Source organism: Salarias fasciatus, chromosome 8, assembly GCF_902148845.1.
Source record: "Salarias fasciatus chromosome 8, fSalaFa1.1, whole genome shotgun sequence".
Taxonomy (NCBI): Eukaryota; Metazoa; Chordata; class Actinopteri; order Blenniiformes; family Blenniidae; genus Salarias; species Salarias fasciatus.
The window spans coordinates 15,653,426-15,724,834 of NC_043752.1; the positions used below are offsets into that span (position 1 = coordinate 15,653,426).

Consider the following 71,409-nt stretch of genomic DNA (forward strand, 5'->3'; position numbering starts at 1 on the left):
CGGCTGCAGACTAATTCCAGGGTCAATTGAGCCCAGTGGACGTCGCTCAGCCGGGAGCTCCTCCGGGGATCTCGTCTGGAGTGCTGATTGGATTTTGGAGAGGTCCGCAGGTATTGAATCTGAAGGGTCTTGATTCAAATTAGAAACTCAGAGGTGTTCGGAAGCAAAATGGAGATCTTCGTCCAAAAATGAGCCAAGATTGAAAAGCACAAAATAGGCCAAGAAGAAGATCAGAAGTGGATGTTTGTAAGAAGAACCCCCTCCGCCCATCAAACGGAGAAAGAAAATGAATATGTTACAAGGAAATTGCTCCCATTATGCCATCTTTACTTTGCTGAGATTGCTGCTTTCAGTCTGAGAGGAGAGGACGACTCCGCTCGCACAATGGCACGAGTGTCATTTGGAAGTTTCTCATTTCGCATTAGAGTCTGCCGAGGGAGACGCCGACACTGAGCCCCGGCACGAGCTCCCCCGCTTCCCTCCGACACTAAAGAGGTCACTCCTTATGAATCTGCGGACGCCTCTGTTTAACGACCGCGGGGCTTAGCGGGAATTAGACACAAAGGAGCGGAGCGCCTGTAATAACCACGGACGGCCGAGTCCCATCACCAAGTTTAAAGCCAGCGGAAACCATTCAGAGGCACTTTTCCATGACGGAGAGCAAGTTTAAGTCCGCTTTCAGGGATTAGCGAAGCCCAGACTCACTGAGCGGCGCCGTCTTCGTTAAACTTTAACGACTGGTGAACACAGCGAGGATATCCCGAGAACTCCTGATTCCTGATGCAGGTTTTCACTGAAACCTTAACAATTTGCTTTGTGGTTCATCCGACCGGATTGGAGCCTCTTGGAGACCATTTTTGGGCCCTGGACCTTATGTTTGACACTCTCTATTTAAGGCCTAGATTTGCTAGCATCCTTTCCTGAATAGCTGGAGATAAACAAGCGTGGATATGGAAGCAAACTGGGAGAATTTGTTTACAGAAGGGAACAATTTAATGCGCCGCCCCTCCGCTGAGTTACCCACGATAAGTTCCCCAACGAGCTCAGCACGAACCCACAGAAGAGTGAATTTGCTCCAAACGGCTGACATGAGTCACTTTGTTTGTTTGCACACACCGTGGCTGTGTAGGTGTCTCATTTCCATCATCTCTGAAAGTCAGTGCGTGATATTGATTTTTTTTTTTTTTTTTTTTTCCCAAATCTCAGATAAAGCCTCTTTGTTAAATAAATCCTAAAATGTTCCACTTCGATCTCACGCAGGTCCAGATTATTGTGCTCTCTCTCCTTCATTTCTCTTTCTTGCATTTTTAATTACAAGAAGCATTGGGAAGATGAATTCATCTGAATATCCAGACTCGCCTCGTTTTTCAGCTGAGAAACCTCTTCCAGGAGCTTAGCCGAATCCCCTCCTGTCCTCAGATTAAATTTTTAGGCCTGCCTCTCTCTCTCTCACTGAAGCACAAAACTTTTGGCATTAGAATATCAAAGCGGCTCGGAGCGAATAACACTCAGTCATCTCCGCCATCAAAGGAGGAGCTGCTACCTTTATGTTCAGAGAGGCCAGATGAAGAAATCAGGGCGCCGCTGCCTCTCTCAGAGGGTCCTGGTGACGGAGCCCCAGCTGAAGCCGGCTGAAGCCCCCCACGCCACGCTCAGCCCCGACCCAAGTGGATTTCCCCTCAGATGGATCCGATGATAAACAGGAAGAAGTGACGGATTGGAAGAGGCAGGGAGACGTTTCAATCAATCTGTCGGCCGCAGTTCCTGTTTCATCTGCGGGAAACCGGACAGATGTACGTAAGAGAAGAAAGAGAACTGGTTCTGTGTGAGTGTTCCTGTCAGGATCCCATCTGCGCTCATCTCACAGTGGTCTTTCGCTCGGCGCACGAGATATTTATCAGATTGGACTGTGGGATGAAATGCAGCCGCTTTTTTTATTTCAGGCCGACGCTCAAAGAAGAGAACTCTCTTCAGAAGGGAAAGGTATCTCACTTCAAGCTCTCCGCCGCGTTTGATCTTTATCACTTATCGCTTGGAGCAGGTGGAGTTTGTCCACTTCGAACAGACAAGAAGCCCAACATCAGTGGAAAGCTGCACCAGAGAGATGAACAAATCCACATAGAAAAAGAAAAAAGATGACTTTGATGGTATCGTCTAAATTTAATGAAAAGGCTTCATCGAACATGCATCTGTTCTGCTCTAATTCAAGGATTGTGTTGCCTCTTGTTTTGCTTCCTGTAAATTCTAATCATTGTCTTCTAAAGGGAAGACAAGAAAACTTGAATGCGGGAAAAAAAAATTTAAAAAAAGCATCCTTTCATTTTGATACTGAAATCACCTGATGTACAATTCCTGATATAGAACTTTGATCATACATCCAGCTGTAACTCAGTGGCCTTGAAGGTTTTCCTAAAATAAAACCTGGATGGCTGTCATCTAAGGGATAATTAATCAGCGTGAACTCCAGTGTGCGTTCAGATCAACAGATGACCAAGTGGGATTACTGGAACCGAGACTCAGCTCCAAAGCAACAAAAATGTTCCGTTTTAAGCAAAGAATCTGAATTTTACAAGTAAAATTTGTAGATCCACAATACATTTAATCTGAAAAAATAAAGAAAAAACAGCATTAACTTGTATATCTGATGTTGCTAAAGTCACCAAAAATGTACCTCGTGCCTGGAATTTAACAGCTGTTTCAACTTTAAAGCCATGAATCGGCTTCACTCCTGTTCGCCGCCGCCGCCAGTCTTCACCATGTTCACAGTTTTGTGGTTCGATCTTTTTTAGGATAACAATTCAGGCCGTTTCAACTGTTTTAACTTTTCAAGGTTTGGACTGTTTTACTTCATTTAAATTCCATTACAGGAGTTTCAGCCACTTTCCAGCCATTTTTTTTTTTTTTGTCAGTTTTTAAAAATCAATTTTTTTTGCAGATCTCGCCTCTTTTAGTTGGTTTCCAAGCTGAATGAAACCTTTTATTTTTCTCCCCGTCCGTTTTCTATGTGTGGATTTATCCATGATGAACTCTCCGAGAGGTGCAGTTGGAAACTGAACGTTTAGCGGCAGCGGTGAAAGGCAGCGAGCAGGTGACGCGGATTTTAGTGGAACCGTCGACTTTTAGCGCTGCGTCTGTCCTCGACCTGTCAGATAAAAGTCCTTTCGAGCGAGCGTTTGCTGGAAAACAAAATCCAATAAACTGTTTCTTTGTGTGGGAGCCGTGATGTTTGAGGCGTACATCCTTTTAATTCCTGTTGATTTCTGCGGCGTAGATTTAACGTTGAAACAAAAGTACCCTGTGAATTCCGTCCCACATTCATGGGATGTTAAAAATTCACAGCACAGAAACTTATCTCAGCAATGCCTCTGAAATTCAAGGTACTGTAGAGACTGTATTGTGCCGCCATAATGTGTGAAATACCTCTTTTTCCAAGGCAAAAAATCGACGAGAGAAAAATGCAACTTTCACCAAAGTGAACCTGAATGGTTCAAGGTGTTTTTGGATGTGAATCATCGCTCGCTGATCAATGGCCATTCAGGAGAGTCCGCATTGTGCAGCTCGGCGTTAGAAGCCCTGTAGCAGTCTGAGAAACGTCTAAATTTTCTGCAGAAACCTGGCGGCGGGACGCTGCGGGGAGGGAGGCCAGGCCACAGGCTACAGGCGACTGCGTTGATCAGAAACATTATCGTCTCTATTTTTACCGTCGGTCCTCAGCGTGCAGACGCACACACCAACACGCACAAGGTTGTTTCACTTCAGTATTAACTGTGCTTCAAGCGCACAATGAAATTTTCAAGGCCTCGGATTTCTCAAACAAAAACAAGTTTTGTGTTCGTCTTTTCTTTTTCTTTTTTTTTTCTTCCCTCTTTGAGCGGAGAGCAAGCCGGGCAGTGCTACCGTGTGATTTATGAGATCTTGGAGGGCTCAACAGAATGGGTTCATCTCTGCAGCGAAGGCATAATAAAAATCTTATCTCATGAAGTAAGTGGGTGTGTGAAACGTGGCGTGTTTGCATAAACCGAGTGTGAGAATTGATTGGCTCGTTCCGGGGAAATCGATTCTCTCGAGAACGTTTGGTTGTGATGTTGATTCAGTCTTTTTCTTTTGTTGTCCTGCTGCTTTTGCTGAGGTTTTTGGAGTCTGCTCATTACATAATTGGAAATATAAAAAAAAAAGCATTAAAAAAAGTCTCTTTTTACTATTTCTGTCTCTTTGTGCTGTTTGAAAATCAGCTGGCAGAGTTTCTTGCAAAGACGGAGAAGGCTGATGAGGACGTCTCTGGAACAATGAAAGCTGAGATCCAATGAAAGAAATGAAAAGTTTGACGTTTTCCTTTAATTAAAATACCAAATATTGAAAGCTGCAGTTTGATACCGTCATCATCATGTTCTGGCAACAGCAAAGTCCCGAGGTTCAAGATAAGCACCACCAACAGTTTTAGAAAGTTTGTTCAGATTCTAAATCAAACATGTTTAAAATAAACCCTGTATATACAACCTGAGGCCACTAGAGGGCACTGTATGACGAGAGAAAGCTGTATTTTTGTGTTATGCATGTTTCAGGATATCTTTTTACATGACAGTGGAGGACAGAGACACTGAAAATGCAACTTGTTGAAACCAGTCCAACTCCGTCTCCACGCAACCATGGGAAAACCGCAAGTTTTCTGAAACTCTGCCTCTGTGCATTGCTCTACAGTAGATACAGCAGTTCTCCTACACCTCCATGTGAATGGAAATAACAACGGTGGCCTCCAGAGGGTCATGACCCCCAGTCTGTATTCTCCAGGGACTTAGAAGTTTCATTGCTGAGTCGCTCATAACAGAAATCCCTCTTGGTCTTCTGTGTGGTTTCATTATGCGCCCACTAGTGGTCTGGGATACTAACTACATTTCTTCCAGTTTTTCTGCTGTTTTCATGTAAACAGATATTATATTCAGAATGTTGTCATGTAAACATCAAACTTTTCAGAAACATAAACATTGTTTTTTTTACTTGAAACGCTGCATTGATGGAGCATTATAGTCTGTAAAACATGATTTCTTGCTCTTGTTTCTTGCAGCAGATGAATTAAAGACACCTCCTTTGTTTACATTTGGGTCCTGAAGGCTGCAGACAATCACAGCGAAGCGAGCAAAGCAAAGCAGACTCCTGCTAATTACTTATCAAGATGTGAAACGAGGCAGACTGTGTTCAGCAACCTTGGTCGGAGAACAGTGAGATGTTTTCCCACTGATTAGAATAAAACCTGGAGGAGAGTTTGTTTTGATGTTCATCAAACAAGTGGACTCAGTGAGAAGAGGTTCAGGCTACTTGTTCTTTCAGAAAATCAACACATTTCTCTGAAAATCACACCGAAACGAACAAATGTCTGATCCGATTAATGACCAGAACACATGGCTAACCTCTGAAATATTGAAAGACATGTATTTTAAAAATGTATCATTGCGCTTATGTGAAATGTAGGGTGGAATCACACAGATGACATTAAACACAGAGAACAAGTTCTGATCATAAAGTTGGAGACTCTGCGGTCCCAGACATGCCGGTCCACCTCCATCCTGCCATGTTCTCATTGTTCGCCTGCACGTCTTCCTCGCCGCCGGCTGCCGGAGCACCTGAGCCGCGAGGCGGAGAGATGCAGGTGATTCATTCTGGCAGGACAGAGCTGATCATAAATAAACAAACCAGCAGCCCGGCCGCTGTTCCAGGAAGCGATGACTGCCTCCCGCCATCTGCTGTGGAAACAGCTCTGCTCTGCTGTTTACAGGCGTCGGATACAGAGAATTAATGCAGAGCAGGTCGGCTTCACAGTCACCTCTGTGTTGGTGTGTGGGAGCACAGTATGCCAGGCGATGCGAGGATGCATCCGAAACGGTCTCAAACACACCAAAGCATGACTCAGGTAAAACATAATGAGATTTTTACAGTTGATTATACAGTGTTTGAGAAACTTCCAAACCTTCTGCCCTCCAACAAAACTTCTTATTCACTCTCGACATTATTTGTGTTGAAGTCTTTGTTATTCATCATTTCTTTGCCAGAGCATTTTTTTCTTGAGACAGTGAAAATTGGACAGACAGCGCCCTCTGGTGGTTACACATGAACACATACACACACCGAATAGTTTGATGAGCAGTTCAGGAACAATGTTGTGATTCAGTACAGTTGTTTTTTTTTAACAGTTTTCCTACATTATTTCAACTCTTTTGTTCATGTTTTCTCTGGAATATTCTCTAAAATCCCACCAAAATGTTTCATAGTCATCAGTTACATGTCAAAAATACACACTAGTATATAGCCAATAACTGAATAAAAAGTTTTTAGAACAAAAAAGACTCACATTCAACTATTTTTCCTCCTTTTCTTTTTATTTAAAAGAGAATACTGAGTACGTTCTCGATCCCACACCACCACTGCTTGATTTTATGTGCCAAGAAAACAAAGCCGCTGGCCTGGTGGCTTCCTCCACATTTAACACAGATCTTATTGGTCACAGAAAGATGCATATCGCTACAAATCAATACACAAATCTTTATCTTTTTCTTTGTGAACACCATGCAGAGGACTTATTTATCCATAATAGTTAATCTCAGGCAGTCATCAGTATGTTTCGTATTGGAAAAGGCAGTTTTATAGATACAGTTTCTCTCTCACACTCACACTTAATACTTTTAGCGTTGCACATTTTCCTCACACAACCTTACGAAACAAAAAAAAACACATTTATACCAATTAGGTTTGGTCCCAAACAACCAGAGAGTGGCCATAACTGGCGCACGGGTAAATATGTCATGCAAACCAGGAAGTATTCAGTACCGAGGTGAACATAAAAAAAAAAAAAAAAAAACTTTTGTAGATAAAATTCATTGACACTTTAGGTTTTTTTCCCTCCCCCCCCCACAGTTTGATACAACAACAGACACAATCAAACAATCACTGGGATTGCACGCTGTGTTTCGATTTGTTTTGCTCGTCTTCTCTTCTTTGACAGCTCCGACAATTTAACAGATTGATTTATTTTCTTCTCACACAGCTGGCTTCCCCAGAAAAATGTCCCTCGGTCTGATAACCACAGGTGATTTTTTTTTTTTAATGCAAACATTTATGCACAAGAAAAAAAAAAAACACATTCATTCAAGGTATATTACATATTTATATCATGATGGTAACAAATGTAGACGGGGGACATCTTTCCATCAAAAAGACTAACAATTGCACATAATGATTTTTGGCTACAATATTTTATAGACAAAAGGAAACAGTAAAAATGGCACTGTTATTAAAAAATGGAGCGATATTTCAACATAATTGTACATTTGCCTCATAATCCTTCACAGAACGAAGATACTTTCTTTTTTTTTCTCGTGATAAAAAAAAAATATATATATAAAAGAAAAGCTGCTGAAAACGGTATAAAAACAGTAGATCTGTGTAGAAAACGCTCATTTAAAACAGACCCTTGCTTTTCTTCAAGTTCTTTTGCTTCCAGTTTGGCAGGGCGTTGAACTCCACTCTACTCATCTCCAAAAGTGTCTGGAAAATAACAACGCAACAAAAGGTGATTATTATTCATTACACACTGTATCTCTCAATAGCGACTACTGACGATCTCCCGATTTACCTTGAAGTCCTTGTCGGACAGGTAGTCCTCCAGACGCATGAGGTCCACGCCTTCGGGCAGGGGCTTCCGGGTCAGCTCCTCGATGGAGTACTGCTGCTTGCTGAGGCTGGACAGCGCGTCCTTCACCAGCACCACTTTGCTCTTGGCGGTGAAACAGTGGAAGTTCAGTCGTAGAAAACAGAGATGTAAAAACAACAGAGACGTGACGGTGAGGGAGGCACCTTTGACGTGACGCTGGGGTCTTTTTCCCAGTATGGGAAGATGTTGGTGAAGGTCAGGGGTTCACCGCCTGCTTGGATCAGGTAGGCCAGAGGGGGGCGCCGAGGATTCTTCTCTGGAAATCAAAGCGCACGTCTTCCACCATATGCTTGACTCAAGACTTGCTTACGATCTCAACGCTCCTCCTGCGACCTCTGACCTTTGCAGTACTGCAGCACGGTCTCCATGGCGCACTTCCTCTCGCTGTCCCAGCGCATCTTGGCCGAGCCGGTGCTCTGCGAGTCCTCGGGCTGCCAGCCCTGCCACAGGTACACCTCCATGCGGTTGTCCAGCAGAAACAGCGCTGAGGACGAGAAGAGAGGAGATCGCTCCCGGTTTAATGTCTGGATTTCTGCGAGCAGCTGGATTCAGCTGCAGACGGGTGTTTGGACGTCTGCGTGTCACCTGGCTGCTGCGCCGAGTACAGGTTCTCCTGCAGGAAGGGCATGGCCATCACGCCCTCCTCCACCCTGGAGGGACTCAGCCGCTCCTCCCACTCGAACATCCCGGAGCTGGCGCTCAGGCGGAAGAGGCGAGGCGTGTAGTTGTACTTCCCTGGATCTACACACACACACACACACACACACACACACACACACACACACACCGTCATCCACATCATCCTGGGCGTTACTCCGAGGTGTGAAGCCTCCAGAAGGAGCGGTCGAACCTTTCAGCATGCAGTCGTACGCCTTCTTGTCCTGCGGGCCCAGAGCCTTCACGAACTCCGCAGGCTCGGCTCCTTCCTCCACCTCCTCCACCTTCACACTGCTGCCGCCGCTCAGGCCCAGCTCCGACGGACACCTGGCACACACGGGGAAACTCTCACACATCCGGAAAACACACACATCTGGATGTCCTCCACCCCGCGCTCTCACCTCTGGGTCAGCTTGTCCACGGCTCGCTTGGCCACCTGCTTGGCGCCGGCTTGCGCTTTGCAGCCGTGCCACAGGTAGAGCTGGCCTTTCTGGGCGCCGAGCAGCACCAGGCTGGCGCGGGAGCGCAGGCTGGCCCGCTGGCAGTCCACCTCCACCAGAGAGGCCTCCGCCTCCACCTCTCCACGGACGCAGAACAGCCTCCAGGCTCCTGGAGAGGCCAAGCAGACATGGCCTTTAAAATTCAAGAAAAGATTTCCTGTACTTTCCCCGGGTGAATGAGGTGAAGCTCACTCCACCTGTTTTGCTGGAGCTGTCCTCTCTGCTGCCTTTATGGATGACCAGACATCCTCTGAAGAGCTGCAGGAAACACGGAGGCTCTTTTCCTTGACTCACCAACACCTGGACAGCCGAGATCCACAAGCTCAAACTCATTGATTCATTCAACCCGAGGACGTCTACCTGAGACTCTGACTCGCCTGCGACCCTCTGTGGCTCCCCAGCTCCACCGTCATGAGCGCCGAGGTTCCCTTCTCGCTGACGCTGGAGTGGCGGCCCTGCCAGAAGAAGCAGGCGGTCCTCTCTCTCCCAGGAGCTCCGGCGCTCAGTTCACCGGGTTTCTGCCGCTTCCCCACTGATGCAGCGCGAAAGGACCACAATTAAACCAGAAATAAACTATGAATCACCTCCAAGTTTTTAATTCTTCACTTTCCCTGTGCAGGAGAATCGTCTCACCCAGCGTGGTGATGGAGTACTTCCACCGGACGATGTAGGCGTCGCCCTCGTGCAGCTGGCCCAGGCTCTCCTCGGGCAGCTCCTCCTCGCCGTGCTCTCTGATGTGCCAGGCCTCCACGCCGACGGTGGACAGCTCCGCCTGCCGGCTGTCCTCCGTCCTCACCACGCCGTAGCCCCGGTGCACGTCCACGCCCTCCAGCACCGTCTTCACCGGCTGCGGCTCGCTGTCCAGCATGGCCTTGGCGTCGCACGGCTGCAGCTCCAGGTCCAGCGGGGAGCGGGGAACGGAGTGTACCGGACTCTGTGCACCAAGACAAGATTTGTCACACCTGCAGAACTCGAAACGGGAACAGGAAGTGTCGGAATCTGATTTACCTTGAGTTCCTCATCCGGCGCCGCTTCTTCTTTCTTCCTCTCGGCCCAATCCAGGAACTTCTCTCTGAACAGGGACGTCTCGTTGTGCTCGGACAGGCGGCCGAACAGAGTCCAGCTGGGACGGCTCTCCCCCTGCCTGGATTACACACACCATGAACGCTGCACCGGCTCACACACACCACTAGAGGCTACAATAACTCCGCTCTCCAAGCTCGATAGTGACAGGGCGTGTGTGTGTTGTACTCACTCGGGCACGTCTTTGTTGGTGCAGGAGGCGTCCAGAGGGTTAACTCTGCAGCTGCTGTAGTCGTAGCTGCCGCCGTAGAGCTGCTTCCCCAGCTTGACCGCCACTTTTCTGTCGCTCAAGGGCACGTCCTTCCCCGTCCACACGTACACCTCGCTGCCGAAGTCGAACACCAGCACCTGGCGGGCGACGCCGTGCAAACATTTAGAGCGCGTCGGATTCCTCCGGTGCAGTTCTCGCGCCGACGGGAGCGAACCTCTTTGGAGTCGAGCAGGGAGACGCTGGGAATGGACGCCCAGGCGTCTTCGTGCGGCACAAGTTTGTCTCCCTGGAGTCTGTAGATACCGTTAGAGTCCAGCACGCCGCTCTCGTACAGCTCATCCTCCTCGGGCTCCCCTGCCCCTGTCACACACACCAACACACCACAAAAACCGAGGTCAGCACATGTATAGAGTGGCTGCAGTGTGTGTTCCTATTTCATTGTTCATAATTAAATTATGTGTGTGTGTGTGTGTGTGTGTACATACCTCTGTACTTGGCCTTTCCGCCCAGCAGGCTCCAGAACTCTTTGGCCCATCTGCTGTCGGTGTTGATGCCCTCCTCCAGCACGGTGACCTGAGGCGCCTTACAGCCCAGGTCCCGCTTCGCCTGAACGAACGACGCCATCTCCGACGCCTGCGTTTTCAACCGTTATCAAAACGTATCAGAAAATGAAGACGCTTTCGGGCTGTGAAATAGCTAAAAACTTGAAACGCAACAGTTCTCAGATGATTGCAATCACATCTGACCTGTTCAAGGAACTGATTTTAATCTCATGAAGTCTTTATTTGGAAACTAAACATCACTTTTACAAGAAGAATGTTTCCTCCAGCTCTTTATAACAGTATTTACCTTGGCTTTCTCGATGACGTTGGCGAATTCTCCGCTCCACATAAAGCAGTGCTTCGGCGTTATGAGGAGGAAGCAGTCGCCGCTGTTCAGGGAGCGAACTGTGGGCTCCATCAGGCGCACCTGGACGTGCCTCCGACCTGCGGCCCAGAAACAGAACAACATTTTGGACAAGAAATAAACGTGATTTGAGAAAAGTCGCATCAAATCTCGTGTCGTGTTCTGACCTTTGATGCGAATCAGCATGAGCTTGTTGTACGGCAGCGCGCTGTTGTTGGTCACAACGTCGGTGGATTTTACGCTGCGCAGGCTGACCTTGCGGAAGTTCTCCTTGCTGGCGAGGCCGGCGAGAGCCACGTCGGCCAGATTGGAGTGCTTCGCCACTGATCAGGGGACACAGCACGTGAGTTTAACCAACGCCATGTTTTACGCTCTCGTCATCTCTAAGGAGAGAAGCAGGAGAAGTCTTACTCCTCTCCACCTGGATCCTCTTGGTCTCCACCGAGGCCACGTTGAGCCGCTGCTCGGTGTAAACCTGCCGGATGTCGTTGCGGGCGGCCAGGGCGCGCAGAGGGTTCCTGGAGCCTTGGTTCCTGCGGGCTGGACGCACCGCGCGCTTGTGCTCGGCTACGGCCGACGTCAGCCTGCAGGGAAGAACGACGCGTTTAAAAACCGCTGCTATAAACTGTACAAATCTGTGTAGAGATGACAAAACAACCACGTCATTCAGACTGACTTCGGCGAGTCGGCCTGGATCTGGCTCAGGTCCTCCTCGGTCACGACCACGCTGGAGTCCTGCAGCACCGACGCCGGGACGGACTTGTAGAAGTTCCCGAACGTCTCCTCGTCGTCCAGCGTCATCACTTCCTTCTCCGTCTCCGCCGTCACCTCGATGGTGGACGTCCTGCTTTTGCTCACGCCTGACGGCCCCCGCGACCGCGACGCCAGGAAACAGGAAAGATGGGACAGGAAGCGTCACGTATATCATTCTCGTGCTAATCTGATGTTACTGTGCGGCTCTTTGAAGCAGCAGAACAATCCTATCGAGGTCATTCAGGGACACGCCGCATTCTGCTGAGCTTTGACGGACGTTTCACCTTTATTGTGGAGTTTGTCCAGGAAGGACTCCAGCTTGTCGAGCCGTTTGTCTCCCTCCACTTTCACATCGGTCCTGCTGGAGATTTCTGACCAGAAGAAGCACATATTTACTTATCAGTGACTTACATTAGACTAAGTTTTAGCACTAATAATTATTGTAAAGACTGCAGTGAATGTGCTCCCTTCTGCTTTTTATTCAAGAGGACTTCAAGTTTCAGTGTCCTGCACTGTTTGTTTTGGCTGCACTGAGAAGCTCAAGTTACAAATGTGTGACATGCAGGTAAAATCCTGCCTGACTGGAAAGAAAAAAAAAGGAAAAATCCAGATCAACCTGACCAAACATCGTTATATTAGAGAAAAAAGTAAAATAACAACTCCTGATGTAATTAACCTTCATGTTTGTTCATGTATCTGATACCTTCGTGCGGTTTCACAGGTGTGGCGTGAGACTTCTTGCGAGAGGGAATCGGCGATTCTTCTTTTCCGGACACGAGTCCTGGTGGAGCAGAAAAGAGCGAGAACTGCAATTAAAAGAAATCTTTAAAATATTGAACAGCCTTTCAATTATTCATAAACCTTTGCACACTTGGTGCCTGCATGCAGAGGATTGGATTTCTGTCTGTGCTGATAACAGGATGCAATAATTGTTTCTCCATATCAGCAGCGCAGCATCGAGTGGGCTGTCTCCTTTGTGTCTCCCTCTTAAGAATAAAAAAAGACACTAATGTAAAGACCTGCTGTTGAGTCCTGCTTGTTAAATACGTGTGTCGACTCCACAGCACCTCATCACTGATCTCTGCTGACTGGACCCAGACGTGGTGGAGAAACCCTCCGTGCTCCAGGATAAAGTGTGAACTCGCCTCTCTTGGCCATGCGTCCAGCCACGGTGAACTGCACCGAGTCGTTGGCCGCTCCTTTGCCTTTGTTCTTCCACAGCTCCTCCTTCTCCTTCAGGATCTTCATCCTCTCCGCCAGGGACATCTTGGGCTCCAGATCGACGGAGGACTTCTGTCGGGGCAGAGAATCGAGAATGATGCTGCTCGGGTGTTGTGGGATGCTTTTTGTTAAAACACTCTCATGCATTTTCTGTTTTATGCTGCACAGGCGTGCAGAGTTATGGAAAATCCTTGACTTTCTAATTATTCCTGCAGAAGCTCGACTCTTTCCAAGAGCAACAACCTCCACGCGGTTTTACGGTCGAATTCAAACTTTATCTTTCAAACGCGAAACACGAGGAACGCTGAGCTCTCACACTAAAAGAGGCAAAAAAAATCCCCCTTTTTATCACTCCTGACTTCATCCATCAGCCGTTATTCACTCGAGCGTTCGCGAGGTGATTTACTCCCGCTGCCATTTCTGCACCTGAGCGAGATCATTAAAATGTATTGGCAGAGGTTTACTGGCCCCCCCCGGCCCCCCGGGGGCCCGGGAGCTGTGTTACAGTAATTAATGATATTCCACTCGGAGATATTTGAAGCATTTTATGGCTCCGTGAGGGTTTTTTTTTTTTTTTTCCAGCCTCCACTTCTTCCTCTGTAAATAATGACCAAGTCGGTCTTTGCGAGAGGAAGTCGCCGTTCACGCCACATTCCAAAGATAAACCTCTGTCTGAACTGACACTGCACAGGAGTAACACACACATAAAGACTCAAAATGCTGCACTCAATTAAGTCTTTAATGCAAATCGTCATGTGTGAAATGCAGCTGTTAGTTACATAACTCCTGAGGTAGAAAATGAGGAAGAGAATGAAATCGTCCGCTCCAGTCAGGGAGGGCTTTTCTTTTTTTCTTTTCTCTTTCTGATGGATGAAAGATGATCGGTGTGATCTGCCGACTGTCACACTGTAACTCATATCATCGGCTCTGCAGCGAGCCCCGAAGAGTCGGCCTAAACGCTCGCAGATGTCAGCGGTTCTTTGAAGAGGAAAAGACGTGGGAAAAAACTGCGGGGAGCTGCAGACAGGCATTAGAAGTTACAACAGCAGAAAACTTTCCCTGGAAAATATGGAGTCCAACATCGATTTTCTTTTTCTTTTTTTTTCATATCAAATTAGTGTCAGCGCAATAACACGCGGCTGACAGATTTATTATTTTCTGACCAATGCGGCAATTTAAACCTTTCTGTTAAACTACCTCCCAGTCTGAGCTGATTTTCTGCCAAGAGCTAAGTGAGAATGAATAATACCGAGCACGGCTCAGCGTTTCCAAGACATTAAACCAAAAAAAAAAATTAATTAGAAATAAAGTGGCATTTGGTAATATATTGGAAAACAACTTTATTCCCCAAGCAAACTTCCTCTAAGATGTAAATCAAATTGGTCACGTTGTGTTACGATTAAACAAAGAAGAAGCGGCGGCGTGCGCTGACACCCTCAAACCGCTGTAAACACACACTCCCTCTGCGACTCGTGTTTCTGGACTGTGCACAGTGTCAGACGTGTTGCCTCCAGTGGTCAAATATCAGACTGACATGAGACAAAAGTTCAAAGAAATACCCCGAAACGTGCCAGCCTGCACATGGAATCCATTAAAAAGAAAAGAAAACTTCTTTTTTTTGTGTTGCAGGACCGTGTCAAATCTTTAAATACTAAAACACAACCAAAGGCAGAACGCTGTAAACATTAGATCTGCGCAGTAAATAGAGCAATCCCTTTACAAACAGTGTGTTTGTCTAATCAGGAGAGCTGGGAGCACAAAGCCGCGGTCGCGTCTCTGGAGTCAATCAGGGAAGGGAAATACCTTGGCCTGACAGGACCCCAGAGAGCGGGGAGGAAGGCACAGGGCCTCACGCCCCCCCCCTCCTCCTCTACAGGAAACCATTTTTCTCAGGCCCGCTGTACTGTACGGTGTGGGCGGCGCTTCAGACACAGATATGGACCACCTGCGGCCCGGCACGGCCACATGCACCGAGCGGCAGCGAGTTCATGCAAAACGGGCGCAGGCGCTTCCGCACGACCACTCACCTGGAGGGACGGGGAAAGGCTGAGAGGACAGGGGAGTCAAAGAGAGGGGAGGAGTCTGCAGGTGAGGGCAGAGGAGGCTGGAGAGAACAGGAAGGAGAACAGGACGAGGACAAGAAGAAGAAGAAAGGAGGGGGGATTAGACTTAAAGAATGGAGAAGAAGCCGGGCACGGCGAGCCTGCAGCGGCTAAAGTTAGTTGGATTTATCCTGGGAGACTAAACAAGGCACTCGGGTCACTTGCTCTGGGCGGCGGTGGGAGTGTTTATAACACGACTGGAGGGTAAAGATTACAGGACACTAGTGAGTCACTTCCATTTACGAGAGCATAAAGCCAGTTTCCAGATTCGGTTGGAATCAAGTAAAACTGTATTCCCCCCCTTCGGCGGCTCGCACGTGAACAGAGTGCATCGACGTTCCGCAGACGACGCTATAATTACCCCGCTTAGACCCAAGACGGCCGCGATGCTCTGGAGGTAATGAAGTTAAGATTAGTCGATTATCTCTAATACGCTTTCTGGGAATCAACACACTGAGGGGAATAATTACAGCTGATAATTAGTCCTGATGCACTTAAGATTCTGTGTGGGAGCTGCAGCGTCAGCGCCGGACCGGGCTGAGCCGAGTCATGACTGAAATAAGAAACGGAGGCGTTTAGAAAATGAGAATATAGTATTCCTTTAAAGCCTGAATGGATTTTCGTGTAAAAACTGCAGCTTAACGTTGCGCCAAAACTGCGTCTGTGTTCCGATCAGTCGATGTGACTGATGACTTCTGTCATTCTCTGCGACATGTCGAACTCTCTTTAAAATAAATTTACGACGAGGCGTCGTTTTACAGCAGGCCGGTGTAACAGGAAACATCTGGAGCTGACCGCGGCCTGCGTCGCGTCTGCCGGGCTTTCAACGCATCGGCCGAAGAGCAGAAAACATCTGACCCGGATCGGCGGCGAACAGGATGGAGCGCCGGGCCCAAACAGGAAAACCAGAGGCTTTTCCCCGAGAGGAAACGGGAAATGTAGCAGGAACAGTCACAAGTACTGCGACTACATGGACCAAAGCTCGAGCAGGCGCGATATCGAGGCCTATTATCTGTGTCTGTGACAGAAGTTTGTTTCTCTGAGCTCCACAGTAGCGACCGCAGTAAACACAGGGATTTAAAAAAGACAGTTTGGCCCTCGATGAGCAGGCAGATTTTGTGCCATTAGTGGAAATACTCCAAACTTCAGACCCTGTGTTGGTTCATCGTTTCAATGCTGATATAAAATGACATAACTTCTCAGTTTTTGACTGGGGATTTGATGAAATTTTAGCCCCTGGTAATTATTCATGAGGCGGCTTTTCCCATTTATTCCACGGTTAGCTCATATTTGGACCGAGCAAGAAGTCAAACCAGAAATCCCCCCCGAATGCCTCGCTGGTCTGGAAAGCCAAAAGACGCTGTGCTTTTTAAAAACCCATGACTTCACCTCCAGCCTGCAGTCCGGTTTGACTGCTGAGGCTGTCCATGCGGGGACTCGGGAGGGTTTTCCTTTTGTACCGACGCAGCGGTTATCACGCGGCGCGGAGTTGTTCTTTCACTTCAACGCACTCGTGCGAGGAGAAGAGAATGTAGAAACCTCAAGAAGCTCTCATCGCGTGCGTCTGCCTCAGTCTTTCTGCGGGACTGTATAGACATCTGCGAGGAATCAAAGAACACTATAAAGAACGCAAAAGCCAGCTTTTGGAGGAAATTATTTTCCCAACGCTGCGAGGAAGCAGAGACAGAGAGAGAGAGAGGAGAGTGCAAAGGGTCAGGCGAGGAAGGAAGCGTTAGCTAAGAGGGCTTGCAGGTATTTAGTCACGGTGTAGGGTTTTATTTTGATAAGGGGAGGGATATGTGTCCTTCGATCTCCTTGGGAGGCAGTCTGAGCCTCGGATCGCCAGCTTTGGTATCACCACACCCAGTTCTGCTGCTCCCAGAATCCCCTGTAACCTCACAGGCTCCTGGCAGCCGCTCAAGAAAATGAGCTGACTCAGCAGAGGCAGAAATGCATTTGTGGTTCTGTTTCCTTACTGCCACATTTCACAGGGCTGAAAATGTGATATCTTTGTTGGTAAAACTGAATTTTAAGGCTTTTGTCTAACGTGTTGAAGAAGTGAGGATTCCTCTGCGACTGGAGTGTTTATGCAGCCAGTGAAGCTCACCTTTTTCTTCCAGGCATTCTCAGCATCCTGGAGCTGGCCGAAGCGATCAGCCAGAGAAGTCTGGATCGTGTCAGATGGCCTCAGCTTTCTCACTCTTTCCCTCTTCTCACTGTCTCCGCCAGTTAACTCTGCCAGTCTAAAAAAAAAAAAAAAACAAAAAAGGCAAAACAACAGAGGTTTTCCTTCAAGTTGTGACGGCAGCTTTAAAAAATCCTGCTGTTGCTCTTGGTCTGCGTCGGCACTGACCTCTGTTTGAGCGAGGCGCCCATGCTGCCGTCCAGGCTGCTGTCCAGATCCTCCACGTCCTCCGACACGGTGGACGTCTGCTCCAGGCTGTCGTCGGGTGAGGGGCTCCGCATCTCCTCGAAGCTTCCCCCGCTGCTGCCGCCGCCGCCGCTGCTCTCCCCCCGCGACCGGCCCGCGCTGAAGCTCCCTCCGTCCGTCACGTCTTCGCTCAGCGACTCGTCCTCGCCATTGAGATCCTCATCGATCGCCTCGTCCTCGTCCTCCTCTTCCTCGCTCTCTGGGTGGCTGAGCGTGACGCTGCTCTGGCGGGCCGGCGCTCGCTCGGGCACGGAGCCCTCGCTCTGGTCCGACTCCACGCTGGTGGAGCGGCTCTTCTTGAGGATCCCCCTGATGCCGTGGGGCCCCGAGTCCTGGCGCTGCAGCGACGAGGCGGCGAGGCAGGGGGGGCTGGGCGGAGGGGAGGCATCTCGCTCAGGGAGCAGGCTGGAAAACTGACGGAGGGGAAGAGTGGAAGAAAGGCTTCAACCAACTATTACAACTCATCATCTATGGAAAAGGCTGTAAAGTCATTTTTATTACAGTATTTAACTCTGACAAAATCAGCATATTTCGTGTTGAGCGGCTCCGATTTCCAACAAAAACCATTTACGATGCAACGCTCGTCTCCGACTGATGCATCACAAAAAAAATTCAACACAAGTCGTTCTCTTTTCTGTCTGGGTTTCTGTGTCAGGAAGGCCGAGGCTGATACTCGCATCATTTCAAGCATCACATCTCCACAATGTGTTAAACGCGGATCAAGGAAGTCACTCTAAATGGATGGAGTGTGTTATTCCTGGCCTCCGGTTGGTAGATCCACTTACACATGTGTTTGGACGCAAAATTGAATTTGCGCGTCTGTACACATGCAGAGCTTTATTAAATCAGAGAGAGAGAACTCCAAAGGGTTATCAAATCTACTTCATTAGGAACAATCCTACATTTCTTCTTCTTAGTTTCAGCAAAAGAGATCCAAAAAAAACATGTTAATGAAGAACACATGTGGAGCGAAATAACACCAGTTATCTCTGAATATCTCAAAACTGTAATCATGAAGTTAATTATTATTATTTATAATAATACTCGTTTTTATTACTTATCACAACAGCAGCTGGAACAATAGCGGGACGCCGTGCCAGGAGGGTCAAAGGTCACGACGGAGTGCTGATTTAGGAGGCGACGAAGGACGGAGCAGATTGTGAGGCCAGCTGGGTGTGAAAGTGCAGCGCTAGCCTGGTGGTCCCGCTTTAATGAACACCAGAGTGCATGACGTGTGTGTGTGTGTGTGTGTGTGTGTGTGTGTGTGTGTGTGTGTGTGTGTATAGAATTTCACGACTTGCGAGGATGGCTTCAGCGCCGGGGTGATGTAATAGCGTTTCGTCCCGGGCAGTTAAAGAGTCCGAGTGTTTGTTGTGAGCGACCCGAGTTACGGGCAGCGAGTAAACTTGGAACGCTAAACTGAAACAGACCGAGTGGAGGTGAGTCAGTGTTTTGGAATCGGCTTCGGAGGTCACGGCGACGACCTTTCGGAACCCCGTCCACGGGAATGGGTCTCGTGAAATCTAACGGATCGTTTTTAAAAAAAGAAACTCACCTTCTTCTCCTCCGCGGTGGCGGCGGGTTTAAGCCGAGCTTCGTCTGCGGACGCCTTCTCATCCATTACCCTGCTCATGTCGGCTTTAAGGAGGCTGAGAAATCAGAGGAGAACAACAAAAGGGAGGAAATGAGTCTGTGTCGGAGTTGTTAAAAAAACCACGCGATGATCTGGGAAGCTGAGCAAAGCGACGCGCTCAGAATACTGCCGTCATTTCTGTTCTAACCTTTGATGCGTTTGAATCCTTTGCGTGTTTCTGGACTCCTTCTCAAAATAAACACTTCACATTTATTTACTTCACGGGGAATTGAACTGCATAGCAACATTATTCCTGACTCGGGGGGGGGGGATTTTGTGGATGGGTTCAAACGGCAGAGTGAGGGGAGAGTAGTGAGGATTGTTTTGAACCTATACACACCCCAATACACACACACACACACACTGATCCCAGCGGTTACAGTCTGTCTCTCACTTGTGCAACTATTAACCTAAATCTGGTTTGCATCACCATGGCTACCACAGTCCTCCGACTGCTGGTGTGTTCATGTATTTGTGTATGTGTGTGTGAATGTGTGTGAGAGAGAGAGAGCATGGCAAGCTCTGCAGGTTTATCTGGTTTATCTCTACAGCTGTTTATAACATTAGACGGCCTTTCAGCGGGCCTGTAATTACCTCTGTGCAGCGTACAGTCCGCCCGCTGAGCGCGTCAGCTGTTTTCAAGGTGTCTATATCCCACTGCCGCTCGCTGCACTGAAGCCCACTCGGCTCATCACGGGGCAAAAACATCAAGTTTTGATGCAGCTGCTCGGATAAAGGAAAAGCATAAACAGATCTTCACCTGGTTGAGGCGTCTTCTTCATCGCCGCCGGTTAGCCGGTGCTTTCCCCCGCCGCGGGCGCGCCGACTCCTGCTTTCATCCTCAATCCCCTCCGCTTCCTGAAGAGCCAGAGACAAGCAGCCTGAAGGTGAGGCTTAAGTTTGAAAGAAGCACAGCGGCTCGAGTCCTTCGCCGGCTGTAAAGATATCTGGAGAAGGGAAGTGAATGAATGGAGGAGGCTCCTCCCTTCCACTCCAGGACAACTGTTAACTCTTGCCACGCTACGGCCGGGCGGCTCAGAGGTCACCGCTGCAATGTGGGACGGGTCCTGCTGAGACATCCACCCTCCCTGAGTACACACTGCTAGAATTATAATAAAGCAGGGTGAGCAATGCTGGTACGGTTTCCCCATTAAAACTGAATCACTGTGGTTTGTTCTTATTTTTTTTTTTTTGCCTTCTGAAGAATCAACTATTGTTTCAGTTGGTGAAGAATCTGACTCACTGTCAGAGTGCTGTTTTTGTCCCATATATGTGGAGTTCCAGTTTCTTATCTTAAAAACTCTTCAGTCTCTCAGTCTTTAGTTTATTTTCTTTTTCCAACTTGTGCGCAGCCCTGCAGTTGTGTGAGACTTTGGTAAACATGTTCTCCGGCTCCTGGGGTGACCTGGTTGAAGTTAAGTGGATCTCCAGCTGTGAGGAAAACATCGGAAATGGCGCTCCCTTGAATTACAGAATTAGAGGCTACTTTAAAACACATTCGCCGGCTATAAAGAGGAGACTTTCTTTTTTTCCCACCCACCCGGCAGGACGTACCGCTGTCTGCTGAACAGATTTTTATACATTCGGGAAAGTCAGTCAGGGGATTCAAGATCTAACCGAGCTGCATCTCTTCCCAAAAGTCCCAGTGGACGTGTTCGACTGCCCCCGTCCGAGTCAGGGAGCAGACGGAGTGTAACCTCACTCCCACTCCGTCTGTCCTGCTGGAGACACTGACTCACCGGGAGCGTGGAGGAGAAATGACTGATAGGTGAAAAGACAGAAGCAGGGGGATCGGTCACTAAACCGGACAATTTAAAACAACAGAGGCCTTCAGAAAGATGCAGGCTGGGATTTTAAGCTGGCCTGCGTTCCCAGCAGGTCTCCTGGTTGGAATGACTCGCTGCCATCTGGGTTCACTTGGTCATTACTTGGCACCGCTCCTGGTCTGTAAAGGCCAAGTTGGAGCGGCTATTTACATCAAGCATCATGAAACCGAACCACTTCTGAAACAAAAGCGGCCTGGGAAAGCTTAATACTCCAGCACACATTTCGGAGTCTCCCACGGGACGGAGGACATTATCCGGCATTTGTTCTTGAGTGCATCTTTCAGCCCTCTGGACCTTCAACTTCCCCTCCACCTCGGAGGACGGTGCGAGCCGGAGTCACGGCGCTGGCCCAGCGTGCATCCAGGTGCAGGACAGCTCAGCGCCGCACGGAACGACTCAATTGGTTATTGATGGAGCAAAACGTCCGGGGGGGGGGGGGAGTTAAAGTGGAGACCAGCTGTCCTGAGAAAGGCTGTGAGTAAATCAGTGAAGAAAGGAGGAAAACCTGCAGGGATATGAAATGTGAGATCGCCAGGTGTTTATTAAATGATTTCTTTGAGGATTTAGTTTAGTAGGTGCTGTCATCTCGCAGGCTTTTCGGAGGTATTGAAGTGACGCTTTGGCAAAGACATTGGGACTGAAAAGACACGTTTCCAAGAACCGTCAACTGCGGAGATTCTGCGTCGCATACTGAGCTTACATCACCGTGGAGGACACATTCTTTTTCCTGGAGATCCACCAAAACCATCCTTTAACCGAGTGGTTCCCAACCTCTGCTTCCCCTGGAAAACTCCACAGATTGCCTTTACGGCTGCAGACCCCCTTTTGCCAAGCCGTGCAGTGAAGCCACTCTCCGGCAGCTTCCCACCAAACTAGTATGAAGTTCTTTTTTCACTGGTCAGGTCCCGCTGCTCAGCAAGGACTTTAAATCAGCTTCAACATGCACACTGATTTACAGCGTGTTCCCGAAAATATGAGCAACGAGAACACGAACCGTACCTTAAAGAGAGACATCTTGGAAGCCACGCTCGTCTTGGCCAGATCTTTTGGCTTCTCATCCACTGAAAAGAAAACACACACACACACAAACACATACATGAAGCTAAACAACAGTATAACAATAAAAAATTCCTGCGTTCAAACTCAGTGTCACCTCGGAACGAAAGGCGTGTGTTTGGTATCCACAACACCGCAAGCTGTCAGCATTTAAACACACACACACACACACCTTATGTAGATCGACCTGCACACAGCACAGTATGCTAGGTCAAATGGAAGAGGAAAATGGGAACAATAACAAGCGCGAGCACCAGCGGGGTCCTGTGAGTCTCTAACTGATGCCAAAGATCCAAAGACGGATGTATCAAGAGCGGGAAAGAAATACTGAGAATTTGTGCATCTGTGCTGAAGAGAAAGAAAGAATTAGCTCTCTTGTGAATTTCCTAATCAAAAGCAGCCATGAGAGCATAATCTTCTCATCAGGACTAAAGGAAGCCATTAAATTTAATGATATTCCAAAACAACACAAATTTCTGAAGTTAGCGAAGTCAAAGTCCATTCTGCAGTTCTGAATGTTTTTATTGTCTTTACAATGCGACACTCCGAGCCAAAACAACTAGACGTCTTACAACAAACTCACTCTTTCCAGCAGAGGGGGAAAAAAAAAAATCTGCCCCGTCTTCCAAGCTCCCCTGCTGTCCAGAACGGAGCGTGATTTAGTTCAGATGATGAAACACTAAACATAACACAGCGGTGACTCCACTCAGACTGTACTCTTATAGTTTTGATTTCAGTCCAGTTTTTCCTTTTTTACATCAAACATCCAAAAGAGGAGGGAGGAAAAAAAATCCACTTAAGTTTATGATCTCCATAAGTGTTTTCATCCATCTTAGCAGACGGTGGAGAGCTTATTGAAGAGGCCTTTAACCCCGGACCGGCTAACGCAGCTTTTATATTATCAACAAGCAGAGAACGAGCGGATCTGCAGCATTCCTGTCGCCGCGCTGCGCCCTCAGTGGGCAGTGCCACCTGCGGTGTGTGTGCGCGTTTGTGTGTGTGTGTGTGTGTGTGGACACGCCTGCAGCCGAGTCGAGCCGAGCGCATGACGGACGTGTGGGAGAGCCGTGTGGTTGGGGGAAACCCTCCATGTCACCATGAGCGGCGTTCTGGCTCGGAGCGCCGGTTTCTTCTGCCAGCATGGAGGAAGAGGAGGAGGAGGAGGAGGAAGAGGAGGATCTCTGCAGCACGCTCACACATTCCTCATCTAACTGCAAAATACACTGGACTGTTTTTTATTCCTTCTAATTGGTTTATCCACAAGCCACTATAAAAATGACTGATCACTCAAGTGGAATATTTATTATCATTTGTTTTTAATTAAATAAAGTCTGTATGAAGCATTTTCATTCATCTGAATAGATGATCCTGAAACAGAAATAAATTAAGATATTAAACTGTGTGTAATATAACAAAATTAGGTGGCTCCATGTCAGGAGCATCATGTCTTCTCGCCGATTCTGCTTTCATTCTCACACACTGAAACCAGATGAATTAAAGGATCAAATAAATCACAAAGAGATTATCGAGCTATAAAAACTTCAGTTGAATGTGTGACTGGAGTGTTCCAGCAAACTTTCCATCTTGATTCATAAATTGTTCACAATTTGGGGGCAGATAGAAAAAAAAAAAAAAAAAAAAAAGATATCTGGTGGTGAAGTTAGATAGATAAATATTATTATATTATATGGATTATAATATTATAGTTATTGGGGGCTTTTTTCCTGTTAAAAACACAGTCTCGCTTTAACTTTCTGCTGTGCCTCATATTATTATAGCTCTCAATGGATAAGACAATTCAACATCACCGATCATCAAGTGTTTTAGAAAAACCACATTCATCAGGTTCTGCTGAGAAACCAAATGAAGTCTTCAATACTCGGTCCTGGAAAACTGATTAAGCCACATGCTGATGTTTTACTGTCAGCAGATTATCGACGGCGGCATCTGACTTTTCATTTCTGCATCTGAAATTCCAGACCGTCTCATCACGGATCAGATGTGGTTCAGTGAGAGGACGCCGCGGCAGCGCGGCGGCGCGGAGCTGAAAAAGAAAAAAGCAAGGCGAGTGTGACGGGCGGCGAGCGAGCGCCGCTGCCAAACACACCGAGTGTTTGGTTAAGGACTGAGATTTATTTACAGGTGGATACACCGGCTTTGGCATGTGCGATTCGTGCTTAGGCTTGTATATGTAGAGCGTCGGGGGAGAAAGCTGCAGGATTAGACCACCGGCATGTAATGTAACCCCAACATAATTGATGTAATTGCTTCAGTTCAAAGATGCACTGTGACCCGATGCTTCACTGCACTGTCTTGTTGTGAATAAATCTGTCTTATGAGGATAAATATGTCTGATTAGAGTGTTTTAGCACACTTGCCTCACAGAGAAAATACAGCAGTTTGAGCTTTTTCTATGCAGAGTTTCCATGAGCTGCTTACAAGTGTGGATTTTCTGTCTTTCCATCATCCAAAAATGAATTACTGACTCTAACATGGAGTGAATGTGTACGATTGGCTCCAGCGACTTGCAAACTGAAGTGGGAGCGGTGTAAAGCATGCACCACCGAGCATGTCCCGCTGTCCGAAAAGAGCCCGGCGTGCCATCCCGTCACCTCTCCGTCTCTGCCTTTATTTATCCGCCGCAGTCCGGCTCTTTCACACGTCGCTGCCCGGCTAAGTACACAAGTCAGGGCCATAATGTAAGCAGAGAGGCAGAAAGGTCGGCCAAGCAGAGAGGAGACGGGCGCAGGCAGGATCTCAGGCTGTGGGGCTCAGGTGGCAGAACGGCAGCCAGAATTTGGCGTTTTCATCTCTCTGTAATTTTAACTGGAACGGATGGCATGTTCGCTCGCTAAAAGCTGCAAACGCGTGCCAAGCATCTCCATTGAAAGCATCACCAGGGGTGCAGCATTCACTCCGAAGCAGATAGCAAACGGCACGGCAGAGCCAAGCACATCAAGTCTGTTTGTTTTCTTTTCACCCCTCAGCTCTCAGACTGTTAAAATGCCAATTTCTTTCAAAGCAGGTAGATAATCTGACTTCGACAATGAGCTCAGCGTGATTCTCACACTGTGTGATAGAATTTGAATGAGTCTGGGGATGGAGTGAAACAAAAGAGGATGTGAGTGCGTGGCGAAAGTGGAGAGTTCATCTTACCCTTTGGCTCCTCTGTGTCACCGCTTTCCATCAGCCTGAGCGAGAGAGAGAGAGAGAGAGAGAGAGAGAGAGAGAGAGAGAGAGAGAAACAAATGAGGTCACTCTCCAACATAATGGAGCGATGGCAGATTTTACATGTCTGTTACAAACCGACGAAATCCATCAAACATCCAGTAAAACAGACTGAAATTTAAAAAAAAAAAAAAAATACTGACGTAAACCGGCGAGGGCAGAACTGCGGCCGTGTCATTTGATACGGATCCTACAACATGTACTCCCGCTGCTCTGGCAGTCCGGCGTCGGCAGTGATATAACCACAGCGTCTGAAGGCGGCCATTCATGTCTAAGTAATGGGCGTTAAAAATGGATGGGGACAGCAGCTGCCCGTGGGGTAGCGGCGGTGATGTAACAGGAGGAGGGGAGGGGTGGGGGCCGCTTTTAACACAATGGGGAATCGTGCCGGACATCTGGGAGGGGTCAGAGGTCACCGGGGAAGGGGAGACGGACCCAAGCTGCGTGATGGACATCGGGCCGATGTTGGCTAAACAAAGCCAGACGATCTGAGCGCTTTTTATTTTGTTTTACTTCACACACACCCCACCGGGCTTCATCGAAACGCTGTAACCTCACACCGGGGTGAGCTTCGGACAGCACTCCACACACAAACAGCAGCCAGCGTTTTGGATTAATCGCCCGGCGTTACATCTTCTGAGCGAAAGCAGAGGCTCGAGGGATCATTTACATTCACAGATAAACAACTGGAGGAAAACGAATGCTCAAAGTTCCAGAGCCGGGAGCTCAGGCGGCCATACCTACACACACTGAACAAACCACCGCAGCACTCGAGATCAATATTCTAGTAAACATACGTGAAACCGTGGATTTATTGAAGGAGAAGTGTTTACAGCCGTCTGGCCCGTAAAGAGATAGACTGGAAAAACATTGTTCATAAATCTCTAGCTTGTTTATGGGCTTATGACGGTGTAAAATACAAACGTCACGGTAAGTTAGTCTCGTCTGCTGTTGAAGATAAAACACCATGTTTTTTTTTCTTAACTGCAATGGCTACTTTTTTGAATACGTTTCCATGAAATTTGAGAATTCCATGGAGCTTTGCGAGTCTGATGTTGGAGACTTCTGCTCTCAAAGCTCTTCAAGCCGTCCGCTTCAGGCTGGACGACGTAAATGCATTTGGATGGGGATATTCAAATACACATTTACATACGGGATCAGGCTCTGCGTTGTTTGGACGTCTTAACAGATGTCACTCTTGAAAAGTGAATTCACCGCAGTGTGGGATTATGGGTAGTCATGGTGGGTTTGGCTTCCATGCCTGCCAATAGCTTTATGATGGAGTGAAAAAAAAAAAAAAAAAAAAAAAAAAAATCAAACTATTCCAGACTAAGGCATCCATTGCTTGATATTGATGGTGGAAAATGTGTTGTAAGACTTAATGATATGAATTTAACAAAAATGAAAAAGGATGGAACAGTCGATATCAGCGTCTGGCAGCGATGGTCGGTGAAAGCTCCGGTTATGTAAGGACGCCCATTTAAGGCAATTACCAACAAGCTCACAGCTTGATGCCACCCACTCTGCCCGGACGCTGTCTCTCCTTTACAAACACGGCGTTTAGTGACGCTCCCCCGACCCCGCCCACACTCTGACAGTCAGCTGGAAAAGGGGGGGGGGGGGGGGGGGGGTCAAATCTGCCCCGGTGCTGCCAAAACAAGAGGGAAGAACAGAGGGAAGGGAGACAAGCTTCACCCAATAAACACTGTCGACTTCCTCGCTGCCGCTTTAATGAATCACGCTAAATGAGAGAGTAGAAAAGTTTATAATTATTACTCCGAAGAGCATCTTCGTGTTGTGTCTTGAAACACTTGTTGATTCGTTACAGTCAACAACAGTCAGTCTGACTCCTTCTAATCCGAGGATCGGATAGAAAAGCCACTGAGCCAACAGCACAATTAGTCGTATTTACCACACATGCTTAATGACGCAGACAAACCCGGAGAATTACCATAACACAAGCAAACAGCAGGGAGCTCCGTCACACAGCTATCCGACTGATGTGACACTTCTATAACACATCATCCACACACACACACACGCAGGCAAGAGCTTGACATGTATAGATGAGGTATCAAACTTTAACTGTTCAGTTTCATATGTTTTGGAATGTCGCCCTTCAACTGTAAATTCACAAGCGGAGACTCCCGCCTGTGGCAGATAAACTTGTTGACAGCAGCCGTCATCATCACTGACGCAGCTGAGCACCAGTTTCCTCGATGCTATTCTGGTCGCAGGAAACGCAAACAAACTGAATATGTGCGACACTTTTGTCAAAAAGCCCATCCGACTTCAATTCAATTCTGTTCGATTCATGACTTCAGACGGTAGGCGAACGCCAAATATAGCAATGAACTAACGGTGTAGGCCTCCGCTGGTGAGTCTGCGGCTGATAATAAGGTGAATACAAAGCCTACATTTCTGTCTGCAGCGTTCAAAAGGCAGCACAGCTGGACTGCGGTGTGCGTCACAACTGAACAGACGAGATTAGTAGCTGACATGACAGACATGCGAGACAGGCACATCACACGTCTCTCTGTTCCCTGTAATTAAAAATCAAATATGTGTGTGTCACATTACTGCATCTTTTGACAAATACTGTCCTGTTGTACTACAGCACTGCCAAAAGAACAAATAATACAAGGGATTAGAGATGATATGATTTTGATAGCTGGGATCTGGAGACGTTCTTAATTTCTTTTTTCTTGCATGTTACAGCAGAAAACATGCAATCTTTGCAAATACCTGCTTCAAAACATCCAGCATTAAATCAAACGGGTGTTCAGGTCATGCTTCAACCTCAGCAGAACTTATTACCTTCACCTGCCCAAACTTTGACATGATCACAACACTGTGTCAATCTCAGTTCTTCTCTCTGTCCTCACTCCCCTCAGGCAGTTTTTTTTTCTACTTCTTCTTCCTGTCAGGAACAGACAAGTTCGGCTATGTACGCAACGCACAATCCTCGGCTTGATTAGAGCCCGTGGATCTGCAGACCCATGACTGGACATGTTTGCCTCCATCTCAGAGAAGAATTCCTGCCAACCAATGAGAAAACTCCTCAAGTCTCACAGGTCGCCCCGACAACGGCGCTTTGTTATTCCCAGACTTGCTAAATGTGTGCGATCCCCCTCATGACGGGAGAGTGAACCAAAACAAGTAGCTTGTAGCTCATCGCAGCCAAGGCATATAACGGCTGAATAAATGTGGCCGTCCTCTGTCCTGCACACACGGCCAATTTTGGAAATACAAGCAGTTGTGTTTACACCAAACAGGAGATGAAGCACAAAGTGTTCTCTGAATGTGCCGAATTGCTGCCTCTTCTTCCCGTGCTCTGAGCCAGCGGGCCTTTCTGCAGCAGCTGTACGTACGAGCTCTGTTCTCCAGTTTCAAAACCGAGCGTATATCTCAGATATGAGGAATATGCGTTCCTGAGGAAATCCACTGGCATTCGTCTTATGACTTTATCTCTCGGCAGCTCTGCGTTTCGAGCCTGGACGTTGTGACTGCTCTCGCACAAACAGCAGGAAGCAGCAGGGGGCGTTTGCTGTGAAGTTGCGACAACGTGAGGGAGCTCACCTGAAATTGGAAGATGTGATCTCCGATGTGTCTGTTTTCCGGTGACTGGCAGCCTCTTGTTCCTCTTCCTCGCCATATCTCTCGGCAGCTTTATTCCTGAGGCCCCTTCTCGTACACGTCTGTTCGGCTCCATTATCCTCGTGTTTTTCCTTCTCCTTGACTGCGGAAGATATGGATTCGGCTGCGTCGCCAGCTTTCTTGTCCCTCCGGACGTATTTGGAGGTGAATTCCTCGGTATTGCCATAGCGCTCGGCCAGCTCCCTCCTTCTTTCTGCCTTGTAGCGAGCGATTCGCTCTGCCTTGGTCTCTGGGGCAGAGTTCTGCAAGGTGTCTATGCCATCCATGACTGCAGTTCTCTGAAGCTTCAGCTCCGGGATTCAAAGTTAGGACTTTTCTTTTGCAGGTATCTTCAAATAGCAGTATCTCACTCCATCAAAATGAGCCCAGAGCTGCAAACAAAGAAAGAGGACATCATTAGTACAGCAGGATCACAATGAACAATATAAGATGACTTGAGAAGTTGTGTAAGACTGGATGTCGCAAGACACACACTCCTTGAACTTTAATGGCCGAAGCTGATTTTACTGGCACAGCTACAGCTCTGTGAGCCCAGCCTTATCCTGACCTTCCCTGTCCACCTCTCATGAAAATGATGTCAGGAAGCTCAGCCGCCACAGCGAGCCTCTCATATCGCCCCCGACTGCACGGGCGCATTACGGCCAACTGGAAAGAAGGCGGAGGCACGAAGACAAAGCAACAACTGCACATCAGATAACATCTTCATCCTGTTTCATTCCTGCCTGAGCTGAGGCTTTGTACGCAGACCGTTCACCTCTTAAAAGCTATCGCACCTCATACTGATTGCATTAACTACAAAAACAGTCCATGGGGAACTTGCTATTTCCCGTAAATGTGAATCAGAGAGAGAACGCGTTTTCCTGTCCTGACTTGTAGATTTACCAGTAAGTACAGGGTCTCATCTGTTAATGGAAAGCGTTCATATTTAATGTGGCCAAAGTGTCCAGCGATGAGATAATCTGCTTTTTTTAAGTGACTCATCAGAAGAGAAAGCCCAAACCGCTACAAGGACGCTATTCAAACCAAAAGATTGCACAAGTTGACACCAGCAGGATTTCATAATGATTATCAGCTCCAGACACAGGAACCAGCAACACAACGCGGCTGTGTGAAATGACACACAAATGATGCTTTCTCGATAAAAGCTTTCTGAAAGAAGGCACAGAACTCCATATATAAGCAACTTAAAAAAACAGAAGCTGAAATAAAAGTGGAAAAAAAAAAATCACTGAAACCTTCTCAGGATGATAAAGAGTCAATTCACCAAATAAGCCTTTCCGGATGAAACGGCAACATTTTGACCATCACACCATCAGTTACAGCTGCGAGGTAGTAAATTGGAAGGCTAAGTTGAGCCCATTTTGTTCCCATTAGGTGTTCACACAGCAGAAAAGCACATATGGTTCAAATGTCGAGGCTTGATAACTGCGCAGAATTAAATGCATGGCCAGCAATAATCATTATGTGCAGCTCCTGACTGCAAGATACTGATCACAGGAGCTTTACCAGACTGATTTCTCACAGCACAGGCATTCTCATGAAGCATTCTCAACAGAAAATGGAGAGAACAGATTAATTTACCCCCTCAGTTCCTCTGTAATTACACTACATAAGTTAATTTAGTGCATAAGTTTTCACATTTTAGGAAACACCCACAAGCATGAGAGTGCTGCGTCTGCACAATATTAGTCATGAGAGAGAAAAGAAGAAGGTAGAAAAGTGAAGAATGGGTCAAAGCACAGGGGGAAAACAGTCTGGTCACCGCTGTAACTCCGACAGTCTCCCTCCTTTAATGAAGACAAATCTCCAGAGCACCTCTCATGACCCTCCACCACCTGCTGGTTTATAGAACCGAGTCCCCCGACTCCCTTCAAAATGCAGATTTGAAATATTACACAGGAAGTCAGTGTATACATCAAGGAGAAGATGTCGGTGCGTCAGTGTTCATCTCCACCGTTCCCATCCCTCCTCACCTCTGCTCCTCTAAACACTGGAAAAGCACAGCGCCTCTCTTGTGTACATTGAAACGCAGTTAAACCATAAACTGCGCCTTTGCTGGATGATTACACGGAGTCTGCTCATGCTTATGATCCTGAACGTGTCCGAGACTCTGCGGAAAGATACCTACCATCTGTTTGCAAATCCACAAATCAGCCGAGTTCACGTCCACCGCTGTTTTGGTGACGAGCGCCCGGAACTGATTCGATTCAGCCAGAACAAAACCGGAACAGATTCCAGGTATGTACCCACGCTCAGATGATGGTTTAAAACTTGGATGCGGCATTTTCTACATGACATGGAAAACAAAAGCCCCACTGAAGATGAAGGGCGAATCGATTGGCGGCAGTAAATCCACTACAACTCAGCCTGAAGCTCTCTGGAGCTCCACGGCTAATAAGGGAGTGGATGTTATCAGAGCAGCGCTGCCTTTCAGCCGGAGGGTTAAAGAGTTTAGTCATTTAAGAAGGGGCTTGTTTTGATTAGTGTGATCCGTGCAGTCCAGGAAGTAAAATGGCAAAACATGTCCGATTGTGAAGCTCCCGGACCTTTCATATACACAAAAAAAGCTGATTTCTGTCATCAACAACCAACGCTGGTATCTTTAGGCACACCTTCAGAGGAAAGCCTGAGAATTGCCTTATGAAGGCAAAGAGATCTTGCGTTTGGATGTTGATTTCAGGACTAGGCACCCGCTTACATAATTCACCTAGGTCACTACCTATAAAAGGAGTGCTACACAGCACACTAAAGCTCGTCCGTGGAGACCCAGAACATCGAGGTTGCTTTGTTTGGAAGCTGCCTCTGTTATTTTAAGCAGCAATGGGGGGGACTGAGCACACAGCTGTGAGTCATGCATTAAAAATCATCTCTGCTATCAGCAAAATGTGGCACCACCCTGGAGATTTGATTCGTTGGGAGGGGGGGATTTACATGATTAAGAACAGCGTTTAGTGTCTGTTCCTATTTATGGAGATTTTCTTCACATGAGCGGAGCAACCGCAAACATGCAGGGTCAATCAACAACAGGAAAGTTATGATTTGGGACTTTGGTAAAAGAAACAATACATAATGAAAGGCAGTAAACTCAGAACATGACTGACTTTGGTGTTTCCCGCAGTGGTGCAGATGCCTTTCTCAGTATGCCGTTCTACCTGTCCTACCTGCTCATTCGAGCATCATTATTTCTGCTCCTCTAGGGCATGTAAACAAAGCGAATGCTCAGTTTCCAATCGCCGGACCCGTTCTCTGACCCCTCGCCTCCCCGCTGGGAGCTCTGACTGACCAGGAGAGGAAGATCCGTCTCCACAAAGGTCGAGTCTGTCACTTCCTGACTGCGCCCCACATCTTCCTCCATAATCACTCGATGAGATGGGAAAAAAACCTGGCAAAGAGCCAAGCTGTCCTCAGAAATGGGATGGGTAAAGTCAGTGGGAAAGCTCTGAATTGCTTCAACAGTCGGACATTTGTTTCTCAAACTCTTGGGGAAAAACCGCTTCAGATTTAGAGTAATTATTTCTTTTCCTACACCGAGACTGCCCCAGATTTAAACGTTTGCCTCTCTGCGAAGACCTCCAAGTGATTATCAGCAGTTACTTTAGATTGCATAATACCTGTTTAGCGCAAACAACTGCAATTTATTGCAAATGCAGAAGTTACACACCCAACAGTTCTAAAGTCGTTTGGTTTGAAATTTGTGAGAAATGCTTTTTTTTTTTCTTCTTCTTTTCACAAGTCTATGAATCATGCAAAAAGGCTTCCTGGTCAGTTTGAACTTTGGAAAAAATTCTGCAACTAACAGCTCAAGGTGAAGCACTGGGATATTCTCTCAGAATTCACATGCTCACTTGAAAGGACAGCCCTGGAATGCGCCCAACACGCGCTGGCAAGGTAGTACAAAAAGAAAAAAAAGAAAAAAGAAAAATCTTCTCATAAAGTGATCCAATGCCAACCTGAAGTTTAAAATCACGAAATAACAAACACTTCATTAGCTCAGAAAATACGCGGCGCGCATGCGGACAACGTTGGGCAAACATGTAGAGCGTGATGACAGACAGTCAGTCTTTAACCACAGAACCCACGGCTGTTTAAAAGTCAATCGGTCTAACGACAGCAGACACAGTGTGTCAAAACAGCTCTTACAAATCCACACACACACAAAACAAAAAAAAAAATCTTTCCCTCAATCTTTAATCTGCTTTTACAGTTAAAGCATAACTTCCATTAATTTTCTACTCACAATCTTAAAGCTACATAAGACTGTAGCATTATTTCGTGACATTTTGCCACTGAAAGCCAAGAAGGAAACCACATACATTCACCGCAAGCATCAGCGAGACATTAAGACATCACTTTCCTCCTTAGTGCAAAAATAGTGGAGGCAGCTCAGGACAGAGCCAGCTGCTGACACACTTTCTTCCTGAGGGAAGAGGGTGGAGAGTGGAAAAACTTCGCAGCGCTGCGAAAACCAGGTGCCGGTGCGAAAACAGAAAGGCCGTCCGTTATTATGATTTCTTTCTTGAGGTGGTGCAGTGCCGAGAAATTTTCTTCCAGCTTCAGGAGCAAAAACAAAACATGGAAGTACCACATAAAAGTCTTTGATGAACATTTACTGCACAGGATATATCTGAGTGACTTCCAAAAGCTCAGCTTCCTCACTTTGAGGTTCGGAAACCTGATGTGAATTCCCATACGCCCTAAATATAGAACCACTATTGTAGGGAGAAGAAAGTGACCATTAACTGTTATTTGGTTCAATAAAGCAGATTTTCAAAAAACAAAACTCTTTTCTATGTCAGTCTGTTTCTCCAACAATAATTGGGCTCAGTTTCCCTCCATGTGCTGGATCTCCTGCTGGTGCAACTGTAAATAGAGCCATGAAGTCACCAAAATTGTAGGTCCTGTGCCAACATAAACACCGCCATAAAATATAATGATGATCTGTTTAAAAAAAACTAATTTAGACACAACGGTCGGTCAAGAGGCAACGAGCGGCGTTGGCTCTGGGGGTTTATACCCGCCATGTGCAGCCAAATGGAGAGCAGGTGTGGGTGGGTTGAGCAAATGGAGGAGCACGGTGTTTCTGCTCCTTATTTCTCACAAGGAGGCAGTTTTAACAAATGTAGTCATCTGCAGTAGATTTAGTTCCAGTGGGGGAAAGAAACGTGGCTTTTGTAAAAAGGTGCAGGTCTTTTTCTCCAGGCCAATTAGAAAACGGGACACGAGACGCTGTTGTGCCAAGTCAGGTAATTTATTCAGTTGCGTGTACCGGTTTGTATTTTTTGTGTGTGTAATGCTGCAGCTGGATCATGTGAACCGTCATTTGATCGGTCTGAGTATGGCTCACCAGACCTGAATCCAATAACACTATTTTCCACACGCTGTACAGTAAATACTGGCTTCCGACCAACGTGCTGCAGCACAGAACTGCATCAGAAAGAGGCCGGGGGGGCTGGGGGGTGTGGGAGTGTGTGGGTGGGGTAACAGATGCAGGGCGTGTTCTGCCACCCTCGCACAACAAATCAACCACATACTGAGTGGCCAATGTGTTTCTCATTAAAAAGCAATCCGGAGTGGTTTGAGGCGTCCTGACTGAAACAAGTGGTGGAATGAAGTTTTAATTGGAGGGGCTGACGACACTTCATCTCCTTTAAACGGGTGTCCTCATGTAGAAAGGCTCGAGCCTGAGTGTGGCAGGAGGGCGTGTTCGAGACTCTTCACTCACATGACTCGACTGGAAGAAGAGGAGGAGGAGGAGGAGGGGGGCAGGAAGGAAGTCCAGTTGAAGGAGGAAGAAGAGTCTGGGAGAGGGAGAGGGTACGGACGATGGGAGGATGTAAAGAGGGCGAAGAGGAAAGAAGATGGAGAGAAAGGGCTTTTGTTGGGGGTGGAAGTGATGGCTTTGTGGGGCATGCATGGCAAGGGGCCTCAGTCTGGTGATATGGGGGCAGAGAGGAGGAAGAGGAGGAGGAGGAGGATGGGGCAAAAGCAGGGCCTGAGAATAATCCATGGCTCCCTCTCCCTCCCTCTCTGTCTCACAAAGACAAACTCCCCTAAATCCCTTTTACCAGAAGTCCTGCTGACTGTAGCCAGTCACCCGGAAGCCAGTTGACATAACAACCCCCTGGCTACTCATGCCTGCCCTCTGCTTCGCCTTGGTAATTGAGACTGTACAAATGTACTGACCTGCTGGAGGCGGAGCGACTTCTGGTGAAAGACATATTTAAACAAGTGGTACGCCTTTCCTTTAAACCTTCATAAAAGAGAAAAAAACAACTTGCGCCACTCAAACACAGCAAAGAGCTTGAGTGTGGTTTTCTCTATTTAACTTTTTGGTTTTTTTTTTTTTTGCTGTGAAGCTCTTTGTCCCAGGTTTCTATTTGCTGCTTTCAGAGAGCCCGTTAAAAGTGACATATGGAAAAGCAAACAGAGCGCATGCTGACATGCAAACAAGTTAAATCAGAGAGAGAGAGAGGAAAAAAAAGCAGGCCAGGAGAAATACACACTGGGTCAACAGCAAGACTGCAATCATGGCAGCTAGAGTGGTGAGTAGGAAGGGCGGGGTTTATGGTGTTTTATCTGGCCAGGGGATCATATACATGCACATACACACACACACACACACACACACACACACACACACACACACACACAGAACACACAATGTGCTCGGTTGGACCCCTTTCAAAGACTTCATGTGGGCTCGAAGCAAAACACCCAATCATTTCTTTTAACAAGACATCTGTACTGTAGCTGAAGTAGCTACAGTTAAAGCAGCTCCCCTCACCCACCACCACCACACCCCCACCACCACCGGCACACACCGAGACCAGCAACACCTCCAGTGGACTCATTCTGCCAAGTTTGGATGGAAAAATGTGCAAATCATCTCAGGCGTTCATCAAGCAACCAAATCAGTTACGCGTATGCATCAGAACCTCGAAGCCCAGGCCGGTTATTCTGCTTTGCTCGCTCTTGACACCACCTTTCAACAACATGCACATTGTTAAGTTCACTTAATAATAAATGTATTAATGATCAACATGGACTTCGTCCCAACAATGGTGGCCTGTAAGACACAGAGCGAGACTGAAGGGAGAAGAAAGGCAGCAGGAGAAGGGCGGGGGCAGAGAGATCAGCGGGGTGGAATGTCTCATCCGGAGAATCCTGCTGGTGGGGTTTCTCCCTCTCGGCTCTCTGGTGTCCACTGTGCGGAGCAGACACCATCTGGCCAGCTGGAATGCTACCGAGCAGGGGGTGGAGGAGTTCAGGGGTCTCAAGTCTTGCAGGGGGATGGGTTATGGCTGAGAGATGAGAGCATTAACAGTAGTGGTATTAACTATGTCATGCCAGACTACCTAAAGCCTTCAAAGAGGGGGGGGGGGGGGGGGGGGGGGGGGGGGGGGACACCAGAAGAGCACTGTCAAACAAATAATCTCAACTCGATACCATGATGCCAAGAAGTGCTTTTTAACTCTGAAAACAAACACTGATCACAGAGTCAAGAGCTTTTCATTTTTCACTCTTATGTCATTCGTCAGTGTAAATAAACACACTTGTGCTTTTTCTGCTGATACCATACGGAAAGTGTGAAAACAGAAACAATGTCCTCAGCTGCCCTGCATGCCATACATGCAACACTGCATATCAGAGGCTGGAGACATTTTTCTGAGGAGCTCCGCCTCCGATTGTCTCGAAGAGAGGCAGTGGATCCTTTTTCTGATTTACCAAAACATTACAGTGAAGCCAAATGCCACTTTGAAAAACAAATAACACGAGGAGCCTTCAAGGAGTCTTCTAAATGTAGAGAGAAGTGTCTGAATCTGGTTTTTCTTTGACATGTGCGAAAAAGGGCGAGTCATCCACAAAGCTTCCGTTATAATTGACATCCACCAAAAGTGCAGCTGTCTTTAGACACGACTCCTCGGCTAATGATACATCTCAGTGAACATCATGAGGGCTTGTGGCTACATCTGCCACTCACATGAGCGTAAAAACAATAAAAACCCCGGCCGACAGGCGAGCCCTGCACATAAAGTCAGTCGCACTGAGAGCCAGTTCAAAGCGTTCTCATGATGTTTTCCTCACGGTCTTTGTTTTCAATCGATGGCGGTGTCAGATGAAAATCCGCCCTGGGACTCAGCTAAAACAAAGGCAGCGTGGAGAGAAAGGCCTCCCGCTTGCATGGAAACTATTATGAGCGTGTGCAAATGAGACGAGACTCTTCGGCACGGCCGTGCGTTTAAGTGCCATGCGGACACTAAACTGGCCAAAAGACGCGATTGATGTGGTCCTCGCTGATCAGATACAGTTAGCACGCTGCTGAGCTCGGTTCATAAATATGTCTTGGAGGGGATTAGCCCAAGGGTCACCCCTAGCACTCATCTCTGCGGCGTCCCGACTGCTCACGCTGTCACATCCTTTCGGCTTTATATAAATATTGCCACTTTAGACCTTCCTGGCCGTGCTGTTGACACCAAACCCTGCTGAGAGCCGGGCAGATCGAGGTCAGACCTCGAAAGAGGGGAGAGAGAGAGAGACAGTTGAGAGGATGATTCTTGAGCTTGACTTTCAGCTGCTCCATGTTACTTAACTGTTAAGTATGTCAAGTACTCTCCAGCTCACCATGCAGAAATGCTTGTATTACATTCCGCTGAGCAAGTGAAACCACTGTCATCTGCAGTCAAACGTTTATTGGCTTTTTGTTGTGTATTTAGGGAAAAGATGAAGAGCTACACCAAAAACTGGTTTAATATTAACTGAAGTGGTGCAGCGGCCGTGTACTGCATAATATATGACCTTCCTCATTTCACATAAACGGTATCTAACATTAGAAATGACAGTACATACTGTATGACTTAGCATTTATAGACATAGTGTCACCATTTTTGGGATTTTAATTGGATTTTTTTTGTTTTTTTTCCTATTTTGGTGTTCAGGCTTGACCTTTTCTGTTCAAAGTCTGTGCATTGTCCATATGCAAGTGTGTGTCGTCTCTGGACGAACTGGTATGAACATGGATAGATTCATTATTAAAATTCAAGCAGCTATAAATTGGTAACAACATCAGTGATATGAGATATTTTCAATTTAAGGTCTAATCGTTAAGTATTCTTTGCATGGTTAAATACAATTTGGGAACAAACAGACCCAAACGCCTCATCAATGGTCAAAACAAGTCAGGAAAAGTAGTAGGTTGCTCATTTCAACTGAAGGAAAGGCAATCAGGGCAAGCTTAATTTGAGCCTTTCTCTTTTAGAATCTTGTTAAAAACCTTAATTGCCCATATAAAGCCATCTCCCAAAGTACCAGAAAGGCTTTTTAAGCATCTCTTCAATTATGTTTGAGCAACACAAAATTGGAGACAGACCCAATCATGCCAGTATTATGACGATGTCCTGGCCAGACTGCAGCATAATGCAAGAAATAAAGGCCTAATCAAAGCACTTTAACCCCTCTGTTGCTTCAGAAAACATTAAAATCCTTTGACAATAGCCAAAAAACTGTTGAAATACCTCTACACATTCACCAAATATAAACAAAATCCCTTGACGCAGAAGTATTTGATTTGCAGAACAACTGCAGTGCAGAGGACTCTGATCCGACCGAGTCGTGCACACCTTGTTATTGTTTTCTTTCTCTGTGCTGCAGAAATTGAAAATGCTTCACAGCGGCACTCTCGGCCGCTTTTCTCTGGCGGAAAAAAAAAGGAAAAGGAATGAATAACAAGCTGATAACCCAGAACAGAGCAAAACAAGTCTCTGCAGCAGGAGCCGTCGTCCTCGACACACTCCTCCACCCGCCCAAAGGCCCTCCTGCCAGGGTTGAGCAACAAAATCTCTGATGGAGCGCGACAACGCCGCCTCCAGCCAGACACACAGCGCTCAGGTGAGGGATAATACCACCTACCAAAGCATAATACTCACTTCTGCTTCACAACAATGGAGCGTCTGTTTGTTTGGTGTCTCTACACTGGTCAAAGAGGAGACATGTGAAGGCCTGCAGGATTATTTGGGTTGGTGGGACACAGGAAGGACAAAAGCGCAACGTGAGCCACTCCCTGCTTGGACCCTTCGCCTCCAGCTGATCAGTCTTTGCACATGCACACCGGTTATTACTCAGAAGTGACGGCTTGCTATCCACAAACTTATTCAGCACGTTAATGGACGCAAGAGTAATGTCAACATGTACCATCCTGTCACGGAGTGTATCTTATCGAGGCATGCATCGGCTGTCTTTTTACTGTGTTGCACAACAACCCGCTGGCTCAGGGGAATCTTGGGAGGCCTGTTGTGACAGAGGCAAACAGAAAAATTACAGCCTGGCAAGCTTCAGAAAGCCATAGCCCTTAGATATGAAGCTTCAATGAATTTAATTTCATTAACCATTCAAGAGAGAGTAACAGCTGCACTTGAAATCACGAGTAAGTGATTGCACATTTACATAACGCACATGTTGGAAACTAAGACACAGATAAAAGGTAAAGTATTTAGAATACCATATGACACATTCCAAAGCATTTGTGGCATTACTGAAACAGCAGAACTGGAGAAAGTACTGTATTTCATGGAATTCTTGCAGCCTTTTTTTTTTTTTTTATCACTTTGTTTTCACAGGTGGCTTTGCAGAGTGCAGTCTCATACGCTCACTCCTCTGTCACTGTTTGCAAAAGGACTGGTCAGGGTAAAGAGCAAGAGGAGTCCACTGTGGAGCAATCTGCGGAGTCCAGAGTGAGTCAGTGGGTGAAGAGATCCTACCAGCTGGATCAGACATGCACACACTTGATATGCCACACAGGGACAGCTTAAACAAACAGACAGATTGATGACTTCCCAGGATTGTTGCGCAAAAAGCCATGACAAGATGCAAGTTTTTTTTTCAAGTGCAATGTCAGATTCACAGCAGAATGTCCTCCTGTACTTACTGTTACGGGAGGAAGGAAGCTGCACTGACTAATGCAATGACAGCTGCAGGCTGTACGTGTGAATGTGCGTGTGAATGACAGCGTTTCAACACGAAACAATGCATCATATCCCTGTAGGTAATGCTTAGTGCCAATAAATACGGCTGTCACAGTTTAGTAGTTCCCCAAACAGCCGTCAACACAAGCTGAGATCGTTGACAGGAAGTGCAAAGTTTGTGCAAAAGCCTCCGAACAGCCGCAGCGACAGGAGTTCGGCTCCATGCATTACAAAGACATTACACGGTGTTTACATGCGTTCCACTTCCTGCCAACTCTTATGAAGGGAAAGCGCCAGCAAACACGACGAAAAGAGATAATATGATGAGATACAAGCTAAAACAAATACCGACATAGTTTAAGCTGATTTGGAGAAATCGTGCTAACCTGAGCACGTCGCTGTCAGTGGGTCAGTAAACGTCTCACCGGGAATAAGAAGGTCAAAACAATAATTCTCCGACATAAATCGACACTTGCCTTCTTCAGGGGAAGGGCTGGAGTTCAATAGTCATCCTCCGCTGAAGCTGAGTGGAGACCAGTGCAGATCGGTCCCGGCCAGGCGGAGAGCAGATGTGTCTGAGCCGCTCTCCGCTCCGGTCCCTGTCTTCTCACTCAAACTGAATGCTCGCTCCTGATTGGTCAGAACTCGGCGCGGTGCTGCGTTCACGTGCCTCATGGAAACGCCCCTTTGTGTCTGTGAATTGTGAATGTTTTGTCAGAGTGCGGCAAGACACAAGTTACGAATTAAAGTTCGTTAAGAATACAAGTGCTGGATCCATATACTGTTAGATTCCCAGAATAGAGTAGAATAGAATAGAATAGAATAGAATAGAATAGAATAGAATAGAATAGAATAGAATAGAATGACACATTTACATTTCTGGGTATCAGGTGTGTGTGCTGTCACTTTGGCTTTCTGCAAAGCTCAGGCCTAAAAGCAGTTTTTGATTTTGAAAGTGTTCTACTCTACTTTTAAAGTTGATTTCACCTTGTGGATGCTTCTCGATGTCTTTCACACTGAAAAATGAGTTAATATGTTGCACTGTGGTAACTTCAAATGCTGATATGGTGTTCTTATTGTAAATTACCGAGCATTGCGAGCATGAATCATGTAAAAGACTTCGATGAAGAGACAGGCGTTGAAGATAAGAGTGTATTGTTTTTGACTGTATAAACTAAAAAAAAAAAATCACTATATAGTCATATCCAGCCTTCTTCTTGAGTGACCCAATTTCTTTATCATTGTAAACTGAGGCAACGGCCTCCTCAACCACACCCTGTGCCATAAAAAAACAAAGGAAACCTCATAAACACACTTTATGTGAGATAGTTTCTTTTTCACTTTCTGTACAATGAGTTCATTTTCTCTGAGAATAAACTCTGTTGTTATGTATTGATACTAAGATAATAGTTTGGTTAGACGAATAGTTGATGGTCTGGTGACACTACACGCATGCAGATGCGCGCGCGCGCACACACACACACACACACACACACACACACACACGCACACACAGAGAGAGAGCATGCAAATTCCACACTGAAAGGCATGACTGGTATTTGAACCCAGACCTTCACGCTGTGAGGTGAGAGTGCTAACCACCGCCAATAATTTTGACCAATAATTCTTCCAACACTGATTTAAATGCAAAAACAAATAATTGTGTGACATAATTAACGCTAAACTCATCATTAAGGCATTGAACATTATTACCGCCCTCAAATCAAGAGAGCTTTGTGACACCTGAAGAATGCTAGATACCTTGTCCGTGAGGGCCTTTATTTTTTAATTTTAAAATTTTTATATTTTATATTCCTTCAAGTGAACGTGACTTGGCTCCGCCCCTGTCATCACGTCATCACGTTGACGCACCTGGCTGAGATGCAAGCGTGTGGCTTTCTCCTCTTTTTCAGTTTCTGCACTGCCACGAAGAATTACTTGGGATGCAAAATTAAATCAAAAGGCCACAAGGTAAATAAATCACGTGCTTCCAGCTTTTCAAGAGACATAAATATTGCACAATGTTTAACCTGTGATGTTTGTGGCTTCACTTTTGCGCAAAAGCTCATCATGGCAAAGTAGACAAAAACCTGAAGTGTCAGTAAATGTGGACTTTCTCTTGCAGCTACAGCAGGCCACGATGTGTCTCTTGTTCCACCAACTCCATCCCACTAGTTATTCTGAGGGTTTGCTAGATGATAAACGACATTGCACTGTTGGAACTGCTTGATTTACTGAGTTGTTTCCTTTGTTCTGTTAAACACTCGACGATATTTGGCCATAATTCCATATTCCCTGTGTGCCTTCATGGGTTTTCTCCAAAGCAGGTGATGCTCGTCAGTGGCTTCTCAGTCGTTTATCGAGTAGTGTCAGTGTTATTGTGCAGCGCCCCCTGCTGTTCATATGCCTTCAATGCGTGGAACTGTGAGGTTATAGAAATTGTGTTAGACTGTTAAATTGCTTGATCCATAAGATCATTTAAATATCTTTTCAAATGAAGTGAGGCACTTTTATAATCGTGTTTATTGACACATGATTAAAAAAAACATACAATGGAAAACAGGATCAATATATTTTCAATACCTATTAAAGAGGGTATGATCATTTTTGCATGTTGTACTATTTCACAACTGTAGCTGGAGACATAATTAGTTCAATCGCATGTCATAAATCACTGTTTATCTGCTATACACATGACGAGCAACTTGTATGAATGGCGTGAATTGAAGACATGCACAGAGCAAATGGGCTTAATAGAAAAATAATAGTGAGGGAGACACATTAATGGCCTTCTTAAAATGTTCACAGGTCAGCTTAAATTGTTGTCATGTCATCAGAGGTTATGTGTTTTGCCTTTAACAACACTCATCTCAATGTGTGTCTGTGTGCACAGAAATTAGTACTGGGATGCATATTCTTCTTGGAAACCAGTTCAATTTGTTTATTGAATCAGAGACACATGGGAAAACTCACTGACTCATGTATTTACAAATACAGTTTTTGACATTTCCTTACATGATTGGAGTGTATGTGTTCTGCAGGTTGTCAGCCGAACATTCATGTTTAATAATGTTGATTGAGCTTGATATCCGCTGTTCTGTCCAGTCATACCAGTTGGTTCATCTTCATTTCTCTTCCGTCTTTCAGGCTAGTTGGGTATTATCAAGCCCACCTGCAAAATATGCAGAAAATTATTTAAAATACTGATGAATAGCACTTCTCAGAAGCAACGACTTCCCACACTGAACCAAAAAAAAAAGCCTCAAATCCAGTGTGTTCAGTCTGATGGATCAAGAATTTTACCAGCTGTCAGTTTTGAGACAAAGAATTGCAGAATTTCTTTGATTTGATGGAGGTATTACCTTGTCTGGAGTCATCCTGGGACACATCCAGTTATACAGGTAGTAATGGACCTCGGTGTGGCTGACATTAAACTTCAGCTTCTCCAGGAAACCGGTGTTGTTCATCGCATCAAGAGCACAGAAGAGGTCAAAACCTTTCTGTTTGTGAGGAAAAAGAGGCTTTATGTTGTCTGCATGTGCATGAAGCCAAATCCAAACGTAATCACATTTGCAAGTGGGTTATTTAATACATCACTATGTTAGGTAATAAACTCTTGGAACAGTCTGAGTGAATTTACTATGTCAAGCTAACATGTTTTGTTCTCACACACTCACAGCTTTGGCCAGAACGAGTGCATCCTCCACCAGGTCGACCTGATCCGTGGCGGTCGACGCGACGTAAAGGAGGTGAGCCGCTCTGAGCGCCGTGTGGATCGGATGGTTCAGCACTGTGGAGGAGACGCCGTAGAAACTAACCACGCCTGTCAGAGCCCCGCTATCGCCCTGCACGTGAGGAGGAAAGGTAAAGCAGAGTTTAATTTTAAAGTAGTGGCGAAAGTTGGTCTCAGAGAATAAATTTAGAGGTGAGAAGCAGAAAGGTCGGACCTCCACCACGTATGTGTCAATCACGTTCTCCCTGGGGAGCAGCCAGTGCTCGACGTCCTGCTGAGACAAGAGCGGGCGGAGGTGAAACTGGCCGAGGCTTTCCTGGAGCAGCGAGCGAATCCCCGGAGCATCGTCTCTGGTCATCTGGCGCAGACCTTGAGTCTTTGTCATCTTGGGGAGAGAAAAATAGAGGGAGAACATCTCAGGAGAGACAGGACAGTGCTAGATAATGTCAATGTTATTGGAGTTGGCGTCTCTGAAGGCTGTGATCAGACCTGTGCAGAAGCGACATGGTCTGGTCGTCTCTAGATGGCAGCAGAGACTAACCTGAGGCAAGCGGTTGAACTTGAGCGCTCTCTGCAGGGTCATGTTCTGCTTCAGGCCCGGGTAGTTGACCTCCATCAGCTTTCGGGGGTTCAGCGGGCGATTCCACTGTCTGAAAGGATTTTTTAAATGTTTATTATGCGGCGTCGGTGTGGGAAGACCTGTGCCTGCTGATACGCTACATTTGCATTGTGAAGATTGATGGAATGACATTTATGCATCAAAACAAACCCTGCACGATTTCTGCTTCCTAAAACTGAAGTGGATTATTTATTCCCAGTGGATTTGGTGTGACTCAGCTTTGAGTTGTGAGCAGTACCTGCAGGAGCTCAGCGGCGTCGGCAGCAGTATGCCGGCTGTGTAGACAGCCTGGCCGAGGCCCTGCTGGTTGACCCGTCTGGTGAGCTCCCGGATCAAAACCGGAGTCATTCGCTTCAGGCGCAGCCTCTTATGAACGCAGAGGAACTTAACCTGGACCACCCGCTTCTCCCTGCTCGACACATTTCCAGCCTCAGCTTTCAGACTTTGGAAAATTGGCTTCAAGCTGTGCTCTGAATGTTTAAAATATTACTCATCAGCCGTCACACGCAGATTCATGAGCTGCTTACGTCTCGTAGAAGCGCACGTCTCCGGGAACGGCGGCGATGAAGCCCACCAGCTTCTTATTGGAGTCGACTCTGACGCCGCAGTGCCACAGGACCTGCCAGCCGGGAGGCTGCAGCGCCCTGAGGAGGAAATGAGAGTGACGTCTGCAGTGTGACTCCCAGTGAACGTAGAGGTGGTTTTAATGAAATCTGATTAGTCACACTTCCTGAAATTTAAAAAAAAAAAAAAAAGCAGGATTGACAAAACTAGTGAATCCTGCGGTTTCCCTTAACCTCAGGCCAAATTCCTGGAAAGTTAAAGTAATCTCTTCTTGTCTGAAAGGGAAAGTCATCACATTTTTATGAGTGGCCCCCAAAGGTGGAGATTAGTTATAAAGATGACTGAAAGGCAGAAGCGACGAGTTTATAGTTGGAAATTATGTCATCCTCTTATTCATTGCTTCAGTTGAGTGCGACGCAAAGGGCATCTGTGTAAACTTTATGGATGTCAAGCTGAACAAGGCTGAAAGAGACATTTGTAAATGTAGAAGCGGCCCTGATCCTCATGTCTGGTGTTTACCATTGCAGATACTCCTCGGAGAATTCAAATCTGATGGTGTTGTCGTCGTCTTCGGTGAAGTTCTCGTTCAATAGACTACAGAGCTCCTTCAGCTGAAACGGTACGAAAACATGAAACCGGCTGAGTGACACGTCTCTTCAGTGATTAATAGAGCAGCTGAGTGTGAGTAAGTTACCACTGGAGGGCTGCTGAGGTCCAGAGTGTCCCAGGAGAAGCCCTGGGGGAGCGAGTACGGCTCCTCTCGGATACTCGCCGCGCCCTCTGCGATCGGGCCGTGAGTGGTGACGGTCTCGCCTGGAGACGCAAGCAGAAAGGAGAAACTCCTCTTCACCCAAGGAGGTCCACAGAAGATGCTCCGAAGTGTCTTAATCACAGCAGATAATGCCTTTTCACACCTTGATTTGTGTTTTCGCGTCAACACTGGATGAGCCTCTGTACTTTCCTATATGTATAAAAGCTTCTCTTGAAGGTTAATTAAGCTTAAAAGCCTGAACAAATATGAACACAATTTGTATCTGTTCTTTTAAAAACCCATAAAATTGCTCTGCGATGCCATAAAGATGCTGTAAACATGGGAATTAGGGCATAATATCGAACATCTCTTGGCAGGAGGTAATAATTTTTTTGGCATTTTGTTAAATAATAATTCTAGTGGAAAACTAGATGTTGTGATTAATGTTCTCATTTCATTTAATTGAAAATAAATTGCAGCCAGACAGTAGCCTGCCAGAAAATCTTCATCTTGCCATATATTTTGTCTGTTTACCAAACCGGAGAGTTGAAATCTTGCGTAACCTTCAGAGTAACGGTTTCTACTTTTTGCAGGCTGGAAGTTGTTATCCTCTTAAATCTTTTGTTAAAATCCTTGAAAGCATTGTTGAAAATATTGGTAAAAGTTTTTTTTTTTTTTTTCTTTACCCAGTTTGGGGACAGGCTGTGTTTCCCAGAAGCGGTAGATGCGTTTCTTGGCCTGCTGCAGGGTTTTGGGCAGCGTGGTGCCCAGGGAGAAGAGGTGAAGGGCTCTCTGGAACTGCTGCTGCTCGCTCTCTGGCAGCGAGTCCAGCTAGAAAAAGATCAGGATGCGGGGGAAAAAGGGCAGGTCACGCTTGCTGATCTACATTCATAAAACCGAGCGACATGATGCAGAAAATCCACACAAAGGATACACAGTATTTAGTATTTCGATTTTTGAGTGCATCGTGCATAGAAAGACAAAGTCACAGACCAGTTCAAATGGGTCTCTTTTGCCCTGTGGTCTCCAGGCGTCCTTCTTTTGCTTCTGCTTTCCCTTTTTCAGGCTTCCACCTTCCTCTTCTGTCTGCACCTTATCGCTGAAAGACAGTTTTTGTACCTGCGTGTCGTCATACGTTCACTTCAGTCAACCCCGGCTGAAACAGAGCGGCGCCGTACTCACGTCTGCGACTCCGCCATTGTAAATAAGCGCAGCTTCTTGCAGCCGGCGGTGAACTGAGGGTGCTTTCTGACACATTTGCCGGTTTTTCATCTCTTATCTCGACAAGCAGCAAGGGGAGGAGAGCAGCCGCCTCAGCCACCCAGCCCCGCTCCCACCCAGTCGATAGATAACCGAGAACATATAACTTCCCGGGGTCTGCATGCGTCAGGCAGCGTCCCGCCAGATTAAAGCTCGCCGCAGCGTGATCCAGGTTTAATTAGCTGCGGTCTTCTAATCGCAGGGTTCCCGTACAGTCCTCCATGCCTTTTCAGTTGCACCATCGGTAGATGGTTATCATTTGGACAAATAATTTAATTAGAGAACCGATAAGAAATATTTTTGTTCAACAAAATAAATTTCATGGGTTTTTTTTTTTCTTTTGGACACTGATGACCAAATCACAAAAGCTTTCTTCAGTAAATCAATGAAAATCATTCCATAGCTCCAAATATGTTGATATTTTCTCTAAATGTCTTTCATTTGCAATAAGTTTACTTGCTAAAGATTTATTGAAAGATGATATAAATCTTAGACATTGCTTAAAAAACAAATACCGCTGTATTACAGTGTGTTACTTACATAAAAAAGTGCATTAAATTGACTTGCAGGGTGCAAACAGTGCAAACACTGTGCTGCTTTTGTCTCTTTAAATAGAACAAGAACAAACTTAAGCAAAAGTTATTAACTATCCTCTTTCTAAAGGTTTAGGAAAGTGCATTCCAAACATGAAGAGAGCCTAACACCGTGCCATCAGTGCACTGTTAACGGCGTGGAGGCGTCATTAAAGCAGCTGTCTTAAAGATAGGAATAAAAGCATTTGAACAATTTCTCCGGTGATATAACCAACTTTTAAGCAGTTCGCCTCGCACCTGCAGGATTTAAGGTGAGAGATGAAGCTCGGTGACAAGCTGCTGACCACTGAGTCACTGTGCTCCGGGGAAGAGAAATATGCTTTCTTTGTTGCAGAGAGAAGAGTTATATTTTACGTGAGAGGGAGAGGAACTAAACATTACCGAAAAAAACAAACAAAAAAAAGAAATGATAAAAGGTAGAAAAAGGTAAAACCATAAAGATGGTTTGTTGTTGTCCCTCTGCAGCTGCAGACCTTTCACCTCCCTGTAATAACTCATTTTGAGCAGTGGTGGAAACGGAGTGGCTGGGATACCGTGAAAGATCAGAAAATGTCATTATTTTTAGCGGTCTTTCTAAATTACATCAAAATGGACCTTCCTTCATGACCCACCCCTGAGGGGGATTCCCATCAGTCACTCCTAACTTTGACTTTCCGGATTGTTTGACCACACAAGGCGCTCTGCGTCCGCTCACCGCACGCCGTGAACGCCGTGCGTCTCCTCGCGGAGGTTTAAAGTCGTCCCTGTGGAGTCTGTTGCGCCGCGCTCGGATTCGTCTGGTGTTAATTCTCACGAGTACTGAGCTGAGTTCATTCGTGCTATAAATGGTCCACTCCGTTTGATCCGCGTGTTTTAAACCGAAATATAAATGTAAAATAGATGCAGCCTGCGTCTCTCTCTCTCTCTCTCTCTCTCTCTCTCTTCTCCTTTTTTTTTTTTTGAAAGTGTTGCCCGGAGCTATTTTTTGTCCATGCTTCATGCGTCTACCGTGTTATTATCCTGCCACTCAAAACTAAATGCCAACAGGATGCTACAAACACCTGCCACCCTGCAGGATGAGCTGCCGGTGCAGAGTTCACGACCGGCTGCTGATTGGACGACGACAAGGCCGGGGATCAGAGAAAACACGACACTTTTGATGCCGAGATATTTTAACATCATGCCTCGCATAATCTAACATGTTATAATGAAGACCGGCTCCCGTCACACTGGCTCTTGAAGTGCTTTGAAAGAGTCGAAGAACCTGGGTTTTGGTATTCAGGCCGTATTGAACAAAGCGGCGCCACAGCTGGCTCATCTGCACATCCTAGAGGCAACGGCAGCGACACAGGAGGAGGGACCGACCGAGCAGCAGTCAGCAACTCTCCCGTGAGCTTTGGATGCGCTTTACATCTGTGTTTATCTCCTTTTTTTTTTTTTTGGTTTTCATTTGAGCTGTGTCAAAGTTCTCTTTTATGTCGAGAGCGGTTTCTGTTTTTCCACCAAAACATCGTGTCAGTTTAAGTCCCATAACCGAACTAGCTGGGATTACAAAAGGAGCCTCAAGCTGTTCATCATCTGGAAGACGAGTCAGTCGTTCTGTCAAGAAACTTTCGGCGAGACGGTGAAGTGTCTTAATGCACAAATATCAGAGGGAAGGATCACTGTCAACAGACACTCGTTATGTATTTATGGCCTCTAAACTTCTCTGTGTTTACATGAACTGAGCTTCTTCCTTTTAGTGCTCTTATGTTGTGATTCATCCATTCATTAATCTCTCATATCCACTTAATTTAATTTAAGGTCACAGGAAGCTGGAGACGTCCCAGCTGGCTTTGGACAAGAGGCAGAATGCAACATCTAAAGGTCACCAGTCTATCACAGGCCCACACACACACACACACACACACACACACTCACCTATTCACACTTTCCAGGGAAGTCAGAGTCACCAATTAACCTAACAAGCGTGTGTTTGTGCTGTCGGGAGAAGACACATGCAACCCCAACGACAACATGCAGCCCCCCCACCGAGAGGCCCGAGCCCGCCGTTAAATTGGGGTCTTCTCGCTGTGAGGCCGGAGCACTAATCACTCCACCACCGTGACACCATCCATTAGTTCACCATTCCGCATTATAACCAGTTCGGAGTTGCGGGCCAGCCCCATTTCCCCAGAGGAGCAGTCATTTCTGAAAAGTTCGACTTCGGGAGCTGTTCTGAAAAAGTCGATGTCGCGTTTCCTGGAGCCCAAAACTCAACAAAACTTTTGTGTTTTCATAAAAACAATTTGTGGACTGAAAACAAAATGCCAAAAAAAGGAGGTGAGGAATCGGACCTTGTGTAACCGGTTAGAGGCGGTTTTGGAATGACTGGAGGACGACGGCGGCGCCGTGTCGGAACGTCGGTCTGATACTGAGCTATCAGTGAAAACGGAGCACATTCCCCATCCACGACCTTATTTAAGAGAAGCGTTTGAAGTCGTCAGCTCAAAGAAACAGCCAGAAGAAACCCCCCTTTGTACCCTTCAGAACCGGTCCTCTTATTTTCTTTTTTAAACTTATACTTGAATCACAACTTTTGCCCGCTTTTTCTTTAAGTCAGTGAAAGTTTGTGCTTTTGCCAACATATTAGTAGAAATAACTGTTGAAACCCTCCTGAACCTGGCTGTTATTGCTCTATATTTAATCTTTTGCACCTTAATATCTTACTTATGTTCATTTCCAGACCTCTAGATGGTGCAGAAGCACCTGCAGTCAATCAGCTCCTGCTTGCAGTGTGTCAGTGTGAAGTGTTTCACTCAGGGAATATGAGGATAACGAGGCAAAGGTCTGTACACACACACACACACACACACTCACAGAGTCAGAACCATTACTAATCTGTAAATAGATCTGTATTGCTGTGATCCCTCCACCGAACAAGCTCTTCCTCGCTTTGCCTCGCCCTCTCTTCTTCTTCTTCTTCTTCTTCTTCTTCCTCCTCCCGTCTCCGTCATCCGTCTCTGTGTCTGTAACTCTGTTGTTTGTGAGATTGGATGAATGAGCAACAAATCTTTGCATCTCACTTTCTCTCTGCTGACTCTTGTCTTTCACTTTCTCTGACTCACTGTCTCTCAGATTTCTCTTTCCGCTTGTTGTTGTGCCCTCGTCTCTCTCTCTCTCTCTCTCTTTCTCTTTGTGCCTTTCTTTATTTCACCTCAGTTCTTCTTGACAGCCATGGCTGAGAGATGGTGAATACCAAGAGCAGAGAGTCTTACCTTCCTTTTTTTTTCTCTGTTTTTTTGTTATTTTAATTGGATAAAGACACAGTTGTGCCAAAAAAACAGGTCCATGTCTTGCTGGTCCTTGTTTGACACATCTGGACATTTTAATGGTACAGCGGGTACGTTTGTGAAATGAAAAGCAATAAAGATACAAAAACTAATTTTTGCTGGGCCTCTGCAGCTACAAATCAAAAGAGAGTCAACTGCACAATGGACATAAATACTATCAAAGTGACTCAACACTACTGTGAAACTTTGGGATAGCTAATATTTCACACAATGCTTTTTTATGGTAGTTTTTTTTTTTTTTTGGAACAAATAAAACATTCCTGTTGTTTCATTTCTCCATTCTCCTGGGCACTTGGAGGGATCGCAATATAATGGAAGCCTTTTCAGTATTTTAGTGTTGACTACATTTTATCAGCAGCAGGGGACAGGGAGGGAGTGTCTGCTTCTATATGAAGGAACAGCCTATAAAGAAAGCTGATAACTCACAAAGGTTATGATGACTTAAAAAAATACTTCTGAGGATTTTTAAATGAACAGACTGACTCCGAACAGATGAATAATATATGTTTTTTGTGCTGTTTGTTGTTTTGACATCCGATATAACCCCGCTGGTGTGATCCAATCCCAGAAAGCAGAAGCCTTGCCAGAATTAGCCATTAAACAAAACCTGTGGGTCAAACTGTGTGGTTAAATTGGAGGCGGCAGCACCTGTCTCTGCCCAGCCTGCGGATTAGCGCCGGCCCGGCTTTTGGGCTCTAATCAGCATCGTCTCATCAAAGAGTTATGGAAACTACTTTGATGTTTTCTAACAAGTCAGAAAATGAAAAGCCGGGTGTTGTTCTGATTGGAGGATCCTCCCTCTTAAAGCCATGCAATCACACATTCTTGTTTGTTGATATGATTTGACTGTGTTGCTCGGCCTTCATGACCGAACCGAGCCGGATTTGCATTCAGCGCTGAGCTGAATATTGTTGGCTTTCCCTTTTTGTTTGTTTGAGGAGGTTTAACATTCATCCCAACACTTGTTAATTTTAGTGTCAGTTTGTCATTTTAATCATGTCACATTAGTTCGGGCCGGAAGTCAGATTTCACAAAGATTCGGTTGCTGGATCAGTAATAGTTCCACACGTCGCCACTGTTTCTGGGTATGGCTCACGTATATAACGCTTTAAAGCAATAAAAGAACCTGTTGCTCTTTAAACAAAGATAAAAACAGAACAAGCCTCGGTTGGTTTGACCCGAGAGACTTTTAATTTTCGAGGTGGATGCCACCGTTTCTTATGGCTGATACATTAAAAGGAGATGACTTCCTGTCTAAACTCCAGAGAGAGAAATGAAACGGTTGGAGCTTTCGGCATCAGAAGACTCCTTGTCTTTCAGTCGGAGAGCGCTGGGCTTTTTTTCCGTGAGAGACTTGTATTCGTATTCTCTTACATGACACCTTTCTTTAAACCCGCCGGCTCGACCTGCCAAGAATGAGGCTACAATAAATCAAAATGCAGTGCAGCACACTGTTTGTATTGTAAACAAATGTTTTTCCTATTCCTAGTTCCAAGCGTGTCAAGTAGAAAAGAAGGAGACAGTGCAGTGCAGAGTGAATATCAACCTTTTGTTTCAGATGTAGCAGGATTTCAGAGAAATGTGTCACACACATGGCAGGGTATAAAAATCCAAGGCTTTTGAGACATTAAGAATACATTTTAAAGTAGTTTGACAGTTCATGGTGTGAAAAGCCTTCATTGCTCTCAGATCAGGTTGATCCTGACTTCAGCTCCACCAGTAGACTCGGAAAGGATCTAACAATAATGAGGCTCCAGTGACTCCATTTTCTCCCATAATGACAGAGATATTTTCACATTTATGTAATTTAAAACCACCAATGAGAAAAGTCTGTAAGCTTAAAACACTAAAAACTTTAATTCTGACAATTAGCCAGTGGGCAGGGATATAAATACACATCATTATAGTGTACTTTTTTTGTTTGTTTGTTGTTTTTTGAGCTTCTATTCTCAATTCTTTTATTCTCATTCACTTTGAAGCAATTTTCCTAATGTATTGTTTTATTTCTGAGTTTGGATTGAGCAAAACTTGAAGAAAACCTTTCTTGTGTGACAAGATTAGACCTGGAAAAATATGCCCAAAGCTAAAAACAGAAATAAAACTTGAAAGAAGTTGTTTGTGGTTTGACGGGCCAGACGGTCAGATTTAAGGCCGTTTTGAAGTCCACCTGTTTGACTCAGTGTCTCTGGACATGAACCGCCGCCAAAGCTCAGCAGGCCAGTATCATCAATTAACAAGAAGTATTACAAAGCGCAGCTTGGCCCTGGAGTTGGATGGCACCGTGGCGTTGGATGGCACCATGGAGTCCTGTTGGGGGGGGAAATGGCAGCTCACTGATTGGCTGGATTACCAGCGGGAAGCTTCCCAAGGCTAAAAGCAATAAATCTGGATTCAACTCATGTTGCCATGTTTTTCTGGCCAGTTTAGCTTGGGGAAAACATTTTAGATCACAAACATGAGACCAGTCAGAGGACAAGAATTCAATGCATGCCTTAGACCTGATGAACGGTGCATTTCTGACCCTTCGGCGTGATATTTGAATTAAACAGATAAGGGAAAATTGTATTGTAATAAATAACTTTTTAATGTTGGAAGCATCCAACCAAATGTTTATTTCTTTATAGTGAAATATTTGTGAATGTAAGTCTTTGCAGTGAACGCTCTCTTAACAAACCCGTTTTTGTACCAAATTCCTCAACTTCCATCTGGAAATATGATTCACAGCTTTAGTTGAACTACTATGAAAAAGGTTTCCCAAGCGTAAATTATTTTCTTTATTGAGTAAATTCTTTTAACTACTGACTGCCGTGCCATCGGCTGGAGGCGAATTTCATTTACTCACAGATATTGCTTTCTCAGTTTCTACAAAAAGTGCACGGAAGAAGAATATCTTGGTATCTGGCTTCAAGAATGGCCGGCAATGGACTCCTGACAGAGCTACATTTGATAGAATCGACCAAAAGAGGTGTGAGAGGTTCAGTCTGTGTGATATTTTCTCCTGGAACAGTTTGCTCTGATAACATAAGTTCCTGAAGAGATCATTCACAGAACCAAAACCCTGATTTCTGAATGAGGGCTTCTCATGATATTTGTTCTATACTATATTGGCTGTTCTTTCTGTCTAGAATCTTTATTAAAATTCAGGTCAATGAAATGCCTTCAGAAGTCACTTAATCAGTAAATAAAGTTGACCCGTGTGCAATTTAATCTGAGTATAAATGTGTTTTGTCAAAGAAGATGTTTAAAGCAGGGTTAAGTTAGAAAGAAAAATTCTTCCAAGCTCTAACATCTCATGGAGCACTGTGCAATCCATCATCCAGAAATGGGAAAAATATTACAGAACTGCACTTGAAAACTGCTGTTCAGCATTATTTAGCTCACCCATGGACAAGGCTCTTAATATAATCAGTAAGTTACACATTTCAGCTTTTTTCTTGAATAAGATGATTAAATTTGACATTTTTAATCCTTCATCAAGCTCATTCCTAATCTGAGGTCCAATACTAAGTGATACAGTTTAACAGTTTTTCTTTTTTGCTCAAAGTAATTTAATTTTTATTGCTGAAGGTGCATAGGAATATGTTTTAGAATGAGCTCACACAGTTTGCACTGGACTTTTTCCACGGTTAGAATGTATTTAATGTCAGACCGAGAGCAGCTAATAGTTTAATATGATTGTTTTTAGTCATACATGAACATGTTCTTGTCTTCCAGTCAGATAACTAAACTAGTAACCCCACTAAACCGGTATCATTGACTTTTTTCTTTATTTCATAAAGTCAAGTATTTCTGAGTTAGTTTTTTCTGAAGATCTACTCTAATGGTCCTATGTTAATCGTAGTTATTTTAGATAGCTGTTGAATCTGTTACTCAGCGCAGTCTTGGCGAGAGTACGCAGAACAGAAATTGGCTGATAATTGCGGTGATTATTCTTATCCCCAGATTTGAAGGCTGATGTAACGCGTGCCGTTTTTGTCGTTTTGTGGCACCACATCAGAAAGTAGGCCCAGATTGATGCACCAAGTAACAGGATCAGTAATTATATTGATATTGCTTTTTGGGATTTTTACCTGTGGTTTCATCAGCTCCAACTGTTCATATTCAGAACATATTCACCAGCTGGCTTCAGGAAGAGTGAGTTACCTAATTTTCTGAATAGGAGTGTTTATGAGATCAACCTGGATGATCGTAGAAGATAGACTATTGAAGCAGCACAGAGGACTGCTGGCTGCCCTCTCCCCTCCTTCATGGACATCTACTCCACCAGGTGCCTCAGCAGAGCTCAGAACATTGTCAGGGAAAGATCACATCCCGGTTCTCAGCTTTTTGATCTGTTGCTCTCTGGGAGGCGCGACAGAAAAGCGACGACAGACTAAAAAACAGTGCCCAAGCTGCCTTGGAACATCTCTTGAGTGAACGTCTCAGCATTGGTGTGGAGCCAGTGAAAGAAGATGTTTGACAAATGTTGGCCTCAAAATAAGAACTTTACATCAAAATCAACTCTGCTGGTCGGCTCTGCCTGAAACAGAATTGTCCGCCATCTCCTCACATGAAGTGATAGTGCCGCTACGGTAGGATGAGAACATCAAACTCAGCAGTCTGAGAGTGCAGCGCCCCTTTAATGTTCTTGAAACATTATTTCGACATTTATTCAATGTGAAATTTCAAGCCACGAAATTTCCATTACACTCCTACTATATAGAAATGGGTCTTGATGTTTTTGCAAATCTTGACACCAACATTCTGCCCACAAATGCACTTACAATATTTTCAGCCAAGTATTTCCTGAACCCATATATGTAGTTTTGGTTGTAAGACCATCCGATTTGGTGTTGGTTTTTAATGAAGACCCCTTTTGCAAGCCAGCGTTTCAAGTAAAAATGTTTTTTTTTTTTTGTTGTTGTTTTTTTTTGTTTCAGAAACAAAAGTTTTAGTCTTCTTGTTGGCCCACCAGTCGATCTGGTTTGTTTTTGTAAAACCATACACACATACAGATAACAATACATGGACATTTGTATGGACAGATAACCAGTGATGGGAGGAACTGCAATAAGATACACATCGTTCCTCACGGCGTTACTATTTTTAGAAACTCCACTGGTGCTTAGTTAAAAAAAAACAAAAAACAAAACAATGTTGCTTTAAAACCGATACATTGTTGCAAACTCCTCTGTCAGGAAAGTTCTGAATGATGTCATCATCTAATTTGCATATCCAGGTCAAATTGAGCTTTATTATCAACACCAGTGATGGGAGTAACTGTGTTACTTTGGTGCTACTATTTTTGTAATGAGTAATCTATTTACTTTTTCCAGCATGACAAGCCATTACTGACAATGACATGAAGCCGTCTCCGTTACTATAAATCACCATTTTCAGCTCTGGAATCCAGCTGAGCCTACAGAGCATCAAGTTTGTGTACAGAAAGAAGGAACCGTATTTTAAAATGCATCATGTGACGTGACAGAGATACAGCCCTGATCAGTGGCATCTTTTAACTGGAAGTACAGACATCTACATACATCTAATGTGTTTTGTTATTATTTTACGAATGTAGGAATACTATGTACAGCTACAAATCAAATTTGACTGGTGTTTTGTCTCATATTGTCACACCGTAACATTTGAATAATTTACATTAATGCAGTGTTGCTCATGTGCAGAAAAACTATTAACTGTTTCTGTAGTTCGCATGTGCAGTAGCTGCATTTAACAAAAGCTGTAGTACTTATTTTCCCCCATTCCCACAGAGATGACTTCCATCGTGCTCGGTGTTTTCAACAAGTTGCATTTTCAGTGGCTCTCAACACCATTGTAGTGTAAAGGAACACCCGAAATGCAATAAAAGGTCTTAGTTTTCACTTAAAAACATTATCATGTCAACATTCTGGTCCTTCTTTCCCACCAGCTTTCAGAAAGCTTCCATCGCACCAGTCACCAGCATTTGCTTGTAATTTCGCTGCAGCTTCATTGTATTTGCTGTTGTTGTGTAAATGAGGCCCAATTGTGTTCATTATTTCTTTGTGAGATTATCACAATGTATCTAATCTGCTGCTGGAAAGAAAGGGAGGAACAAAATGACAGCATGTGCTATTTTTGAGATTTCAGGTGCATTATGGATTAACTGAACTCTGCTTGACCTTTTCAGGAATAATACCATTTCTCTTTGCCGTCATTGTGTCGTTTGTAACTTCGGCGGCGTATCCACCAGCGTGCATCTGCTCCGTCTATTCATGGAGCTGCACCACAAACTTTCCTTCCGGCTCCATTATACTCCGAGCAGGAAAACAAACCTCCTTTTGGACTTTGGCCACAGTTGTTTGTGCCTTCCAAAACTCATCAGTCTCTTCTATTATTGTAGCAGCCAACCTAATTTTAAGTTTTAAGTGAAACCCCATATGCTATTTTGGATACCTGCCACAGCGGCAAAGTACACACAGCTTAACAACAGACCAGCATCCATCGGCTGCTGGCTCAGATTACTTTTCCCACGCTGATTATATGTGATGTCCCTCATATGGGATAGAGTTGGAAAGTATATGAGAACAGACACTTTATACAGCGTCAGAATGCAAAGCAACAGCAACCGGCAGCACCCTGTCGTCGCTTTGTGTGTTTTGTTCTCGTCTGATCTTGTTTTGTCTCCTCGTCTCACCTGCTTTTGTGATCCTTTGTTCTCTGCAGAGAAAGCTGTGACAAGCACGTGTCTGAAAACGACTTCATAAATACATTCGCCGGCCATCAAAATGCCTCCGCAATCATTTTTCGAGCCCACTTAAAGCAGCGGCTGACCTAACTTTGAATGCTGCGCCGGTTTTTTTTTTTTTTTTTTTGAGGCGTGCAAAAGCTGAAAAGTTAAAGCTTGAAGGGAAACAATTCTTCTTCTGACAGCTGCACCGGTAGTCGCCTTAGGGTCAAACACATGGGCTCTGCATAAGTTCAGGCAACAGTTTGGCTCCATTTGGGACTGTATTTCAACCCTGTTTCATCACAAATCATCATGACAGAAGTTGCAGCACTCAGGAATAACCTCCTTTTACCTATTATTATCATGTTCGGTGCTACAGTTTGAACATCGCAGCCTCCCACACATCATCATAATCAATCTCCTCCTTTCAGAGATACTCTGTAATCCCATCAATGCATTACTGAACCAAATGTGTTATTACATCAACTCTCAAATTCAATTTAAAGACTGAGTAGGATAATATCCCTATGGAGAACTTCAGGGTCAGAAGTCCGTTTCAGATGACTGTCTGAGTTTTATTTGAGCTTTTGACGCTCCATTCGTCTGTCTGAGTTTTACCACAAATCATCATGACAGGAGGCAGAATAAACAGATGAAGCGGGTGAATAGGAGCGAGCGAATGGCAGAAAGGGATGGGGAGGGGGTTTAATAAAGCTGGAGCCATGTTATTGGGAGTGTCAGGCTGTGAGTGAGTCATCCCGGGGTGCTCCCAAATCACTCCGTTCTGAAAAAAAAAGACAATTTATCCAGTCATGGAGCTTTGTTTGCAAGCAGGAGACACCATGCACACGTTTGTGTACATGCAGATCTGGACTGGGATGGTGTGTTCTTAATACAATTACTCCACAAAATTAAACTGATTAAAGAAGTTAATGCATTTAATCCAGCCTTAATTTCACAGTATTGACTAGTTTTTCAATGCATCTGAGGATATTTTTTTTTTCATATTCTTCAGTGACCGTCAATGAGATGTCTTTTATTTCACAAAAAAAAAATGTAAAAGAAAAGAAAGAAAGAAAGGCTAAAAACAGTACGTCATCCAGTGGATGGAAGGTTTTCCATTTCAGTAACTGTGGTTCATGCTGTGCAAGTAAGAACATGGCTGTGTGAAAAATATGCAACCAAGACTTTACGTTTAATCGAAGCACTTTAATTCTTTGGTCTCACCCCGGTGACAAACATGCAGGCAGCAGGGATGCCACAGATTATTATTATTCTTAATGTAACATTTAAATGGTATATTCACTGCTTCGGCAGTCTCAAAGCATTTTACACCCCGTTTCACACACACACACACACACACACGCAACACTGCAATATCAGAAGCAACACACAATTCTGACATTATAATAAAAAAAAAAAAAGAATTAAAAAAAAGTTATCAAATGCTGAGGTGCAGTGAAACTATAAAGAATTAAAAGCCCTAATTCAATGCATTTTCCTAGTTTTTCACTTTCCATTGATTTTCTGCTTAGCCAGATGTGAAATGTTGAACCTATCAGGTGTAAGAGGCTGTGGAGGAGCAGGTTGTTTTCCATTTGCAGCTGTTTAGCGGTTCGATCCCTGTCTTCGCCTGTCCACATGTTGAAGTAGCCTCGGGTAAAGCAGTGATGCTAAAGTGTCTGTTAATATGTGGCACATCACAGAAAGCCCTTTCATAAACAGCTTCATCACTTTCTATGGTGAATACTAGTAACTGACGCTGCTCATATGTCCTCCTAGTATATCTGCGTTTTCTAAGCAGAGATAGCGAAGGATTGGTTTGTATCCAACCCAACGCCGACTGAAAGGCAATCACGATTTCATCACGGCGAACACAGAAACAGACAACTTCTCACACATGTAAAATCAATACTATCAATTTAGTCAGTCCATTACCAAAGAAGGCTGTTGGGGGGGGGAACATGTAAACTCTCTCCATCTCAGTGCAAACCGATACGATTCCATTGAATTCATAAATGTTTTTTCTCTGAGAAAAAAGAAGATTTCTGAAATGTATATTTACTCTTTTAAAGTGTTGTAGTCAGGTTTCCCTGCTCACTTCCCCCCCCTACAGTAACAACTCAATTTGAACTCTCCTGACGTGCGCACATGTGCGAGCTCCAAAATGTTTCTGTCAATGTGAAAGTCATGATCCACGCCAAAAGCACCCTGAACCTTAACTGTTGTTTATCCCCGGCACTTACTGTAATAGTGGGAAAGCATTCGCCACTGTGCACGTGCCTCTTCTTCTCGCGTGTGCGCCACATACAGATTAGCTTTTGATCCCTTTGCAAACCAGAAATCAATAGGTCTCGGCCCGCATTCGAGACGGCGAGAAAGACGGCTCTGCTTCAAAACATCCAAACATCACCTCCACGTTCAACGCACACAAATGTGCTTCTGACGTCCATGAAAGACTGAGGAGAAGAGGAAGCAAAAGAGGGGGAAAAAGGAGGGAACCCGGTCTATTTTTGACGTTTCTAAAAGATGTAGAGCAGCACAGAAAGAGACAGCAGTTCTGTTTCCCTCATTGGATAATGGAAATGGCGAGGAAGAAAGAGAAGGGACGGACAAAAGAAGATATAAACACACAGAAGCTCAGTGTTGGCCTTGGTGAAATGTTCGAAGTTGAAGAAAAGCCTTTCAAGCTGTAACTCTTGTTGACAGGGACAGAGATGGAACAACAGAGGGGTCGAGCTCGGCAAACAAACCAAGGCGATGAGCATTTTTATGGTCTTTGCTGTGTTTCTTGAGTCAAATATGAATTCTGATTGTGAAGTTATGCCTCTAAAATCAAGATCTTCATCGGCTCGCATGTGCTACCAGCCTTGGTGAACAGCCATTGGAATTTCATCCTGCAATTTAACATGCAATAAGGTTTGATTAAAAATCATTTTCTAATGCAGAGAGTTGGGTTTTTTGGGCAGTAGTGCACACCATCTCCTCTCATTTCACCAGTATTTTGCTGCTGAGTTAAGTGAAATGTATCTTCATTTCTTCATTTCCTTTTAAAAGGTGCCACATTTTTAAGATCCATGCATTTGTGGGATGAGCAGCAGAGCTGAATTTGTGGGTTTATCACATGGAAAATATGCCAAACCGACTTGCAACTCTCATTCTCAGTTCTGTTGGTCATGTTTTTAGAATTGTTGCACCTTTTTAAAGTGAAATAAATTGTGGCATTTTTACTTCTGATTCTCCAAGATAGGCAGAAACGCGTCTCTCAGCAACACCAATCCGACATTGTTTACTCTGCTCAGAAAGCCTGCGCGGACATATCCGTGACTTTTCTCAGGCACAGAATGAGAGTTAATCCACTTTCCGTTCAGGCTTTCGCGAATCAATACGGCTACAATTATGTCAGTAATGTATCACTGGACACTGTGTCACTGTATTGATTCTACTGTATCAATAACTTATGAAGAGAGTCGGGGCACATCACAAAATGTGAAGTGTAAATGATGCACCCAGCGCAGCGTTGGCGGTGAAGGTCAGAGGATTGCCGATATTAAAATTGAGGTTTTTTTCTTTACTTCAAGCATGAAATTGCCTATCGCTATTTGTCCTTTAGAACGGTGCCTCCTAACATTTTTTTTTTTTTTTTTCTGCCCTGCAGCCTCCCCAATTTGTGTCGGGGAGGGAAAAACAAAAACACTTCGGAGTCCATCCATTGTTTGAACTGCACATTTACATCAATCATTCTTTCTGCTTTTTTTTTTTTTTTTTTTTTTTAATGTAAGCTGACATTTGTCGAGGATTAAAAGGAAAGTCGCGTTTCACATTTGCCAAAACATTACAGTAGAGTGGAAATGTTGGTGAGGACGCCCACACGCAGTAACAAACAGCTTCAGCTATAAAACAAAAGGGCATTTGAATACATTTTCACGAGGTTCTATAAGTATGTTATTTCGTGTTTTTGTTTTAACACGTGAAGCACATCTGCAAATGTAATTTTGACTACATATTTGTGGACAAACACTGCACTCTAACCTTTGATTCGAGTCAGAGACCATTTCACATCTGTTGGCCCTGCAGTGCTGCCAAAAGAGGGACCAGATCCTTTGGTCATTAAAGTCTTAAGAAATGCGTCTTCACGGGAGCGTAAATCCGTTCACAGAATGTCATGGTGATCCAGTTAGCTCGGCTCGCCGTTTCATGTCAAACTGTGAATTTCCAGCGGAACGTGGCGCTCATAGAAAGGTCAGGAACATCATGCCAGGGTCAGGCGGCGACCGCACTCGGTTCGACCCGCCTCCAGTGCCTGCTGTGGAGAAAGGAGGGTTTAATTGGAAGGAGGCTATTATTTCACCGCAGATCTCTCATTACATGAAGTGACTTCAGTTGTTGTTTTTGCTCTGGACTGAAGTGTGCCGATAGACCGACGGGCTGAAATACAAATGGGCAAATGGAAAAGCCGTCCCTCAAAGGGAAGGGGAAGAGCAGACCCCAGATTTCACTTCCACGCCCTCACAAACACAAACACGAATGACTGGAAGTCACTCATGCCTGTGTGCACGCAGCACACGAAACCGTGCATTTGTATGCATACGCATGGGAACAGGCAGTGCTGCTCGCACGCACAGGCTGCACAGTACATGTGAGGACCTCGTGTGCTCAGCCAGATCCGACACAGAGGGACTGGCAACACTCGGCTGCTTCGCTGGCAGAGATAGAGGGGTGGGCACAAAGTGACTGACTCTACAAGAGTAACAATGACAAAGTGATCTTTCAGGCATTGTTTTAGGTTCAAAAGGGAAAAAAAATATGTACAATACAGTGAACTCGGTTTAACTTCTCAACCCTGGCTGAACCGCACTCAGTCTGCTGCACAGGAAACAGCCGAATGAAAGACCACATTTTGTGACACGAATTCTACAGAACGAGTCTACTTTACATTGCCGTCAGGTTTCCAGTCTTTTGAAAATCTGTTCTTTTTCATTTCCAGGTTCATATCGGAGCTTCAGAACGGTAATCAGATCAGTTTGCTTCGGGAGTTAACACTTCATTCAGTCCACACTTTGTCATTCAAGAAAGATGAAACCATCGTGTGCCTCACTGTGGGTGTGTTTAATATTTCTGTCTTTCAGTCAAAGCATGTGCTCGGTTGCTCTTTTATTTAATTTCATAACAGTGTTTTATCCTTTCAGCATCATTATTTAAGTCACAGCGCTCGACTGATTTATCTGAAGCAGGAATTTATCAGGGAAGAAGTGATAAAAGTAAAAAGTATCAGGTCTGGCCTCTTTAGAAAAACTGTAAAAAAAGAAAGCAAGGCCGATGAGCGTGTTGTGGTGGGCAGTTTTGGATGCACCGGGATCAAATTCTGCTACATTTGGTTATTTCGGTTGCCTTGCTGTATGGAGATGACATGTTCTGTGTGTGTATGGGTTTTCTCTAGTCTAAAAACATGTATTCAAGGTGAATTGGTAACATTTGTGAGTGTGTGTGTGTGCGCTGCTGGAATTGGCTGCGATAGCTTGAAAAATCATAGTTCATTTTTTCCCTGCGAAATTCCGATCAAAAGCTGGCCTCTCTAACCTCTGGCCACCGCTTCTGAGGAGCCTCCACGTCCTTGCAATCCTACGATGGATGAAGTCGTATACACGGATGGATAATGCCTGAGTTATCAAGTGCCATCCCGGTTTAATGGCTGGATTCTGAAAGTGTACAGTCCAATACAACAGTCGGTTTTGAATTGGTTTTATTGTTCCTAAGGGCAAGGGTATGGGACCTTGTGAAGTTTGAACTGAAGCACTGACATAAAAACTAAACCTTTCAAAGCTTTTGTGCCACATATAGTGGGTCCTTGAATTTATAGAGGCCTTCTTTTATTCATGCAATGCCAACATTATCGGGGTGAGAACTGCAACTGAACGAGACAGCAAGCAGTGAGTGAGCACATACACACTCACACAAGCACGATCTGCGCTCGGCATGTGAGAAATAAATCAGTGTGAGCATCTGAAACATCTTCCCCACGGTTCTGTGCCAGAGTTCTTGGTGCTGCAGGTAAAATGGAAACCCTTTCAGATGTACTGCTACAATGCCAATCACTGCAGCTGCCCTGGACGTTTCTCAAGCCGTTTGGAAAACTTGACGCTGTTTTCATGTCTTAAGCGGTTGTAGCATGACTCCGAGGCTCGGCTGGTGGAGCACTTCACCTTCCAGTCCCAAGGTATTGTTTCCCTATTCATATGTCCAAGTGTTTTTAAGCAAGACCCTGAATCAGAGTTGCATTCAGTGGAGGCTTAGCAGTTGGCCTTTTTGTGTGCACGTGTGAGTAATAATGTGAGACGCTTTCAGACTATTGAGAAGGTGAAACTGTTTGGTATTGGACAAGGCAGCTTGGTTTCTCTAGTGCACTTCAGCAACGAGGCAAATCAAAGTGCTTTGCATTAGCCGGTTTGTACTGGATAAAAGTAAGGACAGAAACATAAGAAGCAAGGAAAGATCGTGATGTTAACATAGAAAAACCATTCAGAATAAGAGCTCGATGGTACGAGAGGAAAACATACAACATGAGATAAAGGCTGTCTTTCCATCTATCTTGTACTTCAAGTCTGTCTTAGTGAGTTTAAGATTAGGATTACAGTTGGAAAGGGATGCCATATCATCAATGTCTGTACTGTCAGTGATTTATTTTATTTTATTATTTTTTTGTTTTTGTTTTTTTGCATGAAGAGTCATGAGACTCACCTGAAGTTGGGATGCAGCATGTTAAAGTTTATTCAGCATCATGCAGAAATTGTTACACACTACCAAAAGCAACCCAACATTAAAAATGAGAATCCACACATGATAAACTCCTATCAGTCATTACGTCTACAGTTCAGTCTTTAAAATGGAATAAAAAGCAGCACAGCTCCTCTTGTTAAACAGGTTCAAAGAGTGGGAATGAAAGTAGCCGATCTGACTTTTCTTCCAGTTGCGTTCACTCACCCTGCTGAAGAGACAAAAACACTGACTGCAGCCATTTTCAACCAGCTTCACGTAACAGCACTGTATTTTAATAGGTTTTCACAGGAGGGTATACGGTGGTGGGATGACTGACTCAACTCACATAGAGCCATATATTTTTCAATTAACAATCACATATTCCTTCACACCAGTATATACTTTACTACGAACGCTGAACACCGAACCCTGAGAGAAGGCAATCAAACTGCTGATCTCTATTACGCTTCATGTGCTTCAGATGCTTCTGAAGTAATGTGATGATTACTGTGTGAGACCTCATGCCAGTCCCAGTAACATTCTGCTGGATAAATTCAGTATTCCCGGTAGAGGAAAGAAGAATGTAATGCACGGAGGAGAGAAAGTTGGCGTGTCCATCACCATTTGGTCTTTGAAGGCAGCTTTTTCAGTTGTTTTATTAAGCGAACATAATGCTCTGCCTTCTTCAGAATTCAAGTCGGTAAATAATCAACCAGTAGAGGGCAGTTCAATGTGTGCATGCACAAGTAGCCACATTATTCGCTGGATTTTATGGGGACTTTCTGAACCATCACGACTCTGTGGAATCGTACCCAGGGGTGTTTTAGTCACAGTGATCCTGCATTCATGGGCTATTACACTACTTTGTTTAAATGAATTTTGCTGTAATCTGAACCATAATGAGTGCTTGGTTAATCCTGACCCTTACCCCCGAGTTAAACAAAGTCCTCATCTTGAAAACATTAAAGATATGTCATAAAAAAACTTGTTCTTTGTCTCGAAAATGGGATAAAGATAAGCTAAGCTCATACTTTATGAATCCCACGAGGAAATTCGGACCTCACAGCTGCTGCATGTTGCACAAATAGTTAAAGTAGAGTGGCACAAGAGAAGAGTGAATGTGTCAATAAATGCATAGACAGATACACATGGAAATACGCACATGTCTTCATGTTCACGTGAAGGCAACATCTTCAATCAACGCTCAAGTGCAGCAGCCAGACGCAGAAGAGCAGAGAAATTTGAAAAACTTTAAACATAATTTCAATGGCACATTCAGGAGAATTTTGGCTTCCCTTGCGAAATACAGTGATGGTGGAAGAAGGTTTATGGACAAAACCATTACGGTGTGTCGACTTTGTGGCACAAGAAGGTTAAATGAGAATGGAAATATAACTAGCATGGTCACCTATTTAAAGCCACATCACCCCGGTCACAACAGTCGATTATTACGGCAGCAATCAAGACGCTCTTTACTGTAGAATCCGACTGGGATGAATGTGTTACAAAATACATCGTGGTGTTGAGTGCTGCAGGCATGATGCCGTGCGCCAATTGTGCAAAGCATGGGGTTTGAACACCTGCTGAACGTGATTGCGCCTCGCTCTAAAGTCCTGTTGAGCGCCCACTTCAGTGACGCCGCTGTACCAAGACTTTATGAGCAAGAAAAGGTAAAAACTGGATGGATTATCCCCAGGTGTCCTGTGTTGTTCTGACAGGTGAACTTAAAATGAAAGCTGTGGAACTAGAACGGCTCAATACATCACAGCGGATTGGCAGATGAGAAAAAAATTATTTAATCCATGACTTAAAACTCCAATCTGAACCGTGAGTTTCCTGACCCGTTGCACCCATGATCTCCTTCATCTCGCTGGTGTGTTGATCAGGAGATGGTTCTGATCACCTCCTCACACTCCTCATTCTCGCCAATGCACAGCAGCTCTCAGTGTCCCGTGTTGTGGCGGAAGTCGGAGGAGTAGCAGGAGAAGAGGGGGAAAAAAAACCTTCAAAATGGAATTATGTAATTGTGTGTCTCACACATATTCAGCCATAGAATGAAATAATTCACAGATGTATTTCTGGAGGTCTAATAAAGAAGTTGAGTCACAGGAAAATGTGACGGTATATGAATATTTGAGAATATATGTCTTTCATACCAAGGCTGACGGATTTCAAGCATATTTTTTCCCCCTTTCTTCAAGAGTAATATATCCTCTTTGGAACACAGGGAGTCAAGCCTCTATTGTGAATCCAGGTCATGGCTGTAGTCTCCAATTAACACCGTCTATACGTCCTCCATCCGCTGCATTCCTGACAGAGAGATGCAGATGAAACTGGCAGGAACTTGTTGCAGTAAGATTCTTAAGACCTCGAGGTGTGTTCATAGCAAATCGAGATGAAATTCACTAAAATTCTTTTGGCATACAAAGTAGAAGGAGAAAATGTGAACAACGGTAACATTTAGCTCGAGGCAGCACTCTGCTGTAGAGCAACACGTTTCTGTGGGGAAATATTTAAAGAAAAAGTTTTGTACTTTATGACATACTGTATATTATACTGTACACAACAGATCTTGCAGAGCGCACGTTATGTGACGGAGGTGTGGAGTGGAAACAGTTGAAAGATAGTGACAGCACACAAAAAAACACATTAGACAGAGAAGTCGCACGTTTGAGAAGCAGTGGGTTTGTGCTTTCGCACAAAAAAAAAAACAAGCCTGTAACTCAAGAGTAGGTGTAGCAAATCCTTCAAATGAGGACAAAAATGGAATTGCCTGCTTTGTTAAATACCAGTCAAGGTGTGATTTGCCAGGGGGGATGAAGGAAACCCCCCCGTAAGCAGAGCCGTCATACAGTGAAAGTAAAAACCATGGTATTGCTAATAAGATCACAGGCAGAACTAATGATTCTCACGCTTTGTAGCAAATTTTGGTTGATGTCAGACTTTGTCAGTAATTTCACACGCAGAGATTTTATTGTGATCCAGAAGAATGAACAGAGTTTGAATTCTCTTTGGTGGGTACGCAGCCATCTTACCTCTTGCTCCAGGGGTGTCTAATGTACGGCCCACGTCCCAGAACCGTCCCGCCAGAGGGTCCAGTCAGGATTGCAAGATGCGATTTACTCACTCTCTCCGGCTCAGTGTTCTGTTTGAGCCATGGCTGAAAATGCTGATTCACTCCAGACCGCCTGGCGGCACACGATTAAGGCGAGCTGGCCGGAGTCCTGTGTTCTTTATCAAATGTCGGGAGATTGCGTCATACAGTGTGAAGCAGCTGGAAAAAGCACTTGGTATGAGGCCGATCGAAGTCTTTGCAGAGGTTGTTCGCAGCGTGGCTCCGGCTCTGGGGAATGCTCCTCCAGTACAATGTGTGGCCTGCTCACACCGGGGGTCCCTTTTCCCAGCAAGCATCTCTTTCTGTACTTTTTGTGGGGAATAAAAAAAACAAAAAAAGCACAAGTGGAGGGTAGAACTGATATTTATTTTTATCTGAACACTCTGGTGAAACTGAATGTATTGCTGACAGATCAGCTCATATTATTTCAGAGCTAAACCTGATGTGTAACAGGTTTCAGCAAATGCTTTGCATTGTCCACTCACTCCAAGAGCCTGTGTCGTCTTTTAATGTGGAAGATGGGATTCTGGCATCTGAAACTTACTTGTTGGCATGAGGCAAAGCATGTGTGGCTTGACAGTGTGATCAGAGTTAATTTTTAGATTTTCCATGTTAGTGTCTGTGATTTTGGCAGCCCTGCTACACTTAGATAAATACATGAACTATTTCTGAGAGCTGGTAAATCACACCCTCTTGATTACAGTTGGACTGTTTATTTTTATTCTATTGTAGTTAGTGGAAAACACCTGCTCTGATTGAGTCTATTGACTCCAGATTTGGTCATGTTTTTCTGACGCTCAGCCTTGAGTCTACGGTACGCAGAGTAGGCTCCCCTATGATATCATCGACTGGAGCGTCCAAAGCTGTTGGAGGTATGGTTGTAATTTAAATAAAAAAAAAAGTGGTATTAATGCATCCTTAAAAAATACACAACAAGAAAACAGAAATTTGTTCAATCTCTCATGATACGTTTCCTGATGATTCACATGGACCTAACTTTCTTCTTGTGTCGTTTATACAATTTGGAAGTGCATGAGTTCCAAGTGGAAAAGCAAACATATCACCAACAGTCACTGTCTTGTTTTTTTTTCCGCCATCTGAACCCTCAGTGTCACTTTAAATATAAGTTTGAAGCACTGTGCGCAGTGCAGTACTTTTTCAGCACCGAGTGTTGAGACTCAACACTTCCCATTAATTTCCTCAAGCCAAATTGCACACTTTTTGACAGTTCTCGGAGTTAAAGTGTTGACCACACCAACCGTGTGAATATTCTTTGTGTTTTCTCTACTTGCAAATGAAACCGCAATCTGCACGGTAACTAGATAAAGCAAAAACACACGAACAAACAAACATGACCAGAAAAGTTTTGTGAGGTTCGACAATGGCAGAATCTAGGTTGACAGTAATAAAAATTACATAAATAGCATTAGTGAAACTGTTTTAGAAAGGCTTTAAAGTCGTATGTGTTGTTTCCCTGAAGATCATTACAGCTCTAATTATGTTCTTCCTGCTGATGTTGGGTACAGCAGCCTCTCTTGTGCGATCGTCTAAATGAGAACATGCAAGGCTTTGTTCGCACCGTGAGTCAGAGCGCCGCAACAACCAAGTGAAAGCTTCTTCCCCCCACTTTTTCAGTCCATTTCTGTGCCGATGTCTCAACGGTCCAGGCGGATGCTGCACTCAGAAAGGTTTTGAGTCCTGCCAGAGACCGTTGACCATCCGTCTTTGAGAGTACAGTCCAGATCTTCAGACAATTAAACCAGGCTGGAATTACAAAAGGGTTAATGGAATTCACTGTTAAAGTGCGGTTTCGCCAGTTCGGCAGTGTCACAGCACTTTACACTTTGTCATGTTTACACATTCACACACACACACCCATACACTCGCACGTCCATGCTGATGGTTGCCAAGCAACCGGAGTTCAGTGTTTTTACCCAAAGACACAATATGAAAGGGTGACGTGGGGGATCAGACCGTCACCTTTGGGACTGGAAGACGATCCAGTTTCTTTGTATAAGGATCTATAAAGGTCATGACCCCGTTGCAAAGATATGATAATATCTAACAATTATCCTTAGTCGACAGACTGTCAGTTTTACAGTCAACGTGTGTTAACACGTATCTGAGTCTGTCTCCGACTTACTGCTGTCAGCTCCACAGAATTGTGCAAGTTGTCAAATATGGCCTGTAAAGTGTCAATAAGGGAATAATGAGAAGGTTGGAACCACTCAGGGTCTGAAGAATTGAAGTGATGTGAGCCATTGATGATTGATTGAGGCCGCGATGAAACTCCCGCAGCGAGCCTGTTAATTTACAGGGAGAAGAATGGGCGATGACGGCTTGGCGCGGCGAGTCAGGGACTTCCGACAGATGGCTGCTCATAAGAGATGAGCAGGGTCAACAGTTGTGGCGAAGGACAAGCTTGGCTATTGAACAGTTGTTGGACACGATTGGTTTTCTCACCACGGCGTTGGAATCGGTCTGTTGAGTTGCGTGTTGAAGCTTGCTCTGCTGTGGTGGTGGGGAAAAAAATAAGAGTGAATCACTTTAGCCAAGTTACCGTCATGAATAACAAATGCCGTTTATCATGTGTGTATATGTGTGTGTGCAGTTGGAGGAAACTCATTCTCCCGCCGCTCCCTGTCATCCTTCTCTGGAGACCTTGCTCGCAGAACCACTCATTCAAACACTCGTGCACAAAATGTCCTCTCAGCACCATAATTTCATTGGCACTCGCACAAAGGATTCACTCATTACATCCACTCATTCACTCCATTTCCTCTGAGGTGACCAGAAAAAGACCCCCCCCCACACACACGCCTCCACCCAATTTAGGCTGTCAGAGCATCCAGACCCTGTCACTCCTGCACCACCTGTGCACCCAGATCGTTTTTCACGGATGCGGCAGGCTTCATATTCAACAAATAATAATAATAATAATTGCATGTCCTCAGCTAATTACTGCATGAGTGCCATTTTTGGTATTGACATCGAGCTTACAGATGATGTTGACTATGAAATTAGTAATTGTATGTGAATCAAAGACGTTTAAAGAATTTTAACATGGACGGAGTTACAAGGTCGGAGCCAAGTCTGCATTGAATGGCTCCGATCCAGAGATGATGAAAACATCAGGGGCACATTATTTAAAATGACAATCCTTTATAACAAGACTTTTAAAGGCTTCCGGAACAGACACATTATTTAAAAGTTTGCAATGAACGACTGGTCAAAGCTCGACTCCTCTGTGCCAAACATCCGCTGTGTCTGGCTCTCTCTTTTTCCATTTGATGCCTTCTGACTGCTGTCACCACTGCAAGCGCCCATAATCCTTTTGTCACTGTCAAGATTGATCAGAGGAGAGGAAGCCGAGAATTGGGCCGCTCTCTCTATCAAAGGTCAGGTTTATATAACGGCAAAGCTCATCTCGAGTCTTAATCAAAGAACGCCGACAGAAGAGAGTTGAAGCTCACTCATCTGCCGCCAAACAGGAAGCTGTTCGCCTGTTGAAGAGCGCGGCATCTTGTTTGACGTGGAGTTTATATGTTCTTGTTATGGTTTTATGGCTTTATACTCTTTATTAGAAACTGAAACTTTATCTGAAACTGTGACTCTAAATTCAGAAAGCTATCTGAGCTGAATTAATTGATTTTGTTGGTAAGCAATTTGACATAGTTTGTAAAGAATGTTCTCTGTGTAAAAGTGCAGGTAATAGAGAAAATACAGGTATATAGAGTACAATGAAGACGCTCAGGCAGGTGTGTTGGGGGTTTGTTCGTGGCTGCCTTCCAGACCTGTTGGAGACGGAGTAAGTGATTTATTTACTGTCTTCTCCAGCCCGCATGCTTGTGTTTGGACCTATTCTTTATTGTTCTTAGTGCTTACTTCGTTTTCCATCTGTGGGCTTCACTAATGTATTTTTGTGTCCTCTGTTGACTGTTTATTAGACACACTCAGCCTGAACTAATGCGTTTATTGCGTCGCTGCAGCAGTAAAGCTTTTCAGCCGTGATCGTTCGTCCTTCCCCTGAAACGGAGGTGTGGATCGAGCTCGGTGGGAACGGTAAAATGTGGCGCCGTTGAGGAGAGGAGTTGA

General features: G+C 45.1%; 2 protein-coding genes across 2 annotated transcripts; both read right to left on the reverse strand.

Moving 5' to 3' along the window:
• Window positions 1-7,116: 7,116 nt before the first annotated feature.
• Window positions 7,117-40,526, reverse strand: svild (supervillin d). Its single transcript, XM_030097959.1, has 29 exons — window positions 40,401-40,526; window positions 28,889-29,337; window positions 25,238-25,272; window positions 22,025-22,086; window positions 19,960-20,057; window positions 19,122-19,215; window positions 17,489-17,979; window positions 17,243-17,378; window positions 12,958-13,105; window positions 12,516-12,593; window positions 12,097-12,183; window positions 11,736-11,919; window positions 11,471-11,643; window positions 11,227-11,382; window positions 11,003-11,139; window positions 10,639-10,786; window positions 10,368-10,513; window positions 10,115-10,290; window positions 9,868-10,003; window positions 9,493-9,793; window positions 9,237-9,391; window positions 9,057-9,159; window positions 8,761-8,968; window positions 8,553-8,686; window positions 8,288-8,443; window positions 8,043-8,186; window positions 7,846-7,958; window positions 7,625-7,765; window positions 7,117-7,536 (listed from the first exon to the last, which is right to left on the reverse strand). Exons 2-29 carry the CDS (start codon window positions 29,230-29,232, stop codon window positions 7,450-7,452), a joined length of 4,371 nt encoding a protein of 1,456 aa, XP_029953819.1. The 5' UTR covers window positions 29,233-29,337; window positions 40,401-40,526; the 3' UTR covers window positions 7,117-7,449.
• A 1,932-nt stretch (window positions 40,527-42,458) lies between these two features.
• LOC115393445 (glycylpeptide N-tetradecanoyltransferase 2-like) lies at window positions 42,459-46,891 on the reverse strand. Its single transcript, XM_030098440.1, has 12 exons — window positions 46,774-46,891; window positions 46,585-46,690; window positions 46,278-46,422; window positions 45,535-45,653; window positions 45,360-45,451; window positions 44,804-44,920; window positions 44,515-44,685; window positions 44,199-44,307; window positions 43,872-44,042; window positions 43,602-43,769; window positions 43,287-43,424; window positions 42,459-43,096 (listed from the first exon to the last, which is right to left on the reverse strand). The coding sequence occupies exons 1-12, from the start codon at window positions 46,788-46,790 to the stop codon at window positions 43,073-43,075; spliced, it is 1,377 nt and encodes a 458-aa protein (XP_029954300.1). The 5' UTR covers window positions 46,791-46,891; the 3' UTR covers window positions 42,459-43,072.
• Between the last annotated feature and the right edge of the window lie 24,518 nt (window positions 46,892-71,409).

What these genes read in the sequence shown, in the direction of transcription:
- svild (XM_030097959.1), bottom strand. Translation starts at nt 29,232, where the DNA reads ATGGATGGCATAGACACCTTGCAGAACTCTGCCCCAGAGACCAAGGCA. An exon ending in ACCTGTGAAACCGCACGAAG is followed by an intron (nt 12,184 to 12,515) that starts GTATCAGATACA and finishes TCTTCTGGTCAG; the next exon opens with AAATCTCCAGCAGGACCGAT. An exon ending in ATCCAGGCCGACTCGCCGAA is followed by an intron (nt 11,644 to 11,735) that starts GTCAGTCTGAAT and finishes TCTTCCCTGCAG; the next exon opens with GCTGACGTCGGCCGTAGCCG.
- LOC115393445 (XM_030098440.1), bottom strand. An exon ending in AAAGAGACCCATTTGAACTG is followed by an intron (nt 46,423 to 46,584) that starts GTCTGTGACTTT and finishes ATCTTTTTCTAG; the next exon opens with CTGGACTCGCTGCCAGAGAG. An exon ending in CCAGGATGACTCCAGACAAG is followed by an intron (nt 43,097 to 43,286) that starts GTAATACCTCCA and finishes CATATTTTGCAG; the next exon opens with GTGGGCTTGATAATACCCAA.